At 45.5% G+C, this 72,089-nt stretch overlaps 2 protein-coding genes, 1 long non-coding RNA gene and 2 pseudogenes across 3 annotated transcripts; 3 read left to right on the top strand and 2 right to left on the bottom strand.

Moving 5' to 3' along the window:
• Positions 1-3,908: 3,908 nt before the first annotated feature.
• LOC136501454 (uncharacterized) lies at positions 3,909-6,370 on the top strand. The gene is made up of 3 exons (XR_010770278.1): positions 3,909-4,184; positions 6,069-6,193; positions 6,278-6,370. It is a non-coding gene; the product is annotated as an uncharacterized lncRNA (long non-coding RNA).
• An 18,747-nt stretch (positions 6,371-25,117) lies between these two features.
• Positions 25,118-31,094, bottom strand: LOC136501978 (PR5-like receptor kinase). The gene is made up of 2 exons (XM_066497477.1): positions 30,191-31,094; positions 25,118-26,347 (listed from the first exon to the last, which is right to left on the bottom strand). The coding sequence occupies exons 1-2, from the start codon at positions 31,092-31,094 to the stop codon at positions 25,275-25,277; spliced, it is 1,977 nt and encodes a 658-aa protein (XP_066353574.1). The 3' UTR covers positions 25,118-25,274.
• A 2,592-nt stretch (positions 31,095-33,686) lies between these two features.
• Positions 33,687-38,424, top strand: LOC136501977 (probable inactive leucine-rich repeat receptor-like protein kinase At3g03770; annotated as a pseudogene).
• A 5,060-nt stretch (positions 38,425-43,484) lies between these two features.
• On the bottom strand, positions 43,485-51,035 carry LOC136501974 (disease resistance protein RGA5-like; annotated as a pseudogene).
• An 8,220-nt stretch (positions 51,036-59,255) lies between these two features.
• On the top strand, positions 59,256-64,827 carry LOC136501983 (UPF0481 protein At3g47200-like). The gene is made up of 3 exons (XM_066497482.1): positions 59,256-59,643; positions 61,868-62,798; positions 64,485-64,827. The coding sequence occupies exons 1-3, from the start codon at positions 59,273-59,275 to the stop codon at positions 64,722-64,724; spliced, it is 1,542 nt and encodes a 513-aa protein (XP_066353579.1). The 5' UTR covers positions 59,256-59,272; the 3' UTR covers positions 64,725-64,827.
• Positions 64,828-72,089: the final 7,262 nt, after the last annotated feature.

Below are 72,089 nucleotides of genomic sequence, written 5' to 3'. Positions count from 1 at the left end.
AGGAGGTGCTGCCTGCCTCCTGGACATTGGGCCAAACAAGTACAGAGAGAAGCTAACGAGAGCACATGCTCAAGCCAGCCAACAAACTAATCAAACAAGTGAATATTTAATTAGTTCAAAAACTATTGCTTGAAAAGGGGCAGCAACCAAAGACACGATGAACAACGTTGCCTGGAATACGAAGCCGGTGGGACTGCTCACCGCTGCGGAAGAGCTCGGGCGAGGGTATGCACACCGTAGAGAACACGGCAAAACAACGGCTACAATATCTGAAGCTCGTGACTCAAAAATGAAGATTGACGAACAGGAACTGAGCGCACAGGAGCGGACGAGTCTCAATGTCCCAGGGGCGAGTGGTGCTCTGGTGAGCACGCACAGCAGCTGGGGCCGGCGTTGGTGCCGCTGTCGCCGAGTGCTGCTGGGGCCGCCCGTGCGCACGCCTATACGTGAGTGCCCAAGAACAGCGCACGAACAGAGCGACGAACAGAGGGAGGCGACTCCAAAAATCCAATGAGAACGGGATCAAATCAACACGAACCGCGCCAAAAATTTGCACATACGAAATTCAATGCGCTACGAATCTAGCCCCAAGAAATCATTTCCTTGGATTGATCCAAACTCCGGGCAAACGAGATCGTAGGTATGAACAAAAATGGGGAAAAACTCAAGAACACAGTGACGAAAATCACACACAAAATCACTGAATCCCGGAGGACAACTAGAGGATTCGAGCCTCCATTCCCACACCAAATCTCAGTTTACACTCACGAATTTCTTCATAAGTGGACCTCTCTCTTAAGAACTTGAAGAAGAGCTAACCCTAGGTGGAAGGGGTAAAATGAGAGAATAGGAAAGAGGTGAGGGACATGGGGGCTCCCTCATCCTATTTAACAGGGCTATTACACAATCCCAGTTTTGCCCCTGGATACTATTGAGTCAAACCACTTAGCCCAAGGGCGTTATGGTCCAACCCGGTGTCATCTTCATCCGACGGCCACCACACCTCCTCATCAGTAGCTTCGCCTCGACGCGAACTCCCCGATACCGTCACGTGTCGTCCGTTCCTCCTCGGAACCTCCGTCCGGGTTTTGAGGCCCAAACCCATAAACCCGCCACCGATGGTTTTGAGGCCCAAACCACCAAACCCGCTCACGAGTAGCGTGCTCCGCACGCGTCCCCCGCCGCTTGACACGTGTCACCGCCGTCCTCAACCAGCCGGCACGCCAAATCCTCTGAGCCTCGCTCGACCCGCACGTCCGCCGTCTTGACTCGGTCAATACCGTCACTCCCATGTCTTCTTGCACTTGTCGATGTCCCAAGTGTCAGCCACCGTGGCTAGTCACTCGGCCTCTGGGTCCCTCGGTTCAAGCCCCACGTCCGTCCTTCACCGCTCCCGGTCCGTCGGCACGACACGTCCTCCTTGACCTTCACCTGCCGTCGACCACCGCATCCGAGCACCACACCTGCACAACACAAGCCAAAAGACATGTCGCACACATAGCTTTCGCCATGGTAGGGTTAGTCACCACTCAACCCACTTCGTGGATCACATTGATAATCACTCATCACAAAACGAACACACAAGGGTATTTATCAACCTTGTGTTCGCAGAATCGCTCTAGAAGAATAAAATAAAAGTACGAAACGAAGGGGGAAAGTCTAACTGATCAAGGAGAAGTCCAACAAGTAAGCAAGCAAGCAAGCGCGCACGCGCGCGCGCGCGCACACACACACACACACACACATATATATATATATATATATATATATATATATATATATATATATATACACACACAAAAAAAAACCCAACAATCCGTCGAATCGCTGCTGAGCCGTAGCGCAAAAATCCACAAACAGATGAGCAAAATCGCACCCGCTCTTCACAGATGAGTGTGGAGTGTGGACTCAAAATTACTCAGCTGAGCGATCTCCTGCTTCCCTCGAATTCCATTAAGGCAGGCAATCTGTGGCCATAAAAACGAACCAATTCAGAGGATGAATGTTAGTAAGACGTCTCCAACAATCGTGGCCCAAAATATAAGATTCATTCGTCATTTAGGTAGCCCTATAGACAAAGGGTTCAATATCTATTTTTGGTCTTCTTCAACAACACAACTCAAAAGACAACCCTTTCTGCAAATGGGTCTACATGAGAGAGGATACTCAGATTTGACTTATACCGTATAGATACTCTGTTAGAGGCTATAGGTATTCTGTTGAAGACCCATTTTATATTTGGGTGTCGTAATGGGTCTCCTATTAGAGACAGCCTAAGCAGCTAGCAAGAGAGTAGAGACAGAACCTGCATGCGTTAATTAATTAATATATATATAATTAGCAAGGAAGGAGAAGGACTCTGCGCAAAGTATTACCCCCCGGTACGGTGTGTGATCTCGATCCTCTGTGATTAACTCAGTCGACTGTGAGAATTGAGAAAGCAGCACGCAGCAACCTCAACAGTGATGCATTAGAGAGTGCTGCGGGCCGGGAGAGCTAATAAATAATCCAGGAGTTTGGTCATCAAAGTCCAAATAGACAACGCTGATACTGATGATAATGCGTTCTGACTCAGCCCAAACTAAAGCTGCCAACTAACGCGTGCGTACATACGTGAATCAAAAGAAAGCACTACTGGATTCAGGGCTACTTTACCTTTGGCAAAGTCTTCGTCGAGTGCAGCACTCGTCAAAGAGCCTCCGATAAAAAATCCGTTGACAAAGATTTTTTTACCAAGTGTTTTTTATCGGGCACTCGGCAAAATCTTGAATGACCAAATGACATTATTGCATGTACCTGCAGTTCAAATTTGGAATATTCAAAAAAAATCAACGAAACAAAAATAATTAAGGAAATATAGTAAAAAAACTCAAAATTGTCCCAAATTTTGAAATGGAGATATAATTACTATACCAAGGCCCCACAAAAAAATGGGACAAAAAAACAAAAAAAAATAATTTGCCGAGTGCCACCCTTAGCACTCGGTAAAGAATTTAAAAAAAATAAAAAAATTCTTTGCCGAGCGCCAAACGGCGGGGCGCTCGGCAAAGGCTGACGGCAGGTGGCCGCCGTCACGCCGGTCACCTTTGCCGACGGTCGGAATTTGCCGAGTGCCTGGCACTCGGCAATTTTTTTTTTGCCGACGGCCAATCCACTCGGCAAAGGCAGATTTTTGCCGACAGCCAATCTTTGCCGAGTGCCCGGTACTCGGCAAATGCAGATTTGCCAATGGCATTTCTTTGCCGAGTGCCGCTGGGTCTGGCTCTCGGCAAAGACTGCCTTCGCCGAGTGTCCGATGGAATGCACTCGGTAAACAATTTTGCACTCGGCAAAGTAGTTCTCTCCGGTAATGAAGGGACATAATCAAATACCTACATGTTGTAATATATATATATATATATATATATATATATATATATATATATATATATATATATATATATATATATATATATAAAACATGGCTTGAACTGACTTGTACAATTTTTCTTGTCTTTGTAACACCCCAAACTTTTTGACAAATTTTAATTCAAAATTAAGTAGCTAAGCATCAGTACCATAAGAAAAAATGGTATTTGTTTCATCTCATGAGTTTTTTCAAAGATTTGTACAAACATTTTAGTAGTTACAAATTTGACTAATTTCAACAACATACACATATATTACAACGATTCACTTGTTTAACCTGAGCTGGAGCCAACACTAGTTAGCCACATCAGAGCCACTCTATAGGTCACACAAATGCAGCGCACAATATTAAGCTCTCTAGTCCATTCCCTTCTCTAGCCATTTCAGTACACTAGATATTTATCAACCGGCCAATCAGAAGCGTGAAGCCCCTATTCCTCCCAGCCAATAGCAGACCATCAATTGACCAGGGGAGGGGAAATAAAAGGAGAGAAGACCGTGCTCACCATGGAGTTATCCTGGGAAGCAAGAACCAAGATAGAAATCACTCCCCCAAAAGCAAAAATCCACACACCAGTAGCCACCACAACAATCAATAGGCAGCATGGATGTAGCGATCTACTCTACCAAGAGGAGCAGGAAGAAGAGCGGGGAGGAGTAGGCTGATGGGGGAGCTAGAAGATTGGACTAACCAAGGCAAAGCCCGTGAGCTGACCAGGAGAAACCAAGCAACATCCATATCTTGTGACCGTAACCAAACTCTCACTTATGCAAAGGTGATTTATGTGCCCACCCAAATCCTGCTCATCTAAGCAAACACACCACCATTTCAATGTAGTACTAACTCATGAGCACATGGCTTCTACACTTCAGTACAGGTGCATCACGATTTTTCCAGCACCTGTTCTCCTTCCACCATTTGATAGCAAATCACAGAGGGCAGATCTCACCAGTAGGAAAACTCACAGCTTGTAGTAGTATATTACACTCTTGGGTTCAGTAGCTATACAGAGAGGGGAGTGGAAGGCTCAGAGTGTTACGAAGAGGAGAGTGCACAGCAGCTAAGTCAGGAGCACACCTCGGACACCTGCACAGAGCCAGCGCCAACGCACGGTCGCGACCATGTGCCCGAGCGCCGGTGAGCCCAGCAGCACGGCCGCGTCGGCCTCAGGCACGCGGTGGCCCTGGACCCTGTCACGGCACCTCGAGCAGTGGGACACGAACAGCAAGGCCCTCTGCCTATGTGAGCATTTGGGCTAGGGTTCCCAAATACGCAACACCAGGAGGCCGAATTAGAAGGGGAAATCAAATCAAATGTACAGATGTAGCCGAGAGAGTAGCAGACGGGACTGGTGGCGAGATTCCCCACCCATGATGGTGGATTTGGGCAGCGGGAGTTGCTGCAACCGTGCGACATGAAGAGCAGAGGGAGGAAGAGAGAGTTACTGTGCTAGACTGGCTGTGCCGTGTGAGTGCGTGAGTTGGTCTGTTGACCTGTGCCTCTGCTAGTGCTTTTAGATTTTCAAGCATTAGTACTAGTACTAGTACTAGTATACAACAAGGTAGCTTTTTAGTTAGGTGTTGCTTTTCCTCACGTATGAACATAGAGTTAGGAATATTAGTTAACTGGTTATTGACTAATTGTACACATGTCAGCGTATTTCTTATAAACCACAGCAAGGCTAAAATTTAGGACTAATGAAGTAACTTGACTGCAGATGACACATGGTTACGTAGACAGCTTAACATACAAATTTACTTGTGTATTCTATTTTGCTAAATACCAATATATAAAATATTATAATTACAGGAAGCACGCTACAATATTGGAGGACATCGGGAGTCTACAGAAAGATCTGTTGGGTGACATTTTAAAAGGACAGGCAAATCATCTAGATAATACATATGGTTTTTATAAATAGAATTATTTCCAAAACACTTGCACCAAAATCTATTTTCTAAATTAAACTGAATGAATATGATGGATAATGATTTAATGGATGATAATTGAATATTCGGCGTAGAGAGAGTTCATGGAATGTGATGATGAATTAGGGTGGGTCGAGCTCTTTCTACGTACGACTATGAATATATAAGGACTAACCCCTCTCACTCATTATGTGTGCCATATGACACCGTGTCGGCCATGAACTCGTTTGGGATGAGCCGAGTCCGGTAGCCATGAAGGTTGTTATATACTCCCTATGGTAAGTGAGGAGAGGTTTGGGTGATGAAATCCCCATTCAAGTGTCGATGAAGTACACCCAGGCGCATATATTAGCGCACGTGGATAGATGTGGATGTATATAATATACGGAAGTGGGGAAAGTCTGGTATCTTGACCATGAGTCGCATCAAAGGAAGTGCGATGAAAAATTGGTCGGGGTAATCATGGGTAAAGTGATACAAACCTGCGCAGGGTTAAACCGTGAATTCACATCATGTCTCTTGGATTAGAGGCTACGGGAGCCTACACGAGGCTCAGTCTCACTGTATGGGTGATAATAGATTTGTTAACTTGTTTTCTAAAATATACAACTTTTGATAAATGATATATGATTGAGGATGGATATGACAAATGGATAGGCATGCATTTCATTGATATTATATGCTTGCTGAGTACTTTGTACTCACTCTTGCTATTAACCCTCCCTCTTCAGATGAAAATGGACAACTTGTGATGATACGATATACCAAGCGGACGATCTACAGAAGTGACGGGAGAAATACAATATACACATAATTTCTAGTATAACGTGATGGAGTGGTTATTATATTTGTTTAGGTAATATTTATTAACTGCCTTTTTATTAAATGTAACAAATTTTGTAAGGTCCTAACTATTGTTCTGTTGCAACACTTTGATTAGGGTCATTATTCGAGAAGGCATCGCTTTGTCGGGTAATAATCCTTGAGCCGGCATTTTTACCTTGGTACTGAACATGCGGGCCGTTACAGTCTTGCTCTCTTCTCTTTGTAATGCCTTGTTTACTTTATATTATTTTCTTTAATATATAAAGCTCTCCCCTCATGTTTTATATACATATACAAATACCTACATGAGGTGGGGGGGGGGGGGGGGGGGGGGGGGGGGGAAACGACCGAGAAACTCCGAGCAATCGTTGAGACGTGGTTAGCCGGCATATATTAGTGAGTGGGTTGATGGTCACGGTCAATAATTTCACATTTGGTTGCACGCCTTTATATTATCTAGTGCACGAATCATCGAGTGGTGATGGTCTTTAAATTAGTGAGTGGGCGTGACCCATGACAAAAGTGACCATGGAGAGGCTTCCTAAAATATTGTTGACTAGTGCTACATAGCCTCAATCATGGCAGCAATACAAAACTCCTAGCAGTACACATGATTCCACCTTACCTTGATGCATGGTCCCTAGATGAAATTCCTACATATGACTTCTTAAGCTCATCACTTCAGGATTGTAGAAATCGGAAACAAAATCACGACGAGATCGAAGCTAACCAGAATTTAACATTTATCTTTTTTTGATGGTTCGACGGGGAAAAAAAGGTTTAAGTATCACACTCTCCCCACACAAACCGATGCTATTTGATGGTTAGTTACAAATAAGATGCTTTTGCCCACAAAAATTAGCTGCAACTAACATTTATCTTTTTTTGATGGTTCGACGGGGAGCAAAAGGTCCCCACCTGATATATAAACCACATATGCCGACAAGCTAGGTCGCTACTGGAGAGCTTTGAGCCTGACAGGCAGGCCTGAAGTTTTAAGAGGTACAAAGAGGAGCAGAGGGATTACATTAAGAAAATGTTACTCCACTCAGTCACGTTACATTGCATTTTGAGCGACAGCCTGCATCCCAAAGTGTGATCGCAAAGGGGCATCGGAAGCATCGAAATTAGCAAGCTAATTACTCACAAGCATTTCACCGAATACCTTACGTGCCTACTAGAAAACAGCCCCAGAGCATCAATTTCTTAGACATGGTGCTGTCCAAACTTCACAATAAAGAATATACTTGCAAAGATCAATTCACTAACACATCAATCCCCATCATCAACATATCAAAGAACTCATGTATGCGTCATATGCCAATCTCATCCATACACCGTGAACTTGAACAAAAGTGGAACCAAGTATGGCAAGATAAATATTGAATCACAAGTAGACATAAGTATTTACATGGAAACATTTCAACATTTTCTGCCACTGACGTGCTAGGACTGCCGTTAGCAATGGTGTGGCTGTGATTCAGAATGAACTGGACGGTCTATGACAGCCACATCTACTCCCTCCGTCCCTTTTTAAGTGTCGTTCTTATTTCTCGAGAAATCAAACGTGTTTAACTTTAATCAAATATATACTAGAAAATATTAATATTTATGGTACATAATTAGTATCATTAGATTAGATAGATTATTGAATCTATTTTTTCATAATAAACTTATTTAGAGATACAAATGGTACATAATTAATATCATTAGATTAAACTTAAGAAAATTTGATCGGCACACACCCCGTAGTGACACTTTAAAAGGGACAGAGGGAGTACCTTAGTTTGCTCTAACAATTACTGCTAGTGCTATAATTGGCTGACCTACTCTGGATGTGTCCCAATCGGCTGCGATGTCGATTCCTCCCATTTTTCGATTACCCTCTGTTTTTTTATTTGTCCTAAGTTAAATATTTCTATCTTTGACTATCAATTTTAAAACTTTTATTTTGGTTAACAGCATAAGTTTTATGTTTTTAGGTTGATTATGTGAACTACATATCATGAGAGTATTTCTCATAATAAATCTAAAAACTTCTTAAAGTTTGACTGAATTTTATATAAAAAAGAATAATATTTATGACTGTTGATGCAAAAGTGGATCTGCAAACACAAAGGGCTAATACCCGAATCGATATCCAAAGCGTGCCAGTCGATTTGACCTGCTAATCGACAAGGATGAAGATACGAACACTTTAGTCCTGACAACAGCGATACGCCCGGAAGTCACGGCCAAGAGGTGCTCACGCGGAACTCAAGAATCGCCGAAGGTCGCACTGAAACGATGCAGCTCGCCGAATCAATGAGAACTCGTAAAAAAGGAAAAATATGCAAATTGACGAAGTCGCCGAAAAGTAAGTAGATGCAAATAGGAGTAAAAATTGGTTTTGATATTGATTGATATATCTATTACATTGCCCCTTACTCCATATTTATACCCTGATCTAAAGAGACACAACCAAACACAACTAGGACACCAATCCCATATCTAAGGAAACACGTGACTCTTACATGAATCATACCCTAACAAATATAGAAAAGGAAATCAACTCCTATCTATTTCCCTGTCCGCCTCAATTACGATGGAAATCTCACCGTCCTCCTTCCCATCGGCATACTCCCTATTTCATCGGCAGTAGTCTTCAAGTCTTCCTTCATCGGCATACTCCCTGTTTCATCGGCAGTAGTCTTCAAGCCTCCCTTCATCGGCATACTCCATGTTTCATCGGCAGTAGTCCTCAAGCCTCCCTTCATCGGCATCGACAATAACACCTCCAACCTCATCGGCAACGCCCGAGTCCAAATCAACCTTTCCATCGACCATCACCAGCTATCGGCAACCATCTTTACAAACTGGCTTTCATCGGCTATCAAAGTATTCAATAACTTTCCCCTTGCCGATTAGTCCACTCCGATTATTTTGACACGTGCAAAAAACGGTGTCAACACATGCCCCCCAATTTCGGAGTATAAAACCATTAATGCTCCGAAATTTACTCCAGATAACGCTTGCCTTTGCCCGATTACCGTAACTCATTCTCCAAGCCAAAACTTGATTTGTTATCAAATCCAATCAAATCTAATCTTGATTCACGCACTTCAGTAAATATCGCACAATCGCCAACCACTCTTGCCTTGATTATGGTTAAGATACCGAAACAATAACCCATCGGCAAGATCTTAACATGATAATGCTGCCATTTTCAGAATTAAAATATCATGTATCGATATCCCCTCCAAGTCATGATTACTTGTCATCAACTCATCTGTACAATCCCCTGATTATCGCGCGAACAGTTACCATATCCCTCTGAACCGCCTTGACCTATATGCGCGCGACATAGAGATAAGTCCAAAATACCCTTATTCTGGGCGGCTTATAAATAGATTTCTCCGGAACCCTCATTTTCTACCTTCAGCCTCCAATCCTTGGCATTCTCTCTCTCCGGCGGCGACTCCGACGAACAACCGCGCGACCTCAACCAACAAGAACCCTTCTCCGGCGCTAACTTCAAGTTTCCGGCTCGTACCTCCACCTTCCTCAAGACAATGGCCATCAACTTCGACGTCCCCGCGGTTCGCTCCACTTCCATTACCTTTTACTTTGATCTTTTTGCAAATTCATTCAGTTGGTGATTTTTCCTTTCTTCTGTCTTCTGGATTCCATAACCTTAGGAACTGCGCAACAAATTAGTTATCCCAACCGATCAGCCGCACGTCCAATGCCTTGGACCAATGGGCAACCCAGATCCAACCGATCTGATCAATGCAGAGGTTAACAGAATCCCCTTTAGAGCCCAAAATTTCTCTCTGAATTTGTGGAAAGACACATTCCGATCTTGGCCCAAAACCACCAAAGGGTGGAAAGATTGGTACTTGAGGGTTAATAGATCGATGCAAGTATACTGGGCAGAACGAAGGTTAGACCAATGCATTAGGCTCTCTATTGCCGATATGCAGAAAAATGAATCAATGATAATTGCAGCTGCTTATTTCTGGTCAGACACGACCAATACTTTTATGTTTGGACATGGCCCAGCTACTCCTACCCTTGCCGATATCCACATGCTTACTGGCTTGGACATCTCAACTGCCGATGAAGGCTCCATCTATGGTAGAAAGTCTGAATATAGGGTGAATACCCGCAACATCGGCGGTTGGACAGGATATATTCAAGAATACCAGAAAACCGGGACACTTAGCCAGAGGGAACATGCCACATTCCTGAATATGTGGTTAGAAAAATTTATCTTCTGTGGTCGATCAGTAGGACCAACCAACGCCTTCCTCCCTGCAGCTGAACTTTTGGCTAATGGCGTAAGGTTTCCTCTTGGCCGATACCTTCTGAGCTCCACTTATCATCTTCTTCATCAAGTGTCTCAGAAACTTTTGCTTGGCGAACCCATCGGCAACCTGGGAGGCCCGTGGTGGTTTATCAACATGTGGCTGAATGCCCATATGCACAAACGTTTGCAATGGGACTTTTTTGCTCAACAATTCCCACGAGAAATTGCTGAAGACTATGTGCTTGGGGATGATGAATCGGCAACACGCTCACCCCTCAATTTTGGTGAAGCCATAATTGTCCTTCCTGGAACAGAAGCCAACGAAGACCAAATCGGCAGATTCTTTCAAAGCTTCTACAATGGTCTTTCTCGTGATCATAGGGCCTGGGTGCCTTATATTGACGAAGAAAACAGATTCCCCCTTCTTTTCAACTTTGCCGATGACACTCTGAATCAAGATAATGAGCTCATGATGGCTATCATCACTCCCAGGGCAATTCCAGTAAACACATTCGGCAGCGGGAAAAACACCAACATTACATATGAATTTTACAACCCATCGGCAGTATCCCGCCAATTGGCTTTTGGGCAACTGCCAATCAAACTCTGCTTTGCCGATGTGATCAAACCCAGGGAAACAATCACCTGCGGAACAGATTGGAACAAGGTAGTACAACTCTCCCCCGATGCCGATACTACAGATGTTGATATATCCACCTGGACACCAATATCTTTCATCACCGAGTCATATAAGCAATGGTGGCGAGAGTGGAAAGAACAACTGTTCGCAACTTCTGCTCACACATATCGGCACATGATCGACCCTGAATATGCCATCCCTGACGACGCGGTAAGTTTCCTTTAACTCCCTTCTGCTTTTCCCTTCATATATCAGTAACTGATTCTCTTGTAACAGGTTAACAACCCAGCACCATCGGTGAGCAAAAGTGGGAAACCCTTCAATCTCCGGCCTGTTTCCCCAACATCGCCGATCGGCTACAACGCTCCCACCTTAGCCGCTTTGACCCACCAGAAGATTCGTACCAAGACCATCACTTCTAAGTCCAAATTGGCTACATCCAGGGCTACTCCATCGGCCGCTGCTACAACCTTGGTCAAAGCATTTAAGGTAACAACCTTGTTTATTTTCACTTATGCCGATCACAAACTGTATTAACCTTAATCATCAGGGGGTAAGAGCTGCTACTGGATCGTCATCGGCAATTCCGCCGATATCAAGCACCACTTCTTTCGATGAACCTTCAGAGGTAGCTTCTTGACTTTACATTTTATCTGTTAAATATCATATCTTACACTTGTTTTGCAGCAACAATTGGGTACATCGGCAAACGTACCAGATGTCCAAGCTTCACAACCAACAAGTGTCGATGCCCCCCAGCCAATCGTTGCCGATGCCCAAGCAAAGCGCAAAGCTTCAACAGATACTGAAGCACAGCCAAAACGACAAAGGTCTATGCCGATCCCTACATCTGCCCCAATGTCATCGGTCATCATACCTCAAGAGCCCACCACCGATGAAGTCACAGAGGATATCCCATCGGCAAGCTCAGCCGATCCCCCACACGACATACTCCAGGTTGCTTCCTCCAGTCAAGCACAGGAAATTGCCTTGAAACAGGTAAACCGATCAACCTAGCTGATTTTACAATACTCATACTTACCCCTAACTGATCTCCTTTTCTCTCTCTCAGGAACAAGATTCCCCGAACAGCCTATTTTCCTTTGCCATTGACATTTCTGACGACGATGGAGAGGAGACAAGTTCTTCCCTTGCACTGGGAACAATATCGGCAGAGACTAAATCCAAGTTGGAAACCCTCCTGAACTTGCTACAGCAAGGTACCGCCCAACTGGTAGATGACTCGGACCCCGCAAAGGCAATTTTCAAAACAATTCGTGGCCAGGTCCCTGCCGATGTTGAAGAAGTACTCTTCCCAGCAGCTCACTTAGAAAGCCGCCAACTGCAATATCAACGGGCTGCTCAGCGCATTGCCGATAGAGCAGCTCAAGCTCAACTCAAAGAAGAGATGCTACAACTGAAACAAATCGCTGATGAGAAGCACAAGGGCATCGTCAACTTGCAGACTTCGGGTGCTGCACTTAAGCAGAAAATCTTGGATCTATCAGCAAGGAAGATAGCTCTATTGGCTGAATTGAAAGAAATCGATGCAGCCTTAACTCATGCTCAACAAGAAGAAAGCCAGCTACCCAATGCCGTCAAAGCCCTTCAGCAAGAAAGAGATATCCAAGCTCGCAAAGCTTTAGCCATGAAGAAAAAACTCAAGCCTGTGGAGGGTGCTGCCGATGACGATATCAAAGAAATGGAGGAAGCCGACCAGATTCGCCTGCGTGCGATATTAGCTATCCAATCCTTGTTGAACGTGTAATCTTATTTATTGTATCGGCACTTTATGAGACATTGACATCCTTGCATAATTCTAGCCGATAGTACTGTTATCGGCACTTATACTTTTATGCATCTATCCAGATACTAGGGTAATATTTCTTTAAATATTTTCCATTTAACGCTCTGGGAAACACAACCCCTTCGAGGGTTTCTAAAATATATGCATTACCAGGAACAGACTGATTTATCCGATATGGACCTTCCCAATTAGGAGACCACTTTCCAAACTTTGAACTTTTAGTCCCAATCGGTAAAATCAATTTCCAGACCAGATCTCCATCGGCAAACTCTTTTACTTTCACCTTCTTGTCATACCATCTAGCTACTCTTTTCTTATTTTCTTCGATACTAACTAAAGCCCTTAACCGATGACCCGCCACATCTTCCAACTCATCCTTCATAAGAGTATTATAATCATCGGCTGTCAGCTGATTTTGAGAACGTATTCGTCTAGAGCCAACCTTAATTTCCCAAGGCAATACTGCATCGTGTCCATATACTAACTGATAAGGCGTTACTTTGGTTGCACCATGACATGACATCCGATATGACCACAAGGCTTCATTTAATACTGTATGCCACCTCCTAGGATTTTCTTCAATTTTGCGCTTAATGAGTTTGATGATCCCTTTGTTAGAAGCCTCAGCTTGACCATTAGCTTGAGCATAATATGGAGAAGAATTTAAAATTTTAATTCCCATACCTACAGCAAACTCATCAAATTCTCCTGATGTAAACATAGTGCCCTGATCGGTAGTGATAGTCTGAGGAATACCAAATCGGTAAACAATATGCTCTTTCACAAAATCAATCATATTGACCGATGTCACCTTTTTTAAAGGAATTGCCTCAACCCACTTTGTGAAATAATCGGTAGCAACCAGAATAAATTTATGTCCTTTACTCGATGGCGGATAAATCTGACCAATGAGATCAATAGCCCATCCCCGGAACGGCCATGGTTTGATTATAGGATTCATAGCCGATGCAGGCGCTCTTTGAATATTACCAAACTTTTGACACCCCTGGCATCCCTTAAAATATTTAAAACAATCTTCAAGAATAGTCGGCCAATAGTACCCATTCCTTCTGATCATCCATTTCATCTTGAAAGCCGATTGATGTGCCCCACATACTCCTTCATGAATTTCACCCATCAAGCTTTTCGATTCATCATTGCTAACACATCTAAGTAAAACTCCATCTATAGTTCGATAATATAATTCATCATCGAGGAGCACATATTTAGGTAGCTTGGAACCTTATACGTCTCTCAACCTTTCTATATGGATCCTTTAAATAATCGACAATCTCCTTCCTCCAGTCATCGGTATCAACTGCCGATGTTAGCACTTCCTGAATAGGCTGATACCCTGAAGCATGCTGAGCTAGTCGATTAGCTTCCTCATTATGCAATCGAGAGATATGTTCAAGACGAAAATCTCTAAATCCTTTCAACAATTGCAAACATCTTTCATAATACGAAATCAAAGCTTCACTTCGGCATTCATAAATTCCAGCCAATTGATTTATAACTAGCATAGAATCACCAAAGATTTCAACAACATCGGCACGTATCTCCTTTAGCAATTCTAACCCTTTTATCAAGGCTTGGTATTCAGCTTGATTGTTTGTCGCTGTAGCAACAATCGGCAATGAAAACTCATACTTTCCTTCCTTGAGGTGAAATTAACACAATGCCGATACCTGCTCCTTCACCACATGTGGACCCATCGAAGAAAAGTGTCCAGGGAGCAATCCCCAGAGAGTCCACTGTATTACAATGCTGAGTGACAAAATCAGCCATCACTTGCCCTTTAACCTGCCTTAGTTGATTTGTAGCGTAGTTCAAATTCTGATAATGCTAAAATCCATTTGCCGATTCTACCACTTAATATCGGCATCGACAGCATATACTTGACCACATCGTCTTTGCATATGACCGTACATTCGGCAGATAACAAATAATGCCTTAATTTGACACAAGAAAAGTATAAACACAGACACAATTTTTCGATGGCCGAATACCTCGTCTCAGCATCCACTAATCTTCTGCTCAAATAATAAATAACACGTTCTTTCCCTTCAAATTCTTGAATAAGAGCTGAACCGATAACTGTATCATCAGCTGACAAATATAACCTGAAAGGCTTCCCATGTTGAGGTGGAACTAGCACTGGAGGATTTGATAAATATTTCTTAATTTCATCAAGGGCTAATTGCTGTTCAACTCCCCATACAAATTCCTGATCAGCTTTCAATTTAAGTAGTGGGCTGAAAGCCTTGATCTTACCCGACAGATTAGATATGAATCTTCTAATGAAATTAATCTTACCGATCAAAGATTGCAATTCAGTCTTATTGGCAGGAGCAATCACCTTGTTAATTGCATCAATAGACTTCCTACTGATTTCAATGCCCCGCTGATGCACCATAAAACCCAAGAATTGTCCTGCCGATACACCGAATGCACATTTATTAGGATTCATCTTCAATCCATGCTTCCTTGTGCACTCCAGTATCTTTCGCAGATCGGCTAAATGTGCTGTGATATCTCCAGACTTAATCACTACATCATCAATGTAGATCTCCACTAATGTGCCGATGTACTCATGAAAAATAAAGTTCATAGCCCTTTGATAAGTAGCACCGGCATTTTTCAAACCAAACGTCATGACTATCCACTCGAACAACCCCACATGACCTGGACATCTGAAAGCAGTCTTGGGAATATCTTCCTCAGCCATGAATATTTGATTGTAACCTGCATTACCATCCATGAAGCTGATAATTTGATGTCCAGCCGCAGCATCAATCAACAAATCAGCAATCGGCATTGGATAGCCATCCATCGGTGTGGCTTTGTTGAGATTCCTGAAATCAATACAGACACGAAGTTTTCCATTTTTCTTATAAACAGGAACCACATTAGAGATCCACTCTGCGTATCGACATTGCCGAATAAACTTTGCTTCAATTAATTTAGTTATTTCGGCCTTAATGTCAGGAAGTACATTAGGGTTGCATCGGCGCGCTGGCTGCTGATGTGGCCGAAATCCAGATTTGATAGGTAACCGATGTTCAACTATCGATCGGTCTAATCCAGGCATCTCAGTATAATCCCAAGCAAAACAATCTTTATATTCTTTTAACAAATCTGTTATTCGCTGCTTACACTTGGAATCTAACTTAGCACTAATAAAAGTAGGTCTTGACCTATCACCATCACCGATATCTACTTCTACTAAATCATCTGCCGATGTGAACCCTTGACCTAATTTTCCATCATCGGCAAACCTATCCATTAAAACTCCTCTTCAGAACCGACTGCTTGGATCGGTGGAATTTCATAATCAGCAACTCTAAGGAACTCTTTTTCCCAAGCTTCTCCTGATATGCATTTAGTTCGCTCATAAGTATCTGATTCTGCCGATGCGATGATATAAGAAGAATCACCAGGGACGACCTCAATCTTATCCCCAATCCACTGTACGAGGCATTGATGCATTGTAGAAGGAACACAACAATTAGCATGAATCCAATCCCTCCCTAGAAGCAGATTATATGCACCCTTGCCGTTGATAACAAAGAACGTCGTTGGCAAGGTTTTGCTGCCGATGGTCAATTCAACGCACACTGCCCCTTTAGCCGGTGACACATTGCCTTCAAAATCTTTCAACATCATATCGGTTTTGGTCAAGTCTTGATCTCCCTTACCAAGTTTCCGATACATCACGTAAGGCATAATATTAATCGCAGCCCCTCCATCAATAAGTACCTTAGACACAGGCTGCCCATCAACTCTGCCCTTCACAAATAAAGCCTTAAGATGCTGTCTCTCGTCATCGGTAGGTTTCTCAAAAACAGCCATCATTGGATCTAGTGTTAGCTGAGCTACTTGATCAGAGAGAACAACTTCTTCCTCATTATCAGATAGTGCCAGAAACTCCATCGGCAACATGAATACCATATTAACATCTGCCGATGGACCCTTATTTTTGTGTTTTACCTGCCACTGCTGATGACCAGGCCTTTCATTGGAGGAATTTTCCTCTTGGTATAAATCCTCCTGACGCTCACGTTGCATCCTCCTTCTCTGCGTCTTTGTCAGACCCTCTGGGCACCATCGAGGAAACTTGGTTTTCCAAACCGGCTGATAACAAGTCCTAGTTGGTTCTACACGACGTATATTAGGGTCCCTGTAGAATATTTCCTCATCGGGAACTCTTGCGTTTGCCATCTCCTCAAGCTCCTCTTGATTCCTTGGAAAATATCCAGCGCGTTTACCAAGCCTCTCATGTACACTAAGTCTGCCCCCCAGCCGATCATGCACTGATGCTCTGCCTCTGATCGGCTCATTGATAGACAAACCCTGATTACCAAGTTGAAACCTCCTTTCTGAGCGATTGACTCCGTAATAACCATTACACTCAGGGCAATTTTCAACAGTTGGCAATTTAATACCTTCTTCCCAGCAATGGATGAAAAACGGACATCTCCAATGATCTTTATGTCGATTCCATTCTTCCCTGACGTCTCATTTCTTGCTGTTGTCGATATCGGTCATTACGTTGACGCCAACCCTCCTGCTGCCTTCGATGAGTAATCACAATGCCAGGTCGAGGAGGATTTTTGGAACTACTGCTTTCTCCTAGCAAACCCTTACTCTTTGCATCATCGGTAGTTATCCGATGTTGGGGGTCCACTGACGCGTTTTTCTCAGCAGCCTCTGACGTCAATACCTTGGTCTTTCCTTTGGCATCCAACATATTTGCTGGAAAAGGGTGTTGATCAATTTTCATCGGCTTCTGGGCCTTGGAAGTACCAAACTTAATTCTCCCAGATTCAATAGCCGATTGTAACTGTTGCCTGAATACCTTGCACTCATTTGTACTGTGTGAAGTTGCATTGTGCCATTTGCAGTACAAAATCTTCTTCAACTCTTCTGCCGATGGGATCACATGATTAGGTGACAACTTAATTTGGCCCTCTTGAAGCAGAAGATCAAATATTTTATCGGCCTTGGTGATATCAAAGGTAAACTTTTCTGGCTCTTTTTGACCAAAGGGACATGATATCGGCTTTTTATTCTTAACCCACTCAGCTAAGCCGATAACTGGTTCTTCATCAGAGTCAGAATCTCCTACTTCTTCAACAAATGATACCTTTTTACTCCAGTTCTTTTTAGGTTCAAAAACCCTAGTATCTTGATCAGAGATCCTTTGCACAAGATGACTGAGGCTTTCAAACTCCTGAGAAGCATATCTGTCTTTAAGATGTGGCAATAACCCTTGGAAAGCCAGATCGGCAAGCTGCCGATCATCCAGCACCAGGCTGTAGCACTTATTTTTTACATCTCGTAGCCTTTGTACAAAGCTCTCTACCGATTCATCATTACGCTGTCTCAATTTTACTAAATCGGTAAGCTTCTTTTCATGGATTCCAGCAAAGAAATACTTATGGAATTGTTTTTCTAGATCAACCCAAGTAATAATAGAATTTGGTGGTAATGAAATGAACCATGTAAATGCTGATCCAGACAAAGATGATGAAAATAATCGAACTCTTAATTCATCTCTGTTAGCTGCCTCTCCACATTGAATAATGAAGCGATTGACATGTTCCATTGTTGATGTATCATCTTGCCCAGAGAATTTAGTGAAATCCGGTACCTTGTACCGATTTGGGAGAGGAATTAAATCGTATGCAGGAGGGTATGGAGTCCGATAAGAATAAGTATTGACCTTGGGCTTTATCCCAAACTGATCCTTCATAATTTCTGCTATCTTATCGGCCCAAAAAGCATCAGCCTCCTGCTGACGAACTGGTTGAATTTCTACAGGAGGTGCCTGCTGACATCCCTCCACATATCTTTGTGGCCCACGATCTCCAGCAATCGGCATATTTGCCGTTACTTGTGGTCCATTAGCCTGTTGGAAAGGATTCATCGGCTGGGCTGCCGATGCTTGATTCTGGAAACCAGCTTGCATATGACCTTGTTGAATCCCTGCAACCTGCTGATTTCGCTGAACTGTATGTTGAACAGGTAACTGTCCTGACCAATCATTATTAGAACTCATCGGTACAAAACTTACCGATGGCTGGTAATTTGCTGATATTGTTGGATAATTATAACTGGTTTGAGGCATGAACTGAACCCCAGTTTGACTCATAGCAGGGGCTTTCTGCTGCATCGGCAGTAAGCTCGCCGATGGACTTGAATTGAATGTTTGAACCATAGGCATCTGGAAACCTCCTGGAGTTGGTTGCACAGAAGTAGTTGCGGCATATTGAGGCACTTGAGCCATCGGCGAAACGGCCGATGGTATAGGCGCTCTTCCTACTGCATCAAACACTTGAGGTAATCTAGGATTGAAAGCAGATGACTCTGGAGGCATGCCATATCCCCACCAATTAGTAGGAATCTGGCTATTCTGAGACACAGGGCCTGACATAGCTGATGCCGATAGATCTGTATTAAGCTGAACTCGCCCTCCTGGTAGTACCTGATCTGATTGTATCGGTGTAGATTGAATATTAGGTGAGCCTGCCAATACTGGAGGGGAAGTAACTTCTGTACCCACAACGGCCGAAGGAGCCGATGGAGTTTTGACAGATGCCGGCTCTGGTTGATGATAGGCAGGCCCAACGTAATGTGGTGCCGCTTGTCCTTCTTTGAGAGTTCGAACCACAGCATTATGAACAGTATTGGACAGCACATTGGAATGATTAATCAAAGCATGATTTACTGCAGAATTAACCATCTCTTGAAGTTTACCAGGATTGGAGTCAAAGGTAACCTGCCGAGGCAACGGCAAATCTTGCTTCTGGATGACTTGTCCACTCTTGTTCAAGCTAAACGATCTCAGACAAAGCTGCTTGTATTCTTCTACAGCCTTTTCCATAGCCTGCCTCTGTTCTTCCTTGAGATCTTCTTCTGATACTGCGATAATGTTCCCTGAATCGATCTCGGGATTGAACATATTGATTGATTGGTCCCACCGAGCGTGCCAAAAGATGTGTTGATGCAAAAGTGGATCTGCAAACACAAAGGGCTAATACCCGAATCGATATCCAAAGCGTGCCAGTCGATTTGACCTGCTAATCGACAAGGATGAAGATACGAACACTTTGGTCCTGACAACAGCGATACGCCCGGAAGTCACGGCCAAGAGGTGCTCACGCGGAACTCAAGAATCGCCGAAGGTCGCACTGAAACGATGCAGCTCGCCGAATCAATGAGAACTCGTAAAAAAGGAAAAATATGCAAATTGACGAAGTCGCCGAAAAGTAAGTAGATGCAAATAGGAGTAAAAATTGGTTTTGATATTGATTGATATATCTATTACATTGCCCCTTACTCCATATTTATACCCTGATCTAAAGAGACACAACCAAACACAACTAGGACACCAATCCCATATCTAAGGAAACACGTGACTCTTACATGAATCATACCCTAACAAATATAGAAAAGGAAATCAACTCCTATCTATTTCCCTGTCCGCCTCAATTACGATGGAAATCTCACCGTCCTCCTTCCCATCGGCATACTCCCTATTTCATCGGCAGTAGTCTTCAAGTCTTCCTTCATCGGCATACTCCCTGTTTCATCGGCAGTAGTCTTCAAGCCTCCCTTCATCGGCATACTCCATGTTTCATCGGCAGTAGTCCTCAAGCCTCCCTTCATCGGCATCGACAATAACACCTCCAACCTCATCGGCAACGCCCGAGTCCAAATCAACCTTTCCATCGACCATCACCAGCTATCGGCAACCATCTTTACAAACCTGGCTTTCATCGGCTATCAAAGTATTCAATAACTTTCCCCTTGCCGATTAGTCCACTCCGATTATTTTGACACGTGCAAAAAAACGGTGTCAACAATGACATAAAATTAGTATAGTTAGATAGAACATGAAATATATTTTCGTACTATATTTTTTGGGTCATAGATGTTAGTACCAGTTTATTTAAAATTGGACAAACCTAAGTTTAACTTTGGACATTCAGGACGGAGGGAGTGGCTCTTCTTTTTAAAAAGATTATATTACCAAGCTTTTGTAATGAAATGTAAAGGAAAAACGTATTCCATGCCATTTCCCCTTGCTTCCTCTATAGTTTCACAGACGTCCAGATGGAGCAATTCCAGGTGTGACGATTTCCCGAATCCCGATTCCATGCCATTTCCCCTGTTTCCTCTGGTTTTTTTTTTTCCACAGGCAGGCTTGGATTCTGTAATGTAATTTTACACACACGCCAACATCCACGTGTCATGAATATACTGCTGTAGTTCTTTTTAGAGAATTGGGAATTGGGAATCTGGATGATGGTATATTATTAGTTGGGGACAAAAATAATTCATCCTCGTTTGTGCGCGAGAGATTGGGGGTTAATTACAACATGCACCGGGTGATTAATCACGGCACATCAATAGTTCAACAAGACAAAAATAAAGAATACTAATCCGATACACTTCAGTGAACTGAGGATATGGCCAATCAACGTGCCAAGAACTAAGATAACTACACAAGAGTTGAAAGAAGTACACAAGAGTTGAAAGAATTACGAAAGAGTTGAAAGAAGAACAACCACCACACTCTGAGCTCGCACTGAGATCCGGCCCACACTCTTTCCTTCCCCGCCGCCCCATGGTCAGCACCAGTTCGTAGTTTGATTCGGCTAACAAGAGGACTCCATCTGCAAATTCGTGCACAAGTAGACGTGTACATGTCCACCGCAACAGATTAAGAATACATATACGAACATAAGAGTCCGACGAGACACACATTAAATTAAGGGTTTGTTTGGATCCTATGAATTAAGAAAGTGCTTCCCATTTTATTATTAGATTATTTTCCAATTCCTCTCAATTCCCGGAACCAAACAAGGCCTAGGAGTTCAAGCATGATTACCTTGTCATACATAGGGATGCAGAGGCATTGCTGCATATTGTCACTATATATAAACTTTATAAACATCAAACAACTCGACATCCTAAAAATGTGGGATACATCGGACATGCTTAGGAACTCAATGGCATGATGCGGGCCAAATTTCCGGAGGAAGTGTATCACACTAAAAATTACATAGTCTTCTTCCACGTATGACATAAAATTAGTATAGTTAGATAGAACATGAAATATATTTTCGTACTATATTTTTTGGGTCATAGATGTTAGTACCAGTTTATTTAAAATTGGACAAACCTAAGTTTAACTTTGGACATTCAGGACGGAGGGAGTGGCTCTTCTTTTTAAAAAGATTATATTACCAAGCTTTTGTAATGAAATGTAAAGGAAAAACGTATTCCATGCCATTTCCCCTTGCTTCCTCTGTAGTTTCACCGACGTCCAGATGGAGCAATTCCAGGTGTGACGATTTCCCGAATCCCGATTCCATGCCATTTCCCCTGTTTCCTCTGGTTTTTTTTTTTCCACAGGCAGGCTTGGATTCTGTAATGTAATTTTACACACACGCCAACATCCACGTGTCATGAATATACTGCTGTAGTTCTTTTTAGAGAATTGGGAATTGGGAATCTGGATGATGGTATATTATTAGTTGGGGACAAAAATAATTCATCCTCGTTTGTGCGCGAGAGATTGGGGGTTAATTACAACATGCACCGGGTGATTAATCACGGCACATCAATAGTTCAACAAGACAAAAATAAAGAATACTAATCCTGACACTTCAGTGAACTGAGGATACGGCCAATCAACGTGCCCACACTCTTTCCTTCCCCGCCGCCCCATCGTGAAGCGAGCCCCATGGTCAGCACCAGTTCGTAGTTTGATTCGGCTAACAAGAGGACTCCATCTGCAAATTCGTGCACAAGTAGACGTGTACATGTCCACCGCAACAGATTAAGAATACATATACGAACATAAGAGTCCGACGAGACACACATTAAATTAAGGGTTTGTTTGGATCCTATGAATTAAGAAAGTGCTTCCCATTTTATTATTAGATTATTTTCCAATTCCTCTCAATTCCCGGAACCAAACAAGGCCTAGGAGTTCAAGCATGATTACCTTGTCATACATAGGGATGCAGAGGCATTGCTGCATATTGTCACTATATATAAACTTTATAAACATCAAACAACTCGACATCCTAAAAATGTGGGATACATCGGACATGCTTAGGAACTCAATGGCATGATGCGGGCCAAATTTCCGGAGGAAGTGTATCACACTAAAAATTACATAGTCTTCTTCCACGTCGACACTATACCTAGAAAGTGTAGACGCTTGTTGTCGAGAGCTGCAAAGCATAAAAATTTCTCCCCAAACATTGTCTTCAAGGATTCTGGTAAAACTTAGTGGGCCGAGAAGGTTACAAACATCCACTGCAACAATCAACCCTCGCTCCTGGTGAACACAATGGCCCCAAGTAACAAACAACAAATGTTAGGATCCTAGTACCACCCCAAGCTGCCAAATGGCAATGTTGGTCGTATGGAAAACACTCCTTGCATAGTAAGACATCTGTTGTAATCAAGAAATGACTAATATGAACCAATATGAGTTTACCAAAATTGGAAAGGTTGTGACTCGAATCTGAAGCACTGAGCATTTTATTGTAGCCCTAAGCACTCAAACGAATTGGAATCAAGTGCAAATGTAGGAACGACCAATCTTGTTGGGATGCTGATCTAACCTTCGTCGGTGCTTGCCTCGGGGGACAATGTATGGTCGAGGAGGCAGGAAACCGTGTAGAGGCGAAGAAACAACCACTTGCACTTGGATTCAATGGAGGGAAAACACCGGGTGGAGAGAATGAAGCAATTCGCAGTGGGGTTTCTTGGGGAACCGCAGCCGGCAGGGGCCCAGGGGAGTTGGAAGTTAAGGTGGGGAGTCGGTCGGGCGATTCGAGATATGAGTGACACGGACAACCTAGATTCATCAGGAGGAAGGACGTACGGCCGGTGATAACAGTCACAGTAACCGTATTAAGAGGCCAATTATCTCAGTAATTTGATAGTATCATCCAGCGGTTGTCGGTGGATGAGAACACTACAATGCACACGCTCAAAGAAGTCTAATTCATTATAATTGACAGTGTCTTGATGAACATATATTGTAATCAATGAAACAAAAACATATTTATTTCTTACTGAACCTGAAAAACATTACATAGATTCTAACTAATTAAACTAAACTAAATCTAATCTAGATCCTCGATGCCAGAGCTAGGATCGTTCCTCCTCCACCACTTAGCTGGAGGCTCCTCGGTGGCCTCCTCCTCCTCCGCCTCCTCCTCATCATCATCCTCCTCCTCATGATCTTCCTCCTCGTCGTTCTCCTCCTCCTCCTCCTCCTTGGCGCCATCGCCGTCACCAAAAAAAGCACTCATTGTCGGAGTCCAACGGACTCTGATCAGGTGAGCTCTCGATGCTGGATCCCTCGTTGCTAGTGCTCCACCAACGCTCGACTTCTTCCTCCTCCTTGGAGGAGTCGTTGCCAGGTAGCTTGAAGTCGGTCATGGTTGAAGTTGGAAGAAAGGGGTGAAGAAAGAAGAGGGATGGTTTCATAGGGCAGATGCCGTGAATAATATGTAGAGCATTGGGAGACTCTCTTTGGCTTCTCCCGGCAGAATTAATGGTGATGGAAAGACTTTGGAAGTTGGGAGAGTGAACAGTCGCGAAGATTGTTGACCGCCGGTCCACCAGTGGCCCTTTAAGGTCGGCGGTCAAAACTACTATCGCAGCTGGCTCGACGTATAATCCGGTGGTGAAGTGGACCCTACAGATCATCGCCGGATCTAACGGTTACCCGACCGTGAATACACTTTTCACCGCTCGTTCATTTGGTCCTTGCACCTCGCCGTCCCTCCAACCGGCGGTGAAACAATTTCACCGTTGGTTATTATGTAACCGGCGGTGATAAGGGTGTTGCGACAATACTTTTTTTAGTAGTGTATAATTAGTTTTTATTTTTAAGTAATAGACATACTTAGTTAGCTATTTTAATTTCACTCATTGTCATCCATCTCACCAAATAGAAAAAAATAGCTCGTTCTATCCATCCAACCAAATAAAAAGAATCGATAAATCTATCCCAAGATTCATAAACAACTATATCACATCCAATTTTGCCCTCAAACCAAACGCGCCCCTATTTACTTGTTTAGCCGTCACTGGTCGTGGTCACTGGTTCGACTTGGACATTATCAACATTTTATATTGGTGGACTCCGATCCACTCTGTTTTGTTGTCTTTCCATTACAGGGAATTAATTAAGCCCCAATTTTAATTTCATCCTTTTTGAAAGAGCATAAAATGTTGTGGAGTGAATTCAGGCCGAAAATTTGCTAAAATCCTAGTAAGTACTCACTAAAACAATGCAATACGCTGTCATAAAAAAAGAGTGCAAAGTTTACAGGTTGGGTTTAATAACCAGTCCAAAAGGCCTTAGGTGGCAACTGCAGGTCAGCAGCGTTGCTCTCCAACATCTCAAGGACTTCGCCCATGGAAGGCCGATCGGCCGGTTTGGGCTGTATGCACCACAAGCCAACTATGATCATCTTCCTCACGAGCACTTCCGCGGTGTCGCTACTGCTGCTGATCTCGCTAGTTGTGGGGCCACAGAACTGATCCAAGTTTTCATACAACCATTGCGGAAAATACTTGCTGCTGCTGTCGTCTGTACTGACATCAATTTTCTTCCTTGCTCCGACCATTTCAAGGACCACCATGCCGTAACTGTACACATCAGCCTTGCTGCCCACTGGTCCGTAGTTTCTTGAGAATACTTCAGGCGCTATGTACCCTATAGTGCCTCTTGCCCCGGCAATGGAGATTCTACTCTCCTTTTGTCGGCCCAGCTTAGCTAATCCAAAATCTGATATTTTTGGACAGAAATCCTGATCTAGCAGAATGTTGTGTGGTTTGATATCGAAATGCACAATGCGGGTGTTGCATCCTGTGTGGAGGTATTCCAATCCTCGTGCAATTCCTATGACAATATTGAACAATTTATCCCAACTTAAAGTGTCTTCTCCTTCGGTAGAATTGTTGCCAAAAGTGTATCTCTCAAGGGAACCATTGGGCATGTACTCGTAGAGGAGAGCTCTTTTTGAACCTTGAAGACAATATCCTACCAGAGTAACAATGTTGACATGAGATGTTCTGCTAATGCTGGCCACCTCGTTCATGAATTCCTCACCATCGTCCTCCATGCCCTTCAGCATCTTAACAGCTATCTCACGACCATCAGGCATGTTGCCTCTGTAAACAGCACCATAGCCACCTTGGCCCAGCTTGTGAGAAAAAGACTTGGTCATTCTTTTCACTTCCGAGTAAGTGTAGCCTTTGGGGTGTAAAGTTCCTTGCTTTTGCAAAAATGATTCAAGCCTTGGTGAATTTCTTGGCCCTCTGTGCCATGGTACCGTGCCATAACATCTCTTATACCACATGAAGACTGTGAGAACAATTACACACACCCCAGATAGCCCTGAGGTGCCTTGCTATAATATCTGAAAATAGACATTATTAAATAAAATTATTTACGTGCGATTATGCTGCAAAATGCCCATAACATTATTTTTTAAAAAAAATTGAACCATCAAGCTGCAAGCTGTTCTAAAAGGAAGGAGAAACTTCAGTGGCCAGAAGCCCAGAACTCAAACAAACACATGCGTTCAGTTGTCGTTCTTTTCAAGACTTTATATATCAACTTGATGTATTGTCCTTTAAATTTTTAATAAAGTCTTTCATTATGAGAAAAATGGCCCATGCTCCTTTTTTGTTTTTTTAGACAAGATCGTAGTTCCTTATGTCGAAAAATTCTAGCGTTGGCCATGATATATAGATATATCAATGGAGTTTTTGTTTGACACTACTATAGATAGGTTTTTTAGAGGCGGCTGGAAATCATTTGTAGATACGGCTATTCCAGTGGCATCTACCTGCCTATCTCGATTTCTAGAGGTGGGTATCTAGCCTACTCTAGAAATCGCTCTCTAGAGGCGAGCCGAAACCCAGCTGGCTCTAGAGATTGATTTCTAGAGGCGGGCTGAATTCCAGCCGCTTCTAGAAATTATTTTCTAGAATTTATAAATTAGGCAAAAATAGTAATTTTTTTAACCCGAGGGAAGCCTGACAGCCAGCTTCCACATGCAACCGCGTGGGATCAAACTCAAAACCTCAAGCCTGGCGTGTTGCTTCCTTACCACTACGCCTCAAAGTCGCTTGTGACTAAGTGGATGTATTTCTTTTGTATTCACTTTAGTAAATATTGTAATTCATATTTAAAATCCTAAATAAATTTAAATAAAAAAGTTTAAACTAAAAATTTTTATATCTCTTGGAATATTATAACTTTGGTTTAGGTCATTTGAATAATTAACAAAAATATGAATTTCAAAAACATTAATCTTTAAGCAGAATTTTTGGGCCCTAAACTGTTTTAAATGAAAAAGTTGTCAACAACAAAGTTGCCTATCTCTTCGATTAATACAACTTTGGTTTACATTGTTTCTCCATCCGAGGTACTTTGAAAAATTCAAAAACATAATTTTAAAATCTAAAACTTTAAAACAGAATTTTTGGCCGATAAATAATTTCAAATAAAAAGGTAGTCAATTACAAATTTATAAATCCCTTTGAGTACTTCAACTTTGGTTTAGGTCATTTCTCCATTTGAGGTTTATTTGAAAATTTTTAAAATATTGAATTTTAAATTATGAAAATTTAAAATAGATTTTTAGGCCTTAAATGATTTCAAATGTAAAATTCATCAATTAAAAAGTTGTAGATCTGTTCTAGTACTACAACTTTTATATAAAGTTTGTCTTCATCCGCCTTGATTTGTAAAAGTTATGAATTTTACTGTGCTACATCTATTTTTTAGAGGCGGGCCAAAATGCCAACCACCTCTATAAATCAATTTTTAAAAGCAGTTGGAAAATCTAGCCGCCTCTAGATATTTTTAGAGGCGGTTCAGCTTGCCAGCCGCCTCTAAAAATAGAGGGCATTTCTAGTGGCTGCCGGAAAACCTAGCCACCTCTAAAAATCTATTTCTAAAGGCAAGCCAGCTTAGAAACCATTTTTGGATGTAGGTTTTGATAGAGCCACCTCTATCCAAAAAGGGAGGTGGTTTTAAAAATAGTTTTTATAGTAGTACTGAGGAACTATTATCAAATATCTTGTTGATTATTGCAATGCTGGTATAGTTTTGAATAAGTAGTGAGTAAAGCCACTCTATGTTTGTTATTGTAAGGACATGTTGGGCAATCCTCCTTATGAGTGGGCATTGAGGTGAGGAATTGCTTGAGCTGGTCCATGTATAATAGGTGTAGCTCAAGGAAGTGGTGCATCTAGCATTTTTATGTTTGGCTTCCAAGAGGAGAGAAGGCTCTCGATTGGAAGAGCACAGAGCGGCAGCCCCTCATCCCGTCGTGGATAAGAAGGGCGAGAGGGGGGGGGGGGCGGAGCGAGGTAGGGTAGTACTAGTTCAGCCCCTTCTTGCAAATGTGAGAGAAGGGAGAAAACACCGGAACAAGAACAGAGTGAGAGCCTCCAAGAGAGAAGAAAAAGGAGAGGGAGAAGAATGAGACTAGAGAGAAGATCTTGGAACAGATCAAGAAGGATTTGTCCTCAAGGTTGTGAAAGGTCAGATCCACATCCTTGGTGCTTCTAATCTGTGTTCCACCATTATTTGGTGAGGTCATTCTTTACCCTAAGCTAGCAGTTCCAAATCTTGTTGTTGTTGTCTAAGATTTATAAATCTTGACGTATGGTTGTTTGTAGTGCCGTCTAGAAATGAACAGGCTGTAATCCGACAAGTAAATAATAATAGAAGATTTGGTTGGTTTGGTCCCGTAGTTTTTATCTCGATTTGGGGGCTTCTCATGTCAAAATCTAGTGTCTTTTGGTTAATGTGATGATTGGATTCAATTAGTTTTTGCCGCTGCTTTATCCTCCATCTATATGTGTGATGCATATGTTTCCCTACCTGAATAGGTGATGATTTTGGACTAACTTTAGATTGTGTTGAAATTAATGCTTCCGCTGTCACTAGCTGTTAGTGTGGAAACCCCAACAAGACTCGCACATAGGAAAGCTTAGCCATTGTGAAAAATGACATTCAGCAACAGGATCTGGTGGATATCACCAATGTCAGGGGTTGTTTTTCTTAGCACACTCAGATAAATCATCGTCTACGATTCTGCTCATCGATCTAGGAGTAAAACATGGTTTGGAACCAGAGTTGCCATTGGGTTGTGCATTTCATAATTCCGTGAATTTGGTGTCAGAATGTATAATCACAATATATGTTAAGGGAAAAAAATATTAGTATAAACAAGGAGACCAAATATATAAGATGTTCCTAAGCATATTTCTGCTGGTCTTATCAATAAAAGAAAAATCTTCAAAGCACAAAATAGGCCAGGGATTCTTACATATTCTTCTGATACTTTTCTTTCGTGATGGGCTGGTATTCGGTGTAACTGGTGAGTTCTTTGGTGGCGATGCATTGCCAGAGCCCCCTGGAATTGGCGAGCCATTTGGTGGATCCGTTACGACAGCTGAGTTAACAAACAGATCGATCAAATGATCAGTTGTCGTTCTTTAAAAAAACTAGTTAAGGGATCCTAGTGGAAAATGCGAAGTAATTTATGAATAAACCATTTTGATCACCGATTTGTACATTAATTAAGTCAGTAATTGAACAGATCAAACGCACAAACTCGCTTTGTTTGTAAATCCTAACCCAGATACTTGCCACATCATGTAAACGCTGCCACATACAAAACTATAGCCCCGCAGGTGGATTGTTTCCTCAAAATACGTACATAAATTCCATTCCAATCACCTTTCTCTCCCAGTCCCCTCTCATTTGTTCATTCGTGGCGAACTGACTGGTTACAGAAACAATTCCTTCTGTCTCGTCCTTAACTCTATCACAACGTCATCTTTTCTTCTTCTTCTTCTTCTTCTTCTTCTTCTTCTTCCAAAGGGCACTAATTCGTTCTATAAAAGCTGTCCTAGTCATGTCATTGCTCTAACACCTAATATCATTGTACTCTATAGTCCTAAAGTATAAGGTATCAGATTATTCAAAATTTGTCACAAATTATAAGGAATTCAAGGTGAATGAAATCCACATACACATTTGTTATAGCCCCCAGACCCTAATAACATGCATCCCTGTTCCTGTTTTTAATGTATATTGTCAACCCAACCATCTAGCATAGAATATGTAAGCACACTATTTTTCATGATTAAAGGAATGTTATTAAAGGCGTCATTTGCTTTACTCTATAGTTATTCTCTATACGGATTGATGGAGGCATTTACTTACCGCTCACAAGCTTGGCACTGTAACCAGTGTTCATGTCATAGTAGCGGCTCCACAGCGTGATGCCGCCGTACTTTGCGGAGCCGTCGACCACCGGCAGCACACGCGACACAAGGGCTTGCGGGTCTATGTACCCACTAGCCGCTGCATCAGGCGATGCTGGCAGGCCAAGAAATACCGACGACGCCGACGGCAAGAACTGCGTCCATATCTTCCACGAAAACCCTAGATCGGTCACGTCTCCGTTCTGGTACTCGCACCCGGGGTTGTTGTAGAACAGTACCGAAACGTGGTTGAACAGCCCCGTGGCGAGCGCTGGGCCGAGAGAGGCGTCTGGGTACGGGCACTGCGGCGCCGCGGTGAGCAGGTACTTCCGTCCTCTCTTGTCGCCCTTGTACAGCGACGTCAGGATCTTGGCGAGGTCGTCGAAGTGACTGGCCTCACCAGTCTCGATGTTGAAGTCGATGCCGTCGAGCACGGCGCCGCCGAGCGGCCGCGACAAGGTGGTGCCGCCGAGGAAGTTGTCCCAGAGGTAGGTGGCCACGCTCTGCGCGTCCGAGGCAGAGGACAGGCCGTAGTTTCCAGCGGCGCCGCCGATGCTGAGGAGCACCTTGACGCCTGTGGCCTGGCAGGACGCGATGTCCACTGCCAGACCTTTGCAGCCGCCCGATCCGGGATCGCAGTGTCCGGCCAAGTTGAGGACCGGTGTCTGGCCGCTGCCGAACGTGGAAAGGAAGGCCATGACCACCAAGGCGTAGCGGCCGGTGCTGCATGTCTTGGCTAGGCTGCCCTCCTTGCCACTCTGGCCCCAGTAGACGGAGATGTTGACGGTGGCGGCACCGGCCGGGGCTGCAGCTGCGCCAGCCAACAGCAAGCAGGCGCAGAGAAGCTTGCGGTTGCAGGCCATTGGCTAGCGGCTTTGTTTCTGTGGATGCGTTCTTCTTCTGGTGGTCGACACTTTGGTTGCAAACTTTCAATGGCTTTGGACTTGTGGGACGGGGTAACCCGAAGGCCCTTGCACCGGGGTGACGCCAAGTTTGTTTGTGACTATATACCTACCATGCATATGAAAGTGAGGAGGCTTGGAACACAGAACAGAACCCACAAGAAGCTAGCTAGCAGGTCGACACATGCACACAGCAGCAATTTGGAGTGGACACAAGAATGTGGCGACGACCGCCTGCTGCAACAAACGCCCACCAAAACCAAAAGAGTACAAGGCCTTTTAAAGCCTAGCTGAAACTCCACGGCAAGCAACGACTCGCCCGGGTCTATCCGTTTCTGCACGACGCGCACTCACGCGTACATCCACCTGAAGCTGACCACAAGCCACTCCGCCTTCTACGCCGTGGTCTTGCATGCAGATGCTAGCTTCTCGCCGTACTCAAACTAGCACAAACTAACAAGCCTAGTCTACATGCAAACACGTTAACAAATAACGTGACTCAACACATCTATCCTATATGCAAGACTTAAAACTAATTAAATTCATGATTATTTCCAACAGACGATTTGGTTGCAAACTTTCAATGACTATGGACTTGTGGGACGGGGTAACGCGAAGGCCCTTGCATTGGGGTAACGCCAAGTTTATTTGTGGCTATATACCTACCATGCATATATATGAATGTCACGGGTGTGACTACACAATCGCTGGCTACACTACTGGACGATAGCAGCTGGCGCATTATTTTTCTTCCTAAACAACGAGCATCATCATGTCGACCATGTCAATCCTCATCAGACACAGGGACTCTCAGTCCACATGGATAGTTCAATGTGCTTATCAGGCGCCTGATCCGAAGATATGTATCATCCAAGCCATATTAGTATGATGGCATACTCCTCTTGTTTTAATTAGACTTATGAAACCAACAAACTTCTCCTTAGGAGGATAGATGGGACGATTAGGTAAGATTCCAGGTAGATCAAACTTTTTATTCTCTCGTGAGATTCAGGTGGTCTCAGAGTGCTGTTGTTCTACGGCTCCTCTCTTCTTGGCACGTTGATCTTGAGAACCGAACAATTCAATTACGAAAGGCATGCGGAAATTCAAAACTGTTAGAACAGCTCTAATGGCTTAGAGCTAGTTACAATCAATTTTTTAATCATCGAATAGTGCAAAAGACAAGAGACTAGCATGGACTCAACAGATAGTGTCGCACATTTCACGATGCATTCCCCTCTCACAACATGATATCCAGGGCTGCTTGTTACAGTTTCTCACTTTTCCATATTTACCCCCTCTGTCATTTAATAAATAGATTTCTAGCACACTGATCGGTGAATTGTTCAAATAGCCCACTAATTATAGCATTCACTACACATATCTAACTACAGAAACTCAACACTGGATTGGGAGATGGGAGGGGGTGCCGTAAATACGAGGAGACTTCGATGAAAAATAAATGGGCCGGTGGACCATTCAATCTTTTAGAGATTGATTTATTAATAGATAAATTTCTTAAGCTAGGAATCTATTTATTACTCGTACTGTTAAAGATGCCTTTAATAACATAGTATAGATAAAGATAATTGTTGTTAATGTTGATGATGGGTCAACATGTCTCGCTAGTAAAAAATGCCCATGAAACCAACCATCAGGTCGCCGTTCAACGTGGCCGACGTGGAGTCACCGCCGTGGCCCGTGGGGATCCGACCCACCCGCCATGGCTGACGAAGGGAATGGGAATGGGCTGAGAGATCCTGAAACTGATGAGAGGCCCAATTGCCCAAATGGCCGGGCTATGCATTCGGATTACTCTCGTATCGTAGGTAGCTGAGCACTGGTTTTGATCCAACCGAGAAGCGACGTGGGCTAGCAGGCCTAGTTTGGGATCCCTGATTAATTCCTGGTCCAGGCCCAGGTGTTTTTTTGGACCGTAGCCCATGCTTGATGGATGCATGGTAACAATGGGTTGGGCCGAAAGAGATGTACCTCCGAAAGCTTGTGTTGTCCGGCGCATACATTAGGGCTGCGCAATAACAGGCTCAAACACTTTTAATTTGCTCAAAAGGTGTTTATTCTGCAAATAACAAAGAAATCTGGCCTTTGTATCTACAGTCGGAAAAAAAAAATGAACGGCCGTATTTTATTTCTAGGAAGCATTTGGCCGGTCTACATAGTCAACGGATGATGAGGTGTCATCATGTGGCTGCATGGCTAGATTAAACGTCTCTCCTTTTAGATAACCATCAATCTTGAAAACACAATATATATTTACTAAACCGTGCATCCAAATTACAATATGTTTGTACTTTTGTATATTCGTCAAAATTTAACCTACAAATCAAGACCAATGTTGACTACATTTTGATGTAAAAAAAAGAGTTAAATGCACCAGAGATCATTAACTTGTGAGGGGGTTTCAGTTGAGTCCATCAACTTCTAAAGTGGCTTTTTGGGTCCATAAACTTTTAAAATGGTTTACTGCAGTCCATACCTATTTATTTAACCTTAAATTCAAAGCACATTTGTAGAAAACCCCTTTCCACACACATGCAGGTGCATGCATGGCTCCCAGCGCCGTCCTCTAGCCGCCGCTCTTCCTCCTCGCCGTGTCGCGCCAGTGCGTGGCCCCGTGGTGCCCGCTGCCCGAAGCCGCCCGCGCCAGGACAACAAGCTGCTCTGCAGCTGGCACTCATCTCGGACCAGCGCACGCTCGAGCAGCAGGATGGCGCGCGGTGCAACAACCTCTCGGGCGCGGTGCCGGACCTGAGCGCGCTGACGAACCTCCAGGTGGTGGACCTCGCCAACAACTCGCTGGGCCCGGCGTTCCCGCGGCTCGGCCAGAAGGTGGCCAGCATCGTGCTCAGCGGCAACCGCTTCGGCAACGGGCTCCCCGCCGAGGAGGTCGCCTCGTTCTACCTCCTCGAGCGGCTCGACGTGTCGAGGAACCGGTTCGTCGGCCCGTTCCCGCCCGCGCTGCTCGCGCTGCCGTCCATCCAGTACCTCAGCGTCGCCGGGAACCGCCTCACCGGCCTGCTCGCCGCCAACATGTCCTGCGGCGAGAACCTCCGGTTCGTGGATGTCTCCTCGAACCTCCTCACGGGGACGCTCCCATCGTGCCTCACGACGCGAGCCGCCGCCGCCGCCGGCGGCGGCAAGAACAACGACGACGAGTCCTCCTCCTCCTCCGGCAAGGTGACGCTCTTGGCGGCTTCCAACTGCCTGTCTGCCACGTCCGTCGCGGGCACGCAGCACCCGGCCCTGTTCTGCCAGAACCAGGCGCTGGCAGTGGGCATCGTGCCCGTCCAGTCGCGCGGCGGCGGCAAGGGCAAGGAGAAGTCCGGGGTCGTGGGCGGCGCCGTGGCGGCCACGCTCGCCGCCGCGTTGCTCAGCGGCGTGGCCGCGTTCCTCACCGCGTGGAAGGCGGCAGTGCGGCGCGCCAAGGCCCATCCCCCGCGGCGGCTAGTGGAGCACGCCGTGTCGTCCATGTCCATGTCCATCAGCGGCGCGTACCCGTCGCAGCTGTTCGCCGACGCGCGGTACATCTCGCAGACGGTGAAGCTGCAGGGCGTGCTAGGCATCCCGGCGTACCGGAGCTTCTCGCTGGTGGAGCTGGAGGCGGCCACCAACAACTTCGAGGTGTCGCGGCTGATGGGGCAGGACGCGCACGGGCAGATGTACCGCGGCACGCTCAGCAACGGCACGGCGGTGACGATCCGGTCGCTGCGGGTAGGCGCGGCGGGGGTCGTAGGCCGCGGCGTTTCAACCGGCACGTGGAGATGATCTCCAGACTGCGGCACCGGCACCTGGTGAGCGCGCTGGGCCACTGCGTCGAGTACAACCTCGACGACGCCACCGTCACGCAGCTCTACCTCGTGTTCGAGTACGTGCACAACGGCAACCTCAGGAGCAGGATCTCGCGTGAGTGCCACACTGCCCACCACAGACCATCGCATCGTCTTCTTTCATTGACTAGACTGGCTGACACTTGTTCGTTTCGTTCATTCAGAGGGGACCGAAGGGAGGAAGCTCCCCTGGGCGCAGAGGATCTCGGCGGCCACCGGCGTGGCCAGGGGCATCCAGTTCCTGCATGGGGGCATCATGCCGGGCCTCTTCGCCAACAACCTCAACATCTACGACTTCGGCGTGATCCTGCTGGAGGTCGTAACCGGGAGGCCCATCACGTCCATCCGTCCCTCCGTCGGGAGCTCCAGCATGACGCCCGCGCTGGAGGCCTTGCCAAGCTCGAGCGTGCGCTGGTCCGAGATGAGTGCCAGCTGCAGAGCAGCTTGTTGTGCAGCGGGCACCGTGGCCGCGCACTGGCGCGTCACGGCGAGGAGGGAGAGCGACGGCTGGAGGAGGGCACTGGGAGCCATGCATGCACCTGCATGCGTGTGGAAAGGGGTTTTCTATAAATGTGCTTTAAATTTAAGGTTAAATAAATAGGTATGGACTGCATGTGAACCATTTTAAAAGTTTATGGACACAAAAAACCACTTTGAAAGTTGATAGACCCAACTGAAACATCCTCACCAGGTTAATGGATCTCTAGTGCATTTAACTCTAAAAAAAAATTAGTGACATATAGGTCCACCCCAATCAAAACATCTCTCCAAAGCTAGATGGAGGCAGGAAATTGATGATGACTGGAATCAAATCCAATTAAGCATGATTGCCCTCGTCGGCATGATAGTGAGATGTGAATCCATCCATTGTATATCCATACATGAGGAGCCTGCACCTTCATCCACCACGTTCAAACACTCCGCCTCCGCTATGGGCCTGCATTAAACGGGTGGGGACACGTTCATGGTTCATGAGCAAGTAGTACTAGTGCGCTGAAATATATGAGATTGAGACCCTGGACAAAACATAACTACTAGTTACTGTTATGTATATAAAAAAAAAACCAAGGCCACGTTTAGTTTCCACCAAACTCCTAAAAAATGCACTATGCAAAAAGAAGATTCTCCGTCACATCAAACTTGCGGTACATGCATAGAGTACTAAATGTAGACGAAATCAAAAACTAATTGCACAATTTGATTGTACTTTACGAGTCGAATTTTTTAAGCATAATTAGTCAATATTTAAACAATAATTTATAAATACAAACGAAATGCTACAGTACCACATTAATTATTTGGCCACTCACAAATTCAGAAACTAAACGTGCTCCAAACATAACTGCCAGTACTCATGTCATAACTCGTATACTTTTTGGACACAATCCATCTGTCAGCAGTCAGCACTGCTAATGGCGAAGGCCCCGAAGAAGGAGGCGCTGTGCCGCGTCCAGCACAGATGGCCACTGAGTGTTCGGCTGGCTTGGCTGGCTTGTTCGATTTTTTTTTCTTTAGTTAAAGTAATATTTTTCTTCTAAACAGTTAAATTCAATTTGAACAGTGCGGAATTCGTACCAGCCGAAGCTTCAAGGAATGGACCACGCCGCTCCTCACGTGCCAAACACCCGAGCACCAGATAGGCGGGCCCTGCGTGGCAGTGACGAGTAGGCATCTACTCTGTAAACAATACTTAAAGAGACGGGTAACAAGAAACAACAGAACAACTCAAATAGAATCTTCCTTCTGCCGTGCTATGCTTGAGTTCCTCTGTTCTTCCCTTCCTGCCGATCCCCAATTTCTCTTCTCTCTACCAATCTGCTAACACCATCGCCCATGCATGGTTAGAGAAACTTTACCTATGCTGCCATCCACCGCCGAAGATGAACGTTGGGCATGCGGGGAGAGCGTCGGCAGCTTTTTGGAACACACACACACCCCTGATCAGTTCCTCCTCAGACTTTTCGTCTTTATCATTGCTTGCACGGTGACGTCCCCACCATTCAGCTGTGTCGTAGCATGACCTCTGTGCTTCGATTTTCTTGAGTCTTGGGAGGTGCTGCCTTGTCCCATTCATTTGCGTCGAATACTAAGTGCAGCTCTTGTAGCTCAGGCATGGCTCCTGTCTCAAATGACAGGTACGAAATACAATCATAGTCGAACTCAAAATATTTGACAGATGCAAATCCCATGGAACCTCTTATCACGATCCTTTCTGTGAGGACTGCATACGATCCACAGGATGAGTCTGAGAAGGGACGGTGCCCCTGTCCCGATGATGGCAAAATCGTCTTGGACCATTTGCTTCACCCCAAGATTCAACTTACGGAGGTTCTGGAGATGGCCGAGCCACCTAGGAACTCTAGAGAAGATGCATCTATTCATGATGAGCTGCTCAAGCTTGTAGAAAGGAGGGGAAAGCGAGCTCAGCTCATCAGCACAACAAGCAACTTCATCATAGTACATATCTAGCCGTGTTAGGTTGCTGAGTTTCTCAAGCGAGGTACTTAGGGCTGCCATCCATGTTGCCTTCGCCAATGGTGCACACCGCTTGGGCAAATGAAAACCCAAATCTAATAGATTGTTGAGCTTGCCCATACCTATAATACTTTCTAAGGTGCACATCAATTTCACCCCACTAGTAGTCCCGTTAGGCAACCTCATATATGTCGGGGCAGGAGCAGATTAGTCAAGCATGGCACATCTACAATCTCTAATGTAGAGTTATTGATTGCTGTCACAGGTGAACTTCGATATAGATCCAAAGTCTCTAGATGTCGCAGTCCCCGTATTTGACAAGGCAGCACGACTTCTCCTCTAACATTTAAATATCTCAGCTGTGATAACTGGTTGATACAAGTCAGGTCCACTACATTGGAAGTTTGAAGGGATAAAACTCGTAAAAACTTCAAGTCCAATAGTGGAGCTATCCAATCACAATATTTCAATATGGTAAGAGAACGAATATGTGATAGGTTGCAGCTCATACTTTGTCAGCATCCTGCCTCCGCCCTTGCCACTGACAGGAGAAGAAGGCGTGCCCGGGTCTGAAGAGAAAGCTGCTCCGGACAACCGGCCCAGCACAAGATTCGCCGTCCCAATGTGGCGAGTATGAGTCCTTGTAATAAATAGTATCCAGGAAGAGAGAGAGGGGACATGAAGAGAAAACAGAAAACCTAAATTCAGTTTCAGAATCCGGCCATCGCGCCGTTAGTCTATTCTATTCCTGCGTTTCTTATTGTTCCTAGTAATTCCCCCCTTACATTTGGTATTAGATTCTTGTTCGAGTCCTGGCCTCCGATCCTCCTCATCCCCACTTTACCCGTCTGCAACGCTCTCTGGGAGCCATGGATCCGACTCTCAAGTTGGTTCTGGAGGAGATCCAGAAGTCCAAGGAGGAGTTCGGGCGCCGTTTCGACGAGCACAATGAGCACTGGGAGCGGTGATTCGCTGATCTCGAGCTTGCCCGTACCGCCCGCGACGCCGCCATCGACAAACGCCTCAATTCCATCGAGATTGCGGGTGCCAACATGCCGTACACCATCGGCAGGCTCGTCGCCGATCTGGAGGCCGTCCACGTCGACCCCACCACCGACGAGCGCAACGACCGCATCACCGCCCTCGAGGTCGCTGCCACGGACCTCGGTACTTGGCGCCCAGAGATGGAGGCGCTCATCGACGACCTGCGGCTCGAGATGCAGAAGCTGACCCACGGTCGAGACTCGAAGGTGTTCGACGTTTTGCCTCAATGGCCCACCGTTCTCGCCTCTTCGTCATCTGCGCCCAGTGGGCACGGCGATGCATCTTCTCACCGGGATGGTGGGTTCGGGACCGGGGCTGTCTAGACTCACGTCCCGATCATGGGTAAGCAATCAGATCCTCCTCCTCCCCTTCATCCGTGCTCGACACCTCCGCTTCCGCACCGGCCACTAGCTCCACCGTACACTTCTCCACAACATCCTCCACATCCGCATCCTTCGCCGCATCCACCGCGTCCCCCTCCGCTCTACATACCTCCTCGTCCACCACTTTTGACTCCTCGCCACCCAACTCCTCATGACACCACTGACCTGCAACACCCAACTGGATGCCTCCCTAAACTTCCATTTTCTAAGTTCGATGGCGAAAACCCACGCCTCTGGCGCTCTCGTTGTGAACGATACTTCGCCATGTACGCCGTAGATCCCTCCCTTTGGGTTGGCATCGCCACCATGTATGTAGAAGGTGCCGCTGCAGGCTGGTATGAATCCATCGAAAACACTCCAGCTACTGCCAATTGGACATCCTTCTGTCAAGCCTTGCATGATCGCTTTGATCGCGATCAGAAGGAAGCATTAATTCGCCAATTGTTCCACATCAAACAAACCTCTACGGTGTTGGATTATGTCGAGCGTTTCTCTATCTTAATCGATCGCCTCAAATCCTATTCAGCTTCTACTGATCCCCTGTTTTATACCATGAGATTTATCGATGGCCTTCGGCCCGACCTCAAAGCTATGATACTGGTTTCTAGGCCACAAACACTCGATGCTGCTATTTGCATGGCTCTTGTGCAGGAGGAGGTGGCGACCCACTTGGGCACCCAGTCGTTGTCCCGTTCGTCGGCACTGGTTGAGTGGTCTCCGAAACCATGGACCGCGCTGCCGCTACCACCACCTCCGCCTCGTGTCGACAAGCCCGTGGTGAAGCCTGTAGCTACCGAGCCCACGGCCCAATCTTCGACAACTGGTGCTCTGGCTGCTGTCAAAGCATACCGTCGAGCCCTGGGCTTATGCTACAAGTGCAACGCCAAGTGGAGTAAGGATCACCGGTGCGCTTCAGAGGTCTTGCATGCGGTCGACGCTCTTTAGGAATCCCTGGATCCTGAGGTGGTGTCAGCTGCAGAAACATCTGATGATCAACGAACTAAGCAAGTGTTTCTAGCCATATCTAAGTTAGCTGTGTCTGGGGTTCCTGCTGCTCGTACTATCCAGCTGTTGGGGTCCATGTCCAGAATTCCAGTGCGTATTCTGGTGGATTCAAGGAGCTCCTCTTCATTTATCAGTGACACTACAGCTGTTCAGTTAAATCACCCTGATTCAGTCTCTATTTCTAGCTGTGTGCAAGTTGCTGGTGGAGGTGTTTTACAGAGTTCCTTGCTGCTTCACCAAGTTCAGTGGACAGTGGGCTCCTGCTCCTTTTACACTGACTTCAGGGTACTGCCTTTGGGTAACTTCAATGCCATTCTTGGCATGGATTGGCTAGAGTCCTATAGCCCAATGCAAGTTCACTGGGCCTTGAAGTGGTTGGCAATTCCATACGAGGGCCAGACTCAGGTGTTCAAGGTATACTTCCTGATGAATTAGAACAACTGCTGTTGCAAATTGAACAGATAGAGCCGATTATGTCTTTAGAACATGATGCCATCTTTGTTCCAGCGACGATCAGTCAGTTAATTGAAGAGTTTTCTGACTTATTCCATCCACCAACATCTCTTCCTCCTTCCCGTGCTTGTAACCATGAGATTCCTCTGTTGCCTGGTGCTCAACCTGTTTTCATCCGGCCCTATCGCTACCCACCCAAATTGAAAGATGAAATTGAAGCCTAGGTTTAGAAGATGTTGTCCCAAGGACTCATTCAGCCGAGCTCTAGCTCTTTCTCCTCACCGGTACTGCTTGTCAAAAAGAAAGATGGCTCCTACTGCTTTTGTGTTGACTTCAAACATCTTAATGCGCTGACAAGAAAGTCTAAGTTTCTGGTGCCAGTGTTTGACCAGTTGATGGATGAGCTCGCTCACGCTAAATGGTTCTCCACATTGGATCTTCAAGCTGGTTTTCACCAAATCCTTTTGCAGCCCAGTGAAGAGTTCAAGATCGCCTTCCAGACTCACCTGGGTCAGTACGAGTTTGGAGTCATGGCGTTCGGTCTTACCGGTGCACCAGGCACATTTCAAGGTGCAATGAATGGTACTTTGGCTCCGGGTTTGTGCCACTTTGTGTTGGTTTTCTTTGACGATATCCTCGTCTACAGCCCCACTTTTGAAGCTCATGTTGATCATCTGCGACAAGTTTTCAGTGGTTACGCGCTGATCAGTGGAAGCTCAAGCTCTCAAAATATACTTTCGCCCGGGAATCCATCTCCTACTTGGGTCATATCATCAGCAGTCACGGTCTTTCCACGGACCCAGCAAAGGTGCAAGCAGTCCTCGAATGGCCAGTTCTGTCTTCAGTTAGGGAGCTCCGTGGTTTTCTAGGCCTTGCCGACTATTACCAGAAGTTTGTGCGTCATTTTAGCATTATTGCCAAAGATCAGTTGTTCATCTGGACCTCAACCAATGAGTTTGCCTTTTTGGTCCTAAAACAGGCTCTCTATACGGCCCCTGTATTGGCATTGCCGGATTTCAACTTACCCTTCCACATTGAAACCGATGCTTCGGGGTACAAGGATTGGAGCAGTTTTACAGCAGAATGGGTACCCCATAGCATTCATCAGCAAGGCTCTCAGTCCCAGGAATCAAGGGTTGTCCGTATATGAGAAGGAGTATCTTGCTATCTTGTTGGCTGTCGAACAGTGGCGTCACTATTTGCTTCAGGGCGAGTTTTTCATTCACACTGATCATCGCAGTTTAATCCATCTAAACGAACAGAGGCTCCATACTGCATGGCAATAGAAGGTCTTCTCCAAGTTGCTCAGGTTACAGTATAAGATTTTGTACAAGAAAGGCTCGGAGAACAGCGCGGCAGATGCTCTGTCCCACTGAGTGCCCACACCCCAGAGTTATGCTATATCTTTAGTCTCCAACACTTGGCTCGATGAAGTAGTCCATGGATACTACTCTGATCTAGCTGCTATGGCCTTGTTATCTTAGCTGGCTGCCAGCCCTGAAAGCCACCATCCATTCTCTTTGGTCCAAGGCGTCATCAGATACAAGAAACGTTTGTGGCTAGGTTCCAATAAGCCCATGCAGCTTAAAATCATGACTGCACTGCATAACAGTCCTTTGGGTGGTCACTCAGGAGCTCCAGCAACATACAGTAAAATTAAGGCTTTGTTCTTCTGGCCTGGTATGAAATCTGACATTTGGGCTTATGTTCAGTCCTGTGCCGTGTGTTTGCAAGCCAAGCCGGACAGATCACGATACCCAGGTCTCTTGCAGCCGCTTCCAGTGCCGTTTGTCTCTTGGGAAGTGATCACGATGGATTTCATCGAAGGGTTGCCACCATCTGGTTCCTTCAATGCCATCTTAGTAGTGGTGGATAAATTCTCCAAGTTTGCACACTTTCTCCCCCTGCGTCATCACTTTACAGCAGCTTCTGTTGCCAAACTTTTCCTGGACCAAGTAGTACCGCCTTCACGGTCTAGCCTCGAGCCATTGTCTTAGACCGTGACCGCATCTTTACAAGCAACTTCTGGAAATATCTGTTCAAGGCCGCCGGTTCTGAGCTTCAGTTCAGCTCAGCATACCATCCTCAGACGGACGGCCAAACCGAGCGCTTCGAAACATTTCTTCGCTGCTTTGTGCACGCTTGCCCAGCTCAGTGGAGTCACTGGCTGTCACTCGCTGAATTCTGGTATAATACATCAACCCATTCAGCACTGGGTCGTTCCCCCTTTGAGGTCTTATATGGTTTTCCTCCACACCTGTTGTCGATCAACTTGGATGAGGTAGCTCCAGTGCCTGAACTTCACAAATGGATGGCTGATCGAGAACTCATGCATACTGTCGTCAGGCAACACTTGCTCCGTGCCCAGGCTCGCATGAAGCGCCAAGCTGACAAAGGCCATTCTGAGCGTCACTTCTCTGTGGGCGACATGGTGTTCTTGAAGCTCCAACCTTATATTAAGTCATCACTGTTTCACCACTCTAACAACAAACTGTCCTTCAAGTTTTTTGGGCCTTTTCCAGTTATCAAGAAGATTGGCTCCGTTGCATATAAGCTGCTACTTCCACCAGGCACTGCTGTACATCCGGTCTTTCACGTATCGCAGCTGCGTTCTTCTCCTGGCAACCAGCAGGTATCACCGTCGCTTCCTTCTGATTTGCAGCAGTACCAGTTTCCACTTCGGGTGCTGCAACGCTGCTGGACATCTGGATCTCGGCCGGTGGCGCAAGGCCTGATCCAGTGGTCCCATTCCCCTCCGGAGTTGTCTACTTGGGAGCCGCTCGAGCAACTTCGCCAACAGTTTCCACAAGCACCAGCATGGGGACATGCCGGTTCTGAAGAGGGGGGGGGGGGGGGGAATGTCAGCATCCTGCCTCCGCCCTTGCCACTGACAGGAGAAGAAGGTGTGCCCGGGTCTATAGAGGAAGCTGCTCCGGACAACCGGCCTAGAAGGCTGCGTCGGCCCAGCACAAGATTCGCCGGCCAAATGTGGCGAGTATGAGTCCTTGTAATAAATAGTATCCAGGAAGAGAGAGAGGGGACATGAAGAGAAAACAGAAAACCTAAATTCAGTTCAGAATCCGGCCATCGCGCCGTTAGTCTATTCTGTTCTTGCGTTTCTTATTGTTCCTAGTAATTCCCCCTTACATACTTACAGTCAATTTGGTATCATCCTCTACATCTCTCAAGCCAAGAACAGTAAGTCGACGAATGCCCTGGTCATTGATATGTTCTATTGCTTTTGGACCATTTACCAAATGTAGAAAATTATCTTCCTTACATCTCCTCAAAATCAAATCAAGTAGCATATCATGTACTCTGCAGCCTGATACCTTAATATTGTACTCCGTATATGTAGGTTGGATCATACTCCTATTTACTAGCTCATTGAAAGAACTCTTTGCAACGTCCCATACATCTTGCTTAGTGGAGCTACTCACAAAACCTTCTGCCACACATTGCCTAACTAGATCAACCCTTTTAATTTGATGATCTTCTGGGTAAGAACCGATGTATAGAAAGCATGCCTTCAGATGACAGGGGAGATTCTTGTAGCTAAGATCTAATACATACATCATCTTTCATAGTTGGAGCTTGTTGTAGACTTAGTGGCTAGTGAATTCAGGATGTAGTCCCATTGTCCCTCTAGTCTTGTCGTTTGGCATGCTAACATGCTAGCCATTGTAATGATTGCAAGCGGTAGACCACCACACTTCTTCAAAATTTCACATGAATTCTTGAGCTCGGTAGGGCAAGCATCTTCGGATCCAAATATTCTATCAAAGAATAGCTTCCTTGAGGCTTGGTCACTTAGGTGCTTCATGTTATGAATGCACCCATGGTTGTGGCAACATGATCTAGCCACATTCTCATTTCGTGTAGTTATTATAACCCTGCTACAATGATTGCTTTGTGGGAAAGCACATTGAATGGCATCCCATGCTTGACTATCCCACAAGTCATCGACTACAATGAAGTACCTACAGAAGCGCATATGTTGAACTTAATAAATGTAATTACCACTCTCACCATATTCAAAGCACCAACATATATATATATATATATATATATATATATATATATATATATATATATATATATATATATATATAGAACTACTATTCTGTAGCTGGCCATAGAATAACTTATTCTGTAGCCACTTTGAGTTACGATAATTACTATGTTAATTTACGAGATTTACAGTAACTCCTTACTAAGTGGTTTACTATAACGTTATGGTAAATATTCCCATGTGTTATAGTAACCCAACTATCGTAAATATGTATTGACATTATGGTAAATTAGTATATAAAATTATGGTAAATAGAGGTGGCTACAGAATAACTTATTTTGTAGCCGGCTGCTGAATAGTCTCTCCCTATATATATATATATATCATGCAATTGTAATACTAGAAGCCATAATATATACCGGAATATATACATAATGGGTTATATTCGCTTATATGCTACATGTCAAACATTGATTTGTGATACTACGAGCAAATATTTAAGAAGTTTTAAGTAAGTATAATCAATATTTAATTATTTATTGAATTAACTAATGTTATATTTGCCATTTCAAGCAAATATTGAGATCTCAAAACAAGTACTAACCAAGCTCTCAGGCCAAGGTCATTTGAAACCAATGCCTCAGGCTTATTAGTTAACTCAACCCAAAAGGCTATCTTGTGTTTTTGATATGGAGACCTAACAATTAATGCCCTAGATTCGATTCTTTCTCGCTAGATTAATGTGAAAAAATAGCTCTAAGATGTGTTTAGGATCTCAAAGCCATCATATATTATTAGGATTTTTTTGGTTTGGGAACCTCTGTAGATGTTGTTTAATATTGAAACGGGGAAATATACAATGACTTAAAAGATTAATCAATCAAATATTTTCCACACTGAAGTTCAATTTTTTATCTATAATAATATATTTATTATATTTTCCCTTTTCAGAAATGAACAAATTATCACCACAAAAAATGCAAACGGTATAAATGATTTTCACCAAACAATTAAGAAGCTTATCAACTTGTTTCAAAATATGAATTCTTCTATACTAAATAAAACATTGATGGTGTCTACCTCTTATCCTGTAGATGTCCTCCGAGGTCGTTGATAGGGTCTTGCAACTGGCAAGCATGGGAGTATGTTCGTTGCCCAAGTTGCGATAGCAAGCTATTGAATAACCCTATCATTTGTGGCTTTTGAGAGACAGATATAAATGCCTTGCAATCAAACTTGCCTCCAACCTCACGATACACCTCATTGGTAAGAGTGGTCTTTCCTATACCTCCAAATCCTACTGTTGCCATAAACTTCAATTGTTTGCCTTCGTCCATTGCCCAGTTGATAAGCTCATCCTTTTGGGAATCAATTCCCACAAGGCTCGCTGACTCCTTGTACAGTGCTGACATGCGAGGATCAACAACAACAGGGGTAGTAACCGATATGCACTGATCAAGCATGTACCTCTTTCGACGGTCGCTTGCTTCAGTCACTAGAGTCTTGATCTCTTGGAACTCATTTGCTAGTTGGCGACGATCCTTGAAACTTTTGACATAGTGAGAGGCTTTCCGAAGGATCCCCATCTTGTCGTCGACTTCACCAACACGATGCATGAAGTCATCGATGTGGTCTTCTATGTTGTATGACATCTCAATTATATCTCTCCTCCATTTTCTTTGCCTACGCTGTCCATCTTGTTAGAATAATCTACTATTTCCTTGTATGAACGTACGGCAAGGGAAGGCGGCGCCGAAAAAGCCCCCTGCTGTGGTACTGTAGCCGCTGTAGAGGCAAGCACCGAACGGATCACCTGTCGCACTGTAGCCACATGCAGGGACATATGCAGAAGTCAGTGCTGCTGTGTTATCTAGTCACTATAGCAGCATGGCAGCTGTACTAGGGCTAGATGGATAGAGTTGTATAAATAAGATACCACTGCAACTCAGTAAAGAGAGTTCATATTTGCCATCTCCTATACATAACTCCAGCCAACGCTGGTGCTTGTACTGTGTGTGTGCTCTGTTCTCCCTCTTCTTCTACTTCGAGCCATAGTGTGTGTGGTCGGACAGCCTCGGCCGTGGTCGGCAAGACTGGTGAGTGGTCGACTTACCTGAGCCGGTGATCATGTGGGCTAACAAGTGGTATTAGAGCCGTACAAGCGCTGTCGCTGGACTAACCGCTGGAGATGACGGACGGTTCGAAAGTGGGCGACAGTAGTGGCACTGCTGTGGCTGCCCAACCACGACAGGAGGTCGTTGTCCGCACGGTGTGGGAGGTCAACGGCACCAGTTGGCCGACGCTGACTCGCACCAACTATGGAGAGTGGTCGGTGACCATGAAGATCAAGCTCAAAGCCCGACGGCTCTGGAATGCTATTGACAAGAGCACCGACAATGAGGAAGATGACATGTCAGCGTTGGAGGCCATCCTCGCTGCTGTACCAGCGGAGTACAGGGAGCTGTTGGGGGCGAAGAGCTCTGCTAAGGAGGCGTGGGAGGCTATTACGGCGGTGCGCGTCAGTTCCGACCGCGCAAAGAAGGCGACGAGCAGCTTCTGAAGCAGGAGTACGCTAACCTCAAGTTCAAGGATGGTGAATCGGTGGAGGATTTCTCCCTCCGCCTGCAGACGCTCATCAGAAAGCTAAAGAGCCACGGCGTCACCATCGATGAAGAGGAGGCGGTCTCCAAGTACCTCCACTCCGTGCCGGCAAAGTACATCCAGATCGCTCTCTCCATAGAGACGATGCTGGACTTATCCACCCTCACCATTAAGGATGTGACAGGCCATCTACGGGCGGTGGACGAGCACCTGGAGCAGGCGACAACAACGAAGGACAGCGGCAAACTGCTGCTGACAGAGAAGGAGTGGGCTGCTCGGAGGAACTCCGGGGTAGCCTCCTCCAGCCGTGGTGGCGATGGCAAGCGCCGTGGCAAGGCTTCTTCGAGGAAGAAGAAGCAGGTCGACCCCAATGCCTGTCGGCGCTACGGGAAGATGGGCCATTAGGCACAGGAGTGCCCAAACCGCAAGCAGGAGAAGAAGGCTAAGGCCTATCTAGCGCAAGCTGACGATGAGGATGAGGCCACTATCCTGATGGCGATGTTCTATGCACTGCACGACATCGAGGCTGAGGAGAAGGAGGAGGTGACGACGGCGGAAGGACCTAGGAAGGCCCTGAAGGCTGTCAACCTCGACAAACCACGCGCCCAAGTCCACCTTGGATGTGTGGGTGCCGACCAGGAGCAGCGGTGGTACCTGGACTCTGGTGCCAGCAACCACATGACGGGCTCTAAGGCATCCTTCTCCGAGCTCGACGACGATGTTACCGATACGGTGAAGTTCGGTGACGGCTCAAGGGTGGCTATCCAAGGGTGCAGTGAATTCACTTCGGTGGAGTTCGCTGCGTACTATGCGGATCAGGGTGTGGTGCGATACCACACCGCGCCGTACTCGCCACAATAGAATGGTGTGGTGGGGAGGCGGAACCAGACGGTGGTCAGCATGGCTCGATCCATGATGAAGGCCAAAGGCATGCCGGCAAGGTTCTGGGGTGAGGCGATGACCACGGCGGTGTTCACCCTCAACCACGCTCCGACCAAGGCCCTGATGGGCAAGACGCCGTTCGAAGCTTGGTATGGGCGCAAGCCGAGCGTGTCCTTCCTCCGGACATTCGGCTGCGTCAGCCACATCAGGAAGACATAGCCGATCCTCACCAAGCTAGAGGACAGGAGCACACTGATGGTGTTCCTGGGCTACGTGGAGGGTACCAAGGCATATAGGTTCTACGACCCATGTGGAAACAAGGTACTTGTCTCGCGCGACGTCGTGTTCGACGAGAAGGCGGCTTGGGACTGGAGCAGTCCGAGCTCGGGGGAAGCTGGCGGCTTCACCAGCACCTTCATCATCAAGCACCTGGTCATCCACGGTGGTGGAGACACTGGAGAAGAGGTGCCGAGCACCCCAGGAGAGGTGCCGAGCACTCCAATGGTAGAGCCGAGCACTCCTAGGGCAGTGCCGAGCACTTTAGGAGTGATGCCGAGCACTCAGGGAGGAGTGCCGAGCACTCCTAGAGGGATGCCGAGCATGCTAGGAGTAGCGCTGAGAGGTTCTACAGTGGTGGTGACCACTCTAGGACGGGTGCCGAGCACTCCCGTAGTGGAGCCAAGAGGTCTTGAAGTGGTGCCGACCACTCCAAGACTGAGGCTGAGCACTCCTACAGTGATGCTGAGCACTGCAAGAGTAGTGACGCGCTGTCTAGAAGTAGTGCCGAGCACTACAACCAGGGTGCCGAGCACTCCAGGTGCTGTGCCGAGCACTCCGGTGGAATAGAGAACTCCATCGATGCCGATCGAGTTCGCCTCACCTCCAAGTGACATCACTGAATTCGTGGATGCCTTCCACGAAGGTGAGGAGGTGCGGTTCCGAAGGCTGGATGACATCGTCGGTGGCACAGAACCCTCAGGACTGGCTAGTCGGCTGCTCAATGACCAAGAGCTACTGCTAGTCAGTGCAGAGGAACCACCCATGTTCGCGCTGGCCAAGCGCGATGGAAACTTGCGACGGGCGATGATGGAGGAGATGAAGGCGATCGAGGAAAACGAGACTTGGGAGCTCATCAATCCACCTCTAGGATGTCGTCCGATCAGCCTAAAGTGGGTGCACAAGGTCAAGCGGGACGAGCTCGACGCCATTATCAAGCACAAGGCGCGCCTCATTGCCCGAGACTTTGTTCAGCGCGAGGGCATAGACTTCGAGGAAGTGTTTGCGCCAGTAGCGTGTATGGAGTCCATTCGTTTGCTACTAGCGTTGGCAGCAGCAAAGGACTGGCGTGTTCATCACTTGGACGTTAAATCAGCCTTCCTCAATGGCGAGCTGGCGGAGACAGTCTTCGTCAGGCAACCTCCAGGTTTTGCCGTCAAGGGAGCAGAGCACAGGGTGCTCTGACTGCACAAAACGCTCTACGGGCTGCGGCAGGCCCCACGAGCGTGGAACGCCAAGCTTGACGCCACGCTGGGCGAGCTGGGGTTCACGAGGTGTGCAACTGAGCACGCGCTCTACACGTGGCGACAGGGAAAGGAGGAGCTCATCATCGGCGTGTATGTGGATGACTTGATCATCATCGGCGCGCGCACGAAGGAGGTCAACAGCTTCAAGCGAGAGATGGTTGCTCATTTTTGAATGAGCGATCTCGGCGCACTCTCCTACTACCTCGATATTGAGGTCAGGCAGAGGAAGGAGGAACTCACGCTCGGTCAGAGCGCGTATGCCTCCAAGCTGTTGGAGCAGAGCGGCATGGTAGAGTGTAAGCCATGTGTGACTCCGATGGAGGAGTGACTGAAGCTGACGAAGGCCAACGCCGCGGCGAAGGTGGATGCAACACTCTACTAGAGCATCGGCGGCGGTCTGCGCTACCTAGTCCACACGAGGCCAGACATTGTGTTTACCGTGGGCTACGTCAGTCGCTTCATGGAGGATCCCAGAGAGGATCACTGGGCTGCGGTGAAGCGGCTACTGCGCTACGTCAAGGGGATGGTGGATCATGGGGTCATCTTCCCCAAGACTAGCGGGAGTAGGTTGCAGCTCACTGTATTTAGCGATGCAGACATGGCGGGGGACATCGACGGACGATGGAGCACCTCTGGCGTGCTCGTCTTCCTCAAGTTGGCCCCAATTTCATGGCTGTCGCTAAAACAGAAGGTGGTGGTGCTATCTATGTGCGAGGCAGAGTACGTAACGGCAGCCACAGCGGCGTGCCAAGTTGTGTGGCTGCGCCGGCTGCTGGGTGAGCTGACCGGCGTGGAAGCTCACCCACTAGCACTGATGGTGGACAACCAGCCCGCCATCGCCCTCGTGAAGAATCCGATTCTGCACGATCAGAGCAAGCACATCGATGTGAAGTTCCACTTCCTCAGGGACTGTGTCGATGAAGGGCAGATCGTCATCGAGTTTGTCGAAACTGGTCGGCAACTTGCGGACGTCCTCACCAAGCCGCTCGGACGTCTTCGACTCACGGAGCTGAAGGAGATGATCGGCATGGAGGGGGTACAAGAAATAGCAGTAGAATTATGGAAAGATTGTTAGAATAATCCACTGTTTCCTTGTATGAACGCACGACAAGGGAAGGCGGCGCCGAAAAAGCCCCCTGATGTGGTACTGTAGCCGCTGTAGAGGCAGGCGCCGAACGGCTCACCTGACGCACTGTAGCCACATGCAGGGACAGACGCAGAAGTCAGTTCTACTGTGTTATCTAGTCACTGTAGCAGCATGGCAGCTGTACTAGGACTAGATGAATGGAGTTGTATAAATAGGATACCACTGCAACTCAGTAAAGAGAGTTCAGATTTGCCAACTCCTATACAGGGCTCCGGCCAACGCTGGTGCTTGTACTGTTCTCTCTCTTCTTCTACCTCGAGCCATAGTGTGTGTGGTCGGACAACCTCGGTCGTACTCGGCCGTGGTCGGCAAGACTGGTGAGTGGTCAACTCACCTGAGCCGGTGATCCTGTGGGCTAACACATCTTCTCAAAGAGGGCATCCATGTCCCTGAGCTCATGCTGGAGAAAGGTCACCTCTTTCCGTAGACCCTTGAGCTTCTTGTACTCATCTCCCATGAGGGCGGTGAGCTTGGCCAGGACGGGCTTCATCACCCCCATGGAGACGCTCACCACGGCAGCTGCCGCCATATATAGATGAGCCAAGGAAAGCTCCACCTAATTCGTGACTCCAATATATATAGCTTGATGTGTTTTGCGCTTGCACAGGGTGATGAGTCTTGTGTGCAACCCTCCGCTCTGTCGTTTGATCCTGCAGAAAATGAAGGTGGTTTTGGTTCATAAGAATCGGATCTGTGCTTATGTTCAGAGAATCGTACGCAGCTGAGTACGGTGATTATTCAGGGCTACTGGGCTCACCGGTGCTTGTGCTTCCTCAAACGGTTCTGTCGTCAATTTTGGAGGTGTCTAGCAGGGTCAGATCAGCTGGGAAATGGGATGTTGACCATGGCAAACCAGTAGATCAGAGCTGAGCGAGAGTTGTAAGTGCTAGCCAATGTATATGAAGTGCCTGCAGGAAGCGGCAACAAAGTGAAAGCAGGCAACGAGGCAACTGTTAGAAGAAGCATCGGTGTATCTAGTGGAAGAGGAGGAAGAGGAAGCAAGAATCGCTCTAGAAGAATAAACGTACGGAACGAAGGGGGGAAGTCTAACTGATAAGGAGAAGTCCAGCAAGCATATATGATAATATTTGTACCAATCTATGATAATATGAATATGTATTTACGATACTCGTGTTACTACAACTCACGGTGATATTTACCATAATGTTATAGTAAATCACTTAGTAAGTAATTACTCTAATCTTGTAAATTAGAATAGTAATTATTGTAACTCAAAGTGTCCACAGAATAAGTTATTCTATGGTCAGCTGCAGAACAGTAGTTATATATATATATATAGAACTACTGTTCTGTAGCTGGCCATAGAATAACTTATTCTGTAGCCACTTTGAATTACGATAATTACTATGTTAATTTATGAGATTATAGTAACTCTTTACTAAGTGGTTTACTATAAAGTTATGGTAAATATTCCCATGTGTTATAGTAACCCAACTATCGTAAATATATATTGACATTATGGTAAATTAGTATATAAAATTATGGTAAATAGAGGTGGCTACAGAATAACTTATTTTATAGCCGGCTGCTGAATAGCCTCTCCCTATATATATATATATATATATATATATATATATATATATATATATATATATATATATATATATATATATATATATATATATATATATATATATATATATATGGCCACCTTGATTTATGATAATGTTTGTACCAATCTACGATAATATGAATATGCATTTACGATACTCGTGTTACTATAACTCACGGTGATATTTACCCATAATGTTATAGTAAATCACTTAGTAAGTAGTTACTCTAATCTCGTAAATTAGAATAGTAATTATCGTAACTGAAAGTGTCCACAGAATAAGTTATTCTATGGCCAGCTGCAGAACAGTAGTTATATATAACTACTGTTCTGCAGCTGGCCATAGAATAACTTATTCTGTGGACACTTTGAGTTTCTCAACAAACCGTCGAATCGCTGCTGAGCCGTAGCGCAAAAATCCACAAACAGATGAGCAAAATCGCACCCGCTCTTCACAGATGAGTGTGGAGTGTGGACTCAAAATTACTCAGCTGATCGATCTCCAGCTTCCCTCGAATTCCATTAAGGCAGGCAATCTGTGGCCATAAAAACGAACCAATTCAGAGGATGAATGTTAGTAAGACTGTCTCCAATAACTGTGACCTAAAATACAAGACTCATTCATTTTTTAGGTAGCGCTATAGACAAATGGTTCAATACTCATTTTTGGTCTTCTCCAACAACATGATCAAAAAGATAACTCTTTCTGCAAATAGGTCTATAGGAGAGATGATACTCAGATTTAACTTATGCCTCTCCTGATATCTAAAATGGGTCTTCCGTATAGATACTCTGTTGAAGGCTATAGATATTCTGTTGGAGACCCATTTTATATTTGCGTGCCATAATGGGTTTTCTGTTGAAGACAGCCTAAGACTGACTCCAACAGCGTTGGCAAACCGTGACCCATCCCCAAAATAGGTACTACACAGTGTTTTTGCGGTAGGAAAACACCCTCCAACGGACTACCCAATCATGGAATGCATTTTGCGTGGGAGGCAACACGGTAGGCAAACTTGCGTCCTCTCTCCGTCGTTTTGCGTCTCCTCTCCGTCCCTTTCCTCGGCCGCAGCAACAGCACGCGAGCTCCCTTCCCTCTAGCCGCAGTAGCATACGGCGGTCCCTCCTCCTCCCATGGCGAGGCGCGGCCCCTCCTCCTCCCTCTGACCAAGCATCCGGCGGTCCCTCCTCCGACAGCGCTCCCACGGCGAGATCCGGCGGCGGCGAACTCCCTCCCCTCTCCCAGCGCGAGATCCGGCGGCGGCGGGCTCCCTCCACCTCGGCCATGGCGAGATCCGGTGGCGGCAGGCTCCCTCCCCTCTTCAACGGCGAGATCCGGTGGCAGTGGGCTCCCTCCCCCCTCCCACGGCGAGATCCGGTAGTGGTGGGCCCGTCGGAGCCACAGTGGCGCAGCGCCCTGCCCCGCGCTGCGGCCCACCTCCCCGCCGGCGCGCTCGGCAAGCTTGCCCCGGCGCGCGGCCCGCCTCCACCTCGGCCACGCCATCCTCCTCACCTCCGCCATCTCCCTCCTCCGCACGGGATCGAGCGCGGGCGCGTTGCCCTGCTCCGGGCGGCAGCCCTGCCCCGGCGCAGCGGCCCGCCTCCACCTCGGCGCGGCGGTCCACCACCACCTCCGCGCGTTGCCCTGCTCCGGTGCGGCGAGGAGGAGGCAGGGGTGCGCGGATCTGGGCCCCGCCGCCGCTCACCCTGGCCGGCGAGGCGAGCCGACCCCAGAGCAGCTTTGGGTCGTCCGTTGGAGAGGATGAATTTTGGGTGTGGATTTTTTTTACTGTGCATCACCTAAATCTGAGAAATGGGTGTTGTGTTTAGGTTGTATTGTTGGAGTCAGTCTAAGCAGCTAGCAAGAGAGCAGAGACAGAACCTGCATGCGTTAATTAATATAATATATATATATATATATATATATATATATATATATATATATATATATATATATATATATATATATATATATAATTAGCAACGAAGGAGGACTCTGCGCAAAGTATTACCCGGTACGGATTAACTCAATCGACTTTGAGAATTGAGAAAGCAGCACGCAGCAGCAGCCGCCGCCTCAGCAGCGGAGCTAGCGCTGGTAGACAGTGATGCATTAGAGAGTGCATTTGGCATGTTCGTTTGAACTTATCAGTTGGCTTATCAGCTAGAATCTACAATATTTTTCTCTCACAGTAAAACAATTTCAGTCGACTTATCAGTCGACTTTAATACCAGAGTTTTGGTCATCAAAGTTCAAATAGACAACGCTGATACTGATGATAATGCGTTCTGACTCAAGCCCAAACTAAAGCTGCCAACTAACGCTTGCGTACATACGTGAAGGAAAAGAAAGGGACATAATCCTAAAATATTGTTGACTAGTGCTACATAGCCTCAATCATGGCAGCAATACAAAACTCCTAGCAGTACACATGATTCCACCTTACCTTGATGCATGGTCCCTAGATGAAATTCCTACTTATGACTTCTTAAGCTCATCACTTCAGGATTGTAGAAATCGGAAACAAAATCACGACGAGATCGAAGCTAACCAGAATTTAACATTTATCTTTTTTTGATGGTTCGACGGGGAAAAAAAAGGTTTAAGTATCACACTCTCCCCACACAAACCGATGCTATTTCATGGTTAGTTACAAATAAGACGCTTTTGCCCACAAAAATTAGCTGCAACTAACATTTATCTTTTTCTGATGGTTCGACGGGGAACAAAAGGTCCCCACCTGATATATAAACCACATATGCCGACAAGGTCGCTACTGGAGAGCTTTGAGCCTGACAGGCAGGCCTGAAGTTTTAAGAGGTACAAAGAGGAGCAGAGGGATTACATTAAGAAAATGTTACTCCACTCAGTCACGTTACATTGCATTTTGAGCGACAGCCTGCATCCCGAAGTGTGAGCGCAAAGGGCATCGGAAGCGTCGAAATTAGCAAGCTAATTACTCACAAGCATTTCACCAAATACCTTATGTGCCTACTAGAAAACAGCCACATAGCATCAATTTTTTAAACATGGTGCTGTCCAAACTTCACAATAAAGAATATACTTGCAAAGATCAATTCACTAACACATCAATCCCCATCATCAACATATCAAATAACTCATGTATGTGTCATATGCCAATCTCATCCATACACCATGAACTTGAACAAAAGTGGAACCAATAGCAAGCAAGATAGGAACCAATCAACAAGTATGGCAAGATAAATACCGAATCACAAGTAGACATAAGGATTTACGTGAAAACCTCTTGCGGGAAAAACCACGGGCGGCAACGAGCAAGCAATCCGCTATGAAGATGAAGATACATGGTGGAAGCCAACAAATAGAGGAGAGACTCCAAATCCCCTCACAAATCTGCACTAGGGCATTCTCTATTTAGTGGATCTAGAGGTGAAAGTACATTTCTCTCACTTTCTCAAGTGCTCCGTGACCCTAGCTCTCAAGGTGGACGAACAAGCCCCTCATTTGGGGAACAAAGTTTCATTTTCGACCAGCAGCCGGCTGGTGGTTCTGATGGTCACCACACCCCCCAAATCACACGAGGGATGTACCAAAATGCCCCTAGGACAACACCACATAAGTGGGCCTCCATTTAGCAACATTGAGTATTAACTTTGAGTCCAAAATGGCCTCCAAATATGTGTCTAGATCTAAGCCATCACCATAATTCTTCACCTTGGCGAAGATTGGACTATAGAGCAAACACATCAGGAATCTTGATGTTGAAAGTCCAATATTCAACTCCTTTATCTTCAAACGAATAATCAGTGAACAACAACTTCATCGCCTCGAACATGGAGGTAGCTTGGTTTGACTTGACAAATAATTGAGCCACAAACAAATGTATCAGTGAACTCCGATGAGCAAACACATCAAGGGGAGCCTTGCTTGGATCTGCCCGTGTGGAGGGAGACAGAGGGAGAGATGGGTGTGGCAACAGTGCAGAGGAACCTAGAGGGACGACTTGGGGGCGCCGTCTATGGGGGTGGGGTGGGAGGTGGTGCTGGACCTGAGAGTCGCCATCGGGGAGGGGGAGAGGGAGGGGTGAGCTAAGGCCACCGATTGCGTCAACCTGGGCACGACATCCTTGGGCACATTTGAGGTTGCCACTCGGGAGGGGCCGAGCTTAGGTAGTTGGTCGGGCTGAGGTCGCTGGCTGGGAGGAGCGCGCGGAGGAGGCTAGCGGTGACCGGAGAGGGCGGTGGGCAGTCCGAGTGGGTGGGGGTGAGTGCAACGGGCGACCGGTGGAGTGTGCAGGAGGCGGGTGGTTGGAGTGTGGGGGAATGCGGTATTTGGGGCTAGTGAGCACATGTGAGGATAGATGAGCTCGCGATGTTGGCGGGCTGAATTTTTTTTCTCATGGGTGGGTTCACATAAAAAATTTGGCCGGAATTGGGACAACCTAGAGCGCGCAAGTCCAGTCCATATGTGCCGACGCACGGTTGGTTACTATAACTAGGATATAACAACAAACCGTCCAATGTTAAAGCAAAATAAAATGACTGAACGACAATCTATTGCGAAAACGAGATATAACGACCGTCCTTCCGTTAGAAATCTTTAATGTCCGACCTTCCAACGATATTTTTAACACCCCTATGCGAATGTTAAGTTTGGGATGTGGTAGTGTGGAATGTGCCAACCAGTGTTTAAGTCTTGTCTTGGCCTAGGTGCATGCATGTTTCTGGATTTATTCTAGGATTTAACAATACTATTCTTTCGGTAGTAGGCGACGACGTGCCCGTCGACAGTAAGACGCATGTGATGACTTCATCAATCTCGACATCTGTCGGCCCAGCTTAGTCTCTCAGGGGTGCTCATAGGGGTAGGGTAACGTGCATTCATAAGAGTGAGGTCGCGTGCGTGTATGTAAGTGCCTGCAGTTTGTACTGGGTTTCGCAAAAACAAAGTGCACATTCTCGGTTAAAAGAATTATTGTTTTGATATGAGTTGTTCCTTGGATTTCCCCTTTTTTAGTTATGTCGGTTGTTTAGGCAACATAAATAATGATCAATAGTGTGATAAGAAATGAAGAAAAGAAAAACGGCCATAAAGAGCTTTACCCAGGCGTACGTTGTTTAGGCCCTATTTGTTTCTTGAGCAAGAAAAGTGAAATAATCCCGTCGCCCCGCGGCGTGGAACGGCGAGAAAATGAACTAGAGTCCGCGATTCCCAAAATGCGGTCTTGGAGCCGCGTTGCCGTCCCAAACAAGGAGAGCTCAAAAGCACTTGGGGGCCCAATGGGTGGGTGGTGTATTTGCAAACTGCATCCATCTCTCAGGCCCGGTCTCAGCTATCAGTAGGTCTTGCAGGTTTAGCAGATTAAAGCCCAACAGGCTTTGCAGGCTGTCGCCCATTTAAACCTGCTAAGCAAGGGCAGGTGTCTGCATGGGCTTGCAACGAATTTTTTGCGGGCTGGGTCTAGCAGGTAGCAGGCACACCCCTCCGCTCTCTCACCCAGCAAATAAAAGGAGCTGTCGACCTGCCTGGGAAAAGAATTAGGTGCTCCCAATTGTTTAATTTAATAAAATAAAATGGCTGAGAGTAGCCCTGCTAATGGGTGAATCCCAACCCATTCAAAATCTAATTAATTATTTTTCATCTCCACCCCACCCCATTCCAAATTAACTTAGACCCAACCCAACCCAACCCAACCCAACCCAGGATGCGGGCGTGGACGGCCGCCGACGAGCACATGTCGCCGCGCAGCCTCATGCACATGCAGCAGCTCCTCTCCGCCGAACTCCCTGCGGGCCCAGACTCGGTGAGGTCCGGCCGTCGTGCGACTGGATGTGATGGGAAGATTGGGGAAAATTTGACCCATCCCAACCCGATTTGCTAGCAAACCCAACCCATTCCAACCTGTTTAACCACTAAACCCATTACCACTCATCCAAACAGTTCCATGGCACAATCCAACCCGAAAACTCTAATTATTACTGGACCCATTAGCAGGCTTAGCTGAGAGGCCATCGGCGGAGCTCCAAGGAAAAGAAAAAGGAGGCCATCGGTGCTAATATATTGTTTAATATGCATATTTTATTAATTCTAAGCATCAATTAGTGGCTGATTGAAGGAAATTTCAATTGGCAGGTGGGTCATGGCCTACATGTCGTATATAGCTCCGCCAATAATGTGAGAGGTGTTGGCACCCAGCAGTCGCGCTACGGTGGCGAGAACAGCAGACGCAGCCTTGTCCAACATTTCGCCTCGGCCAAATGTTAGTGCGGCCCACATCGAAGGGAGGCTTAATCTGATCCCGTTTTATATGAGCTGTTATGCTTGCAGGTTTCGTGCTGCGCGAAACATCCGCACGCTTCTCTGAAATTACATTGATGTCACCGTGACTTTTACGCAGGTCCGATGGATTCTCCGGGACTCACATGTCAGTCATAAAGAATGGATGCCCTACTGTCGCGAACATGGTAGGTCAACGTCCGGTTAAGTAGCCCATATCGTGAGTCTACACGGACACCCACTATATATTTTATATATATAGCATGCCTGTACTGCATCAAAGGTTATAGATGGCCAAACGGTGGCACGACGCTAGCACAACACTAGTACTATTAGATACTATGTCTTATCCGTTCCTCGCCGTGTTGTGCCATCGTGCCGATTTCTCGGTCCCGGCACGCATTAAAGGCTATATGGTTCCAAGTCATTTTTGTTAAGCCAGAATAGTCTAGGTATTCATTCATGTTTGTCAGGCTAAAGGATCCTAAAGGGGTTTACTTCTAACAAGCTAAGAATCTGGCCTTTACTTGGACCGGCCGGCAGAGCAGCAGAAAACAAAAATAGAAAGGCACTCAGATCGATCGATGATGATGAAGAGGAAAACAAATTAAAGCATTCTCTTGTCTCTTTATTCCCTACTCATCGCACCAGCATTACGCCAAGCAGAAATGAAGCCGCGCTTTATTCGTTCTCGACGTACGGGATCGCCGCCGGCAACACGCTATGCTCGGCCGAAACTAACGGACGTACGCCTCCTGTTCTGTTTCCTTGAGGTAGACGACGGCGATCCACACCACACCATATCCATCCCATCCATGGAAGCCAGCAGGCCAGTAAGCTAGTCAGCTCGATCGATCGGTGTGTCTATAAATTGAGCCGGCCGGCTCCATGACGCGACGGTCCGCGCCATGCATAAATGCATCCTCATCCATCGATGGAAGCAGCAGCCATAGCGGAGGAGGAGCAGCCGGCGGCGGCCACGAGCGCCGCTAGCTGTGAGGTGAGGCTGCACATAGGCGACACCGCCCCGCCTGTCAAGACCATCACGGTGACGGAGGGCCCCTACCGGCTCCGGCGAGTTCCCCAATGGGTGCGCGACGCCAACAAGGACGCGTACGCGCCCAAGTTCATGTGCTTCGGGCCGTACCACTACTACAATCATGTCGGCCTCCACCACGAGGAGCTCAAGGGGCGGTACGCCACCGAACTCCTGCAGGATGCCGAGCCCCGTGACGAGGCCAGGCGCCACCAGCTCCGGCAAATCTGCGAGCAGAGGCTCAGAGAAATGAGCACTGACATTCGCGAGTAAGTAGTATAATGTACTCCATCTAGTTGTAGTATGTCCATCTACCATCTATATATTGTCTACTCTCCGGCTTGATTTCTGAATAGAGGGAGTATATATACGTAGCTTAAAAAAAATTTAGAGGCGGCTAAAATCAGTTTTTAGAGGCAGTTTGAAAAATTGCTACAATGCCACCGATTGTAAAAAATAAGTGATTTTCAGAGGCGGTTTTAAGACTGTCTCTAAAAATCGATTTTCAGAAACGGTTCTGTTAAGACAATCGTCCTTAAAAATTGATTTTCAGTCCCTAAAAATAATTTTCAAAATTTTTTAAAAACTATTTAGAGTCTAATAAAAATAAGAATTTTTTTTAATGTAGCCCGAAGGGCCGAGAATCCATGACAGCTCATAGAATTTATTTTTCACTTGTTTTGAACAAGTGCAAAGACCAGGATTCAAACCCACAATCTCTTGCCTCGCGGGATTCGTCCCCTACCATCGCACCTCACAGTCACTTCTGAGTTGTTATACAGTGCTATCTATTTGTACTAATATGTACGAATCTTGTAATCAATATTTTGACTCATAAATAATCTTAAATAAGAAAACTTTCAACTAGAAAGTTTTAGATCTCGTCGAGCACTATAACTTTGATATAGGACATTTCTCCATCCAAGGTCAATTGAAAAATTCAAAAATTTGAAATTCAAAATCTAAGACTTAATTTATATATTTGGAACCCTAAATGATCTCAAACAACAATTTTATCAACTACAAAGTTTTAGATCTCGTCGAGCTCTACAATTTTGGTATAAATTTTGTCTTCGTCTGACTCTATTTAAAAAAGATATGAATTTATTTGTGTTGCAGCTATTTTTAAGGATTGACTTAATCAACCGCCCTTGAAAATCGATTTTTAGGGACGGTGGACTTAACAAAACCACCTCTAGAAATCACTCATTTTCAGAGATGGTTGACATAAGCAACCATCCTTAAAAATCGTATTTTTAGAGGCAGTTTTCTCAACAGAACCGCCCCTATAAATGGAAACGTTTCTAGGGATGGTTTTCTTAATGGAACCGCTCTTAAATATTGATTTCCAGCAACGGTCATGAAGCTACAGTGCCTCCCGCGAAGGTTAGAGACTAAGAAAATTGCCTCCGTTAGAGAAGAGAGGCAACTGTAAAAATCATTTTTGTACAAGTGTAATTAGGCTTTGCTTTGTGTTCTAATTTTTAGCTATATTAGCTAAAACTTTGCTAGAGGATGTTTGCACAAGACGGTTAATGTGCTAATACTTTGGTGACATTTGTGCCGCAGCTGGCTAACCAACTATTAATTGCTTTTGGCTAGGTTTGTGAAGCTAATGGGTTAATTGTTCATTAAAACTTATCTACATATATTGTTAGGTGTTTGGATCCACACCACCTAAGTTTTACTAGTTGCTCAGTAACTAATAGCATATGCGATTGAAATAAGCACCCCTCAAACGCATTGAATAAATTCTCATGGTTACATACAAAATTGTAAACCTGCTTTCGAACTGAATCAGTCTCCAAATGATGAAAGCACAGTCTAAAACTAGAGATGGTTTCCATAGCATTAAATGACTATGCCACGTCGGTAATAATATGATGTGGCAAGTGAATTAATAAGACGACAGAAGAAAAGAAACGATTTCGGTGTTGCCTCCAACACGCGTAGAAACTAGTAAATTAGGAATTAAATTGCATGGACCTGGGTCCAATTCTCCCACACGGACCCTATCCTTGATCGATGACACAACGTAGAAACACGTGTACCATAAATTAATCACTCGGCTGATCTACAGATCTTGATAAAGCAATGGTTTGTAGGGCCATATTTATACATGGAATTGATATATTTGGACACAACGTGTCGTCCATTAAGGATAGGCGTCAATTTTTATATCCCTTACCCCACGAATTTAAGACATGCTTATATTTAAATTTTGAAAAGTTGTTGGAATGTCAAATTTCAAACCAAATAACGTACTTCATAAAGTTAATTCCAATTCCTCTAAAATGAAAGGAGCCAAATGTGCCCTAAGTGTAGTTACATTCCCAAAGAATAGTTTTATTACGCGGTCTTGAGAATTAACTTTGTTTTCGTGATTGAAATCCAATAGCCCCACACCAAATATTTTAGATTTTACCACCGTACTTGTTCTTACGATATTGACTTTTGCTATTTACCTGTTGCGCACGTAATATCCTTGCTTAGGTTCTATGCCGATCTTAGTCCAATAGAGGCCGCCGAAATGACGAAAGAAGCGTGGGTGAAGATGATGTTCCTGGACGGGTGCTTCATCCTCAAGCACCTGTGCAACTATGCGCTCGACATCAACGAAAAGGAGCTGCACCAGTCGAGGTGGGTACCGGCGCAGCTGCGCAGCGACCTCACCTTGCTCGAGAACCAGATCCCCTTCGCTGTGCTGCTGGCGCTGTTCGACCACCTGGCGCCACGGGTCCTCCTGCCGCGCAGCGCTGACGAGAAGAAGAGGCGCAGGCTGCTGGACATGGCGCTCTGGTACATGCTCAGAGGGTCCTTGTCCTTGCCCCCTCGGAAGAGGCCAACGGACGTGCTGGGCGTGGACCCCGAGGTGCCGGTCGACCACCTGCTGCACCTGCTCCACGTGGCACACTGTGCCCAGCTCGACGCCGCGCTCGACGCCGCGCGGCCCCCGGAGAGAGACCTGCGGGGCTTTGTCTCTGCCCTGCCGATCCGGATGATGAGGCTGCTGCGGTGCCTGTGCATGCTCGGCTATGAGCCCGGCCCGGGCGACACTAAATTCGACGGCCACAGCATGGAGAACGTCCCGTCGGCGGCGGAGCTGAAGGCCATGGGCATCTGGATCACGAGGACGACGACGACGACGACGGGGCCTGGGCCTCACCACGGCGGGGCGCTGCTCGACGTGCGCTTCATGGAGGACCGCGTGAGGCTCGAGATCCCGCCGCTGTACGTGGAGCAGACCACGGCGCCGCTGCTGCAGAACCTCATCGCGTTCGAGCAGCAGGTGGGCGCCGACGACGGCGGCGACTACTGCACCACGTACGCCTTCCTCATGTACAACCTCGTCAGCACGCGGGAGGACATCACCCTGCTGCAGGATCTCCGCATACTGCACAACAACTTTGGAAGCGATAAAAAGGTCAGCCTGCAATTTCATTTCACTGTTTACCTCGCTCGTCTATAATGCAATGCAATGAAACTCCACTGGGAGTATATTTCATAACATCCTACAACCGGTGTTATGAAATATACTTCCAGTCGAGTTTCACTTGGTTTTTAACTCGTGGGATGAAATGAAATGCTCTCAGTGGAGTTTCACTTGATTTCCAATGCGTTGGAAATGAGATGCGCGGGTTTCATGCATCTGGATGAAACTCATCTCTAGTCTCCCCCCATAATTTCCTTGTTATGTCACCATTTTTGCTGATATATTATTATTCAAGAAACGACAATGAAACTCTAATGAACAAATTACTCAGCTACTCACGATGCAAGAAACTACTCATAGTTTCCATAGTATAGGACATTGTACTAAGAAACTATTTTTCCCAATGTGAACTTTTTTCATTAGAGTACAGATAAAAATCAACCAATCAATCTCTCTCCTGTACCCGGATCCTCTACGGCTTCTTTACAGCATGAAGCCGTGTGCAGGAGCGAAGCGTGACCTCGGCGGGCGAACACGGAGAGCTCCGGTGGGGCGCGAGAGGTGGTGCGCGGGCGGACAAGGGCACAGGTCAACTGGTTGTGCCGCTGTCGAGGGGCACCTTCCGCGTGAGCCGGGCCATGCCGCCGCCGGGGGCATCGACGAGAGGGAGGGGGCCGTGGCCGAGGGCATCGGCGAGAGGGAGGGGCCGCCGTCGGTGCGGGGGAAGAGATGGCCGTGCGCGTGGAGGCAGGCGTTGAGGCCACGGTCAGGGCTCCATGGCAGCGATGGGGAGCGAAGGGGAGGGCCATGGTGGCGATGGGGAGTGAAGGGGAGGGCGCACCGGATCTGAAAAGCTCGATAGAAACCACGCAGTACTTACCCAACGCCGTAGTTGCAGGTTTCTTCCGCATCGATAGAAGAGTAGACTCTGTTTCTTGTTTAGACTCGGTTTCTTAGTTTTTGGTCTTTCTCTCCTCAATAAATATACTGCCACATCAGCAAAGTTCAATAAATAGAGGAATAATAAATGGACATAGAAGCTACTGTAGAGTCTGCGTTGGGAGCGTACTGAGAATAGCTCAGTTGATTAGGTTCCCACTCGAGTTCAAGTCCTTGACTTGGTACGGATATTCGCATTTTTTTAGATTTATTTTAGGATTGAACGGCGTTATGCTTTCAGTGGTAGGCGACGTTTCCGTCGATAGCGAGGCGTCTCTGGTGACTTTGTCAATCTCGAGATGTGCCGGCACAGTCTTTCATAGGTGTTCATAGGGGTAGGGTTTACGTACGTGTGTTTATAGGCGGTGAATGTGCGTGCGTGTTGAGCGTATGCGTCTGTACTTGTGTAATTTGCAAAATAAAAAAAGTCTGCGTTGGGAGTGCCTCATATTAGTGGCACTCTTTCCTATGCGCTCTGACACTTGGTTAACCAAGGCAATTAATTGCGTGTGCATTACAAAACAAAAGAAGCTCATCAATTGGCCAACCGCATGCACGGTTTAGATGGCTTTAATTATAGGCCCTGTCTAGATTTTAGTATTATCTATGGGACAAATTTTGAATACTCCATATTTCACAAAAAGTGCACTTTTGGACGAAGCAGGAAGTACTTAAACTTTGGATAAATATAGGAAGTGTTAGGTAACTAAATTTTACTTTTCGATATGTTTATGGCAGGTCATCAATTACTTCAAGAACTTGTGTGTGTGGAACCGGCGCAGCGGATCGACCCCCATTGACAATGTGCTGACAGATCTGAGGAGATGCAGAGTGTTGCATGTGTACCGTGATTTGGCAGAGGTGAAGAACTACATCAACAGCCCAGTCAAAATACTTCTACTCATCATTTCTGCCATGGTTGCGTTGTCCACAGTCATGCAGGCTCTCATGGCCATCCGACCACCAACCGGGCACTGATCCACGCCCAGTATTACAACAAAACATACATATTACAACACACGTGTGCAACACATTCAACATTCATCAATGTGTTACAAAGAAATTTCATAGAAACACAAAACTATATGTTATTATAGCTGTACCAAGTAGTGCCTGTTTTGTATTAATATACTATAAAGACGTGATAAATAGTACTCCTATCTTGTAGTAATACAAGATAATGTGACATCTTAAGTATTACAAAGAAACATATGCATATGGAGATTCTACTACAACATAAGCCAGCCCTCAAGCCGGTGACCAGGTTTCGATCCCAGGTGGTGGCACTGGAGGGCTCCTACATTAGCTTTCCTTGCGTACATACACTATTTTAGTCATGAAGAGATATTCTATATTGTGTCTATGTAATTGTGCTAGAGTCATTTCCCAAATCGTGTAATTGTGATGCAATGTCTCTTTGATTGAAAAGACAATTCGATAAATGTCTTTCATTGCTCGGTCAAAGCTTCACCCGGCAGCGTTGCTCCACTATCACTGCCAGTTTAAAACTTCACCCATCAGTGATGTTCTAATATCACTATTGGGTCAATGATTCACCCGGCAGTGATGCTCTAGGATCACTATCTGGTGATGTTTTGAACCGGTAATAATATCGGGTCCAAGCCTTTATTTTGCTGGATGTGTTCTTGGTTTAACCAGTTCCTGGCCCATTCATCACCAATCTCTTGTCCTTGTCACCATTGTTGCTGTAAGGAAAATGGACCCTAGGCCCATTTACTTTGGATTTTGGTGTTTGATGACCAACACAACCAAATTAGACTAATGAATTTGCAAGTGATTGTTTTGTAGTTTAATAGGGTGCAAGACGTGACTTGGACGAAGGCGACGTGATGATCCGATGATCAACACCATAAGCAAGACCTTATAAGCACAAGAGAAGACCCAAGATATCAAGCAAAGTTCAAGCACGAAGATAGGAACCAAGCTGGACGTAAGATCGCGAAGAAACGAGCTCACAGAGGTGACTGGACGCTGGCGAAAAGCGACCGGATGCTCTGACCAGGGGGCTCGGCAACAGTAGCAGCGACCGAACGCTGAACAAGCAAATCGACCGGACGCAGGACAACAGAGTCCGGTCGAGTACAGAGAGGTTCCAGAGCGACGAAATTGCGACTAGACGCGTCCGGTGGCATATGGCCAGACACTGGCAGCGTCCGATCAGTGGATCGTGGCTCCAACGGTCGGGACGACCGGATGCGTCCGATCAGGACGACCTGAGCGTCTGGTCAGTAGAAGAAAAGCGAGATTTCGTCCCCAACGGCTACTTTCTTAGTGGGGCTTATAAATACAACCCCCAACCGGCCAAATTAGAAGTGTGGAACTGAGGAAACATATCAAGGGTGTTGATACACCATTTTAGTGATCTCCACTTGCATAGTACTTAGTGATTCATTAGGTGATTAGCGTAGGTGCTTTGCAAAGTGCTTAGGTTGATTAGACCACCGCTTATGCGCTTGCTTTAGGTTTAGGCCTAGTGTTTAATGAGGTTTGCATACCTCTTACCACTCGGTGCTTGCGCGTACCATTGTTGTACATCGGAGGGGCTTATAGTCTTGCAAGATCACACCAACTGCGTTTGTCGTGTGGCCGCCACCGTGTACTAAAGGGAACAAGGCCCATGGTGTTTCGGCCGGAAGCTTGATAGTGAAGACGGCGGGGAGCATCCTGGAGAGCCTTGCCGGAAGGCACGTCGAAGGCCCACTTGCGCGTGGGGACGGCCTGAGGCTATCCACGGAGTTACCCGATCGAGAGCTTGGCCCTTGCGAGGGATTTCTTGCGAGGGGCTCCAACGAGGACTAGGGAGAAGCTTGCGTGCTTCTCGATACCTCGGTAAAAATACCGGAGTCGTCGATGGGAGTTTGCATATCTCTACCTTGCTCTTTAGCTTCCACATTTACATTGATTGTATTACTCCTTTTTGCGGTAGAGATAGCAACACACTAGCAAAACCATAGTTGCACATTTAGATAGTTTATCTATTGCATAGGTTTTGCTAGGATTAGAAAAAAGGCCATAGTTTAGAGTTAGAATTTTAAGTTGCCTAATTCACCCCCCCCTCTTAGGCGTCACGGTCCCCTACAGTTGCAGCCAGTCCTTGCCTTATAGATGGCATGCTAGTCCTGGTCCTCAGCCTCACATGGAGTTTACGACTCAGACTGGAGCTCCGTCTCATTACATGCAATAAATGTAAGCAGCACACTGTGTCAGAGTTTAGGGTGAAGAAGGAAGATCCCAACTATTGCTGCATCTTGCACAAGTGTCCGGATCACAAGATTAGGTCTTGTTGGTCTTGTTTTCTATGATTTATGGCCATTTCTTTGTGATGATTTTGATTCCAAGTTCATGTTTTGGTGTTCTTTTAGTGCGATGGTAGTGGATGTTCATGCTGGTACTAATAGCAAGAATATGTTGAGATGCTAAAAACTTTGGCTGATAGGCTGAGAGTGCACCTATGCTTGGAGAGGTGAAATAGAAGAAGCCCATGGATGAAGAACTCATGAAGAATTTGTCTCTTTAGTTAGAATTGGAGTAGAAATCCTTGTTCTATTGAAGTGTTCTAGTTCTAGTTTGTTTAGTGCTAATTGGGACTGTCTACATTATATCTAGACTATAAAAATGTTCAGTTATAGATTTTGCCTGCAATTCTAATTCATAATGTCTATATTGTGTCACATCAAAGTTTATATCTTGATTGTCTATATTTTGCCGATCCAATTTCTAAACCTGCAGTGACGCTAGGCATGCAAAAATTAATTTAAACTATAGAAAATAATGAATCATTTGAAGTCTATAAACATAGTACAAAGACTACAAACATACAACCTTCTACAAACTCAGTCAATGTTACAATCGAAGTCTACAAACACATTATAATATAACCACCTCACGAACATTCTTCTAGCACAAGAGTGGGGTCTCAGAGGTGCAAGAGCATGCGAGAGGGCATGGATAGAGCCAACCAAGGTGTATAAGGGTTTGTAGCCCGTGATGAGCATGTGATCATTGATGGCTCAACACAGACCAACAACTGTTGAAGCCATGATGAGCAATTGGCCACCGCTGGCTGAACGCAGGCCAACAACCTATTGGGGCACCGAGTAGCATTATATTGTTGCTAGGTCGCCCTGGCTTTGGTGTGGCTCTATCTTCACATTCTTCTAGTACCTCTCATGCATCATCTTGACTACAAAATGAAAAGTGTATGTGGAGACCTTTTTCCCATAGAGAACACAAATGTTGAGGCTATACATAAGTGACTGACACACAGGTAGGGGGACTAGCTAAGCTAGCCTCTCCTTTGTCTGTGGAGGCATCCGAGCACATGTTTTATAACCGGAAGTAACAGTGGTAAGCAGGATTAATAATGGAGAATCAATGAATTGAGAGTTAGGTAGATCCAATGGCCAAAAGGAATACTGATGGGTCAGTAACAAAACCAGCAGTGATATGAAAATGTCACTATCGAGTAGTGGCTTTACTCTATCACTGCAGGTTTATAGCTTGATCGGGCAGTGATATATCACTGTCGGGTGGTGGTTTGAGCTGGCAGTGATAGGTTACATAACTGCTAGGTGACTACCATCCTAACAATTTTCTAGATCCAACACAATCGGCAGTGATGGTCCAGTAGTAATTGTGTGTTCTAGTGTAGTGTTAGAAGCAATAAATTGGATTTTAAACACATCTAAGGGACCGGACAAGAAGTGGGTAGGAGACTTTGGGCCAGTTTGGTAAAGCTCCATCTGATTCTGATTCTCTATGGAAGTTGATTCTCTAAGAGAGGGGTTTCTGTGGCTGATACTGATTCTCTTTGATTTTTTAGCATAAGCTCTCAAAATCATGATGGAGAATCACTTCATAGAATCAAGAGAAGCAAATTTTTTAGCTCCCAGCTGTTGATACCTGTGGTGGCACGTAGAAAAATCCACAAGTGCACATATATCGATGTAGCTTTTTGAATGAGTATTATGAGTATCGTATCCACAGAGAAACATGTGTGATTAACTTCAAACTAACTTAACCAGGGATAGCAATAAGGTTAAGGATAAACAGGAGCATATAGAGAACTTCTAAGGTTTTAACTTCTAACTTAGGATAGCGTTGTATTCTAGTGTCTACCTGGGGACATTACTAAGGAAGAATCATAACAGGGTATAATTCTACCATCGCAACACAGGTCCTGCTAGGCCTACAGATGGGAAGTGGAATACAGAGGTCTATGAGACTGTAACTCCAGACAATCTACCACTTTTGGAATGTAGGGTGCATCCACGAATAATCAGAAGTCTAAGTGCCATGCTTACACTAACGATTACCACTTTAACCCAAGAGCTTAACAAGGATTAAAGCACTTAAATGAGTCATGATCCTGATAAACAAAAGAGCACAAAACTAATTGAGGATTAGAAATCAATTACCAGAGATGTCAAAGATGTAAACCCGAGAAGAGCTTAAATCCGCTAAGGTACAAGCTGAAGAGAGAGCATCGACATGTCAGCACTTTCTCCTAATTTCTCCCTCAGTCTCTATCTCACTATTTTCTATGTATACAAGAACAGAGCCTACTACAAAGGAGTATTCTTCTCTTCAATTGTGATGCCTTTCTGAGGAGCCTCTGGGGTCCTTTTATAGGAGGAGATGGAGTAGGGGCCAAGCCAGCGCCACGTCAACGAAATTCGTGGCACTTTTCTCGTCCACCGTCGGATAAACCGACTCAAAACTGCCTCAAAATCAAGGGTGGAGATCTTGGAGTCATACATGAGGCAGTAGAGAAGTGGGGCCACCTGTCATAGGTCGTCTGACCTAGGGGTGGGGTCGACCGAACCCCTCTATGGCAGGTGGGCCACCCCTCTAACAGGTTGGTCTTATACTCCATCTAGAGTGGGGTTTCACAAGTTGGATCACTTGTTGACATCGGTTTGCTTACTTGAAGTGTATAACAGTGGCCCCGTTGATTCTGTAAAGTGAATCGGAATCCGTTGATCCTCTAGATGGCCTCCTTTTGCATAATTTTCACTGTATTTATCCTGCAAGCATAATCCTCCAAGTACAAGTGGAACCAAGTGAAATCATAACATAAGTTGTTGCTTTGTGATTACTTTTTATGTTAATTGATCTTATATTAATGGTTTATAGTTGACATTAATGACTGTCAAGAAGCTCCCCCAAGCTTAACCTTTGCTAATCCCTTAGCAAAACTAAACTTAAGCATTGGATTAGGAGTTGCTATAATGTTTTCACTCCTCAAAGGTACACAAGCATTTAATAAAAAAATCTCCTCCGGATTGAAATAAACTGATCTAACTTTCAAACTCACCCATATTACCTTTAACTTCAATGGGGCTTCTTAGCCTTCACTTAGGTCTTGAGTAATTGAAAGACAGAACGATCAAGTCAAGAACTATGTCTCAAGTCTTTTGCTCAACCTTATTCCATAGGTTTTATAAATTTTCAAAATAAAACTCAGAGATTCTATTGTATGACACTCTCAGATCGCACTATTATATGGTATTTTTGGATCCTCACTTCTCAAGTCTCTCTTATATGTGGTATTTTTGGATCCTCACCAAGGCGTAACTTGTTGTTTCCTTCTTTTTTCCTACAACTAAGGCTTTTGTGGAGTTTATAGGTAGGGAGAAAGCACGTACATACTTGGTCTGCATATATTGTAAAATCAAACCTCGGATCCAAAGAGGAAAATGTCATACAATCAAATCAAGAAATGCATGTGTGTGGATATATGGTTGATATATACGTGGTGGCTAACCTAATTCTACTATGCTCCTCGAAACATATCTCTCTCTTATTGAAACTTAAAATATTTTTGTGAGAACATGGGCTATCTTTATTGTCATCTTTCTTTTTTTTCTTTTCATTTCTTTTTTACTTGGACCTCTTTTTGTCCATTTTTATATACTTTTGCATAGCCCCATGTCTTTTTTACAACACCAAACTTTGAGAGAGATACTATCAAGAACTTGGAGCATTTTATTTTGATGAAATCCTAATAGGCATGTTTTTTTGCTTCCTCCTAGTGTAGGAGTGAAGCATTTTTGGATGGATCTAAATGGAAGGCATATTTTTGCGCCTACTCCTGTGTAGAGTAGTGCATATTTAGGTAGTATGTACGTGATCTTAATTTTTAAAGCATGATAAGTTCCTCATAAGGATCACATAAGCTTGATAAAACTTAATGCAAAGACAAGCAACATATTTGTAGAAGGTTTTCCTAATCTAAATATATACAGCTGTGGTAGGAATTTAAGCTCACTTGTCATACAGGAACTCATCATGATAATTTTTATAATTTTCAAAAGACAAACTCTGGAACTTAGTCTCACATTGGAATAAGATAAACAGTAGCTCAGACCTTCTCATATCATATCCATCAACTACCTAGACTTTAGATCAAGCACATGCTACCCATGAGTTTTAAGTTTAGAGTAAGTCCTTATATCAAATCAATTTTATCTAAAACTCAGGAGAATCTTAAACTGAAAACTAGGTACTTGAAAGGAATTACAACAGAGCAACTATTTATCATGTCCAACAAAAGAATAAGAGAAGACAACTCCATTTTATTTATGAGTAATTCTAATTATTATTTAAAGCAAACTATCATACACATGATTTTATTTTATTTTATTTCAGTATTTATTTTATTGCTAGAATTACTTAGAAAGATAAAATAAGGTAAAAGAATACTTACCTGGATAACGGAGGTGCATCTCCCCCAAGTTGGCTTTTGATAGCATTTTGAAGTGAAGCATCAGCAGTTGAGGCTAGCAGGTGGGCCCAAAGCACCAGGTGGGGTCGACTGACCTAACCTGGAGGTTCCAGGCCCTCCCAGGTGTTTCTTCTTTCCAAAGATATTTTCCTGGTATGTTGTTCTCTCTGTTGTCCTTCACGTTTACACCAAAATTTGGCTCGAATGGCCATACTTGGGAGGTTGGCCGACCTGCCTATGGTGGCCAAACAGGCTCAATTTTTTCGTGACAGTATCTTGTTCAGTGTGCATCTTGCTTGTATGTCCAGAATTTTCACTTGTGGAAATTGGGAGGTTGACCGACCTCCCCACACTTTGCTCAAAATGTGTCCTGGTCATAAAAACAAGGTAGAGATCAAGTGCATGGGCTCTATTGGTGGAAAAACACCAACAGAACCAAAACTTTATTAATTTTTCTCTAGCCTTAGGCACATTGAACAGGATAAGATGTTATATGCCTTATTTATGTTTATAACATGGATGATAAGATCAGAAGGATGTAGCATTTGAATACATTTGACCTAAAAGATTTGAGTGGCTTAACCTATGGAGGGGCT

The sequence above is a fragment of the Miscanthus floridulus genome, chromosome 13 (genome assembly GCF_019320115.1).
Source record: "Miscanthus floridulus cultivar M001 chromosome 13, ASM1932011v1, whole genome shotgun sequence".
Taxonomy (NCBI): Eukaryota; Viridiplantae; Streptophyta; class Magnoliopsida; order Poales; family Poaceae; genus Miscanthus; species Miscanthus floridulus.
The sequence above is the reverse complement of the archived record's forward strand: the minus strand, read 5'-3'. Positions and strand labels throughout refer to the sequence as shown.

Bases quoted from the DNA above. Each gene is read 5' to 3' on its own strand.
- LOC136501983 (XM_066497482.1), top strand. From the start codon at position 59,273: ATGGAAGCAGCAGCCATAGCGGAGGAGGAGCAGCCGGCGGCGGCCACG. The intron at 59,644-61,867 runs GTAAGTAGTATA...ATCCTTGCTTAG, and splicing joins ATGAGCACTGACATTCGCGA to GTTCTATGCCGATCTTAGTC. The intron at 62,799-64,484 runs GTCAGCCTGCAA...TGTTTATGGCAG, and splicing joins ACTTTGGAAGCGATAAAAAG to GTCATCAATTACTTCAAGAA.
- LOC136501978 (XM_066497477.1), bottom strand. From the start codon at position 31,094: ATGGCCTGCAACCGCAAGCTTCTCTGCGCCTGCTTGCTGTTGGCTGGC. The intron at 26,348-30,190 runs GTAAGTAAATGC...TATTATAGCAAG, and splicing joins CAGTGCCAAGCTTGTGAGCG to GCACCTCAGGGCTATCTGGG.